The sequence below is a fragment of the Vitis riparia genome, chromosome 4 (assembly GCF_004353265.1).
Source record: "Vitis riparia cultivar Riparia Gloire de Montpellier isolate 1030 chromosome 4, EGFV_Vit.rip_1.0, whole genome shotgun sequence".
NCBI lineage: Eukaryota > Viridiplantae > Streptophyta > Magnoliopsida > Vitales > Vitaceae > Vitis > Vitis riparia.
In genome coordinates, this window is record NC_048434.1 from 11,553,829 (window position 1) to 11,625,917 (window position 72,089).

Here is a 72,089-nt window from a genome sequence, read left to right on the forward strand (position 1 = left end):
GTGAGCATCCACCCTTTTTACGGTTTAGGTAATTGCCATTTGCCTCATATTATTGATGGATTGGTCATGGCGCTACTTTGATTCACCAATGCTGCAGGCACCGTTTTCAGAGAACCAATCATTTGCAAAAACATTCCCAGGCTTGTCCCAAGTATGTACCAATCTTGACATTGCAGTTCCATATTTTGAATGATGGAATGGAGCTGTACTAATTGTTGTTATTGTCAGGTTGGACAAAGCCAATATGCATTGGAAGGCATGCTTTTGGTGATCAGTATCGAGCAACTGATACAGTGATTAAAGGAGCTGGGAAACTCAAATTGGTGTTTGGTAAATCCTTTCATTTCTCTTCTTTGTAACCTCTTATGAGTCTTATGCTGTTGTCTTAAAAATTGGAGCATGACTTGTTATTAATTAGGGGATAGTTTTCTTTGTTCTGTTACCACCATGTTTTCATCTCTTGTTATAAAGAATGAGTTATAAGAGATGGTATTATATGTTTTGCAGTACCAGAAGGAAAAGATGAAAAGACGGAGCTTGAGGTTTTCAACTTTACAGGTGCTGGAGGAGTAGCATTGTCGATGTATAATACTGATGAGGTTAGGATTGTGCAAATAGTTAGTTTCTTGGTTGAAGCCCAATTTCTAGATTGCTTCAGGTTACTAATATTTCTCTATTTAATTTTTTCATTGGGAATGCAGTCCATTTATTCTTTTGCTGAGGCTTCAATGAACACTGCTTACCTAAAACGGTGGCCCCTTTATCTTAGCACAAAAAATACTATTCTTAAGAAGTATGATGGGAGGTATGCAGCTTGCTTGTTTTGCTATCATTTTTGCTTAGGTTTTTCCCCTCCCTTGTGGTAATTTTGTTGGTCCAGTGGATTTTTGATGTTGCTTCTTTAAACCATGTTAATCATATTCTTACTTTCTTCTTGATGAAGATTCAAGGACATATTCCAAGAAGTTTATGAGACCCAATGGAAATCAAAGTTTGAGGCTGCCGGGATCTGGTAAGTGGTTAAGTTTCTATTGTTTTTGTGCTGGTTTATGCAGTTAACATGTGTTATTTATCATGAACTTAAATGATTGGATTGGTAGGTATGAACACCGTCTCATTGATGATATGGTTGCTTATGCTCTCAAGAGTGAAGGAGGTTATGTGTGGGCATGCAAGAACTATGATGGAGATGTACAGAGTGATTTCTTAGCCCAAGGTATGTGAAATGTATTGTGTAGTCTCTGTAGTTTTTCCTATTGAATTTGCACATTAGAATACAAAGGATTTCAGATTGAGTTTCTGTTTTTGGGGTTAGTGTCATTCATTGACCTGAAACTTCTTCTTACATTGTTGCAGGATTCGGATCTCTTGGTTTGATGACATCTGTGCTGGTATTTCTCTTGTGACAAAAGTTTTCTCTATTTTTAATGTTTATCATTCTTATAGCTGTCTTGTTCCCTTATGTTCTGGGGCATTTCAATCTTGTTATACCAGCATTATCTAATCTCGTGTTTTCAGATTTTTTTTTATAGCCCTTTTTTTCTCTTTTATGTCTTTACTTGTTCCCCTGGCATCAGATACTAAATTTCAGTTACTTCAATAACCAAATTGGCCTAATTACATTCATCGTTTTTTAAATTGTTTATGTTCACTTTGGAAGATGATCAATGATATGCATGCATATATATAATGAAAAATACCTCTCCCTTCCTCTCCCCTCCTCTTGTGAGATAAGCTTACAATCAAATTCTTGTTCTAGTTGTCTATATCAATATATGTGTGTGTGTGTCTATATTTAGATAGATAGATAGATAGATAATCAATCCCGCTCAAAACCAAAAAAAAAGCCTCTCTTCAACCACCCCCCTCCCCTCTATATCTCTCTCTTCCTCCTGCCTCACCACACTTTTGTTCGTTGCATCCTAAATTTCATATTATTCATTTATTGTATTATGGATCTTCAGGTTTGTCCAGATGGAAAGACCATAGAAGCTGAAGCTGCCCATGGGACAGTGACACGTCATTTCCGGGTTCATCAGAAAGGAGGTGAAACCAGTACAAACAGCATAGCCTCTATCTTTGCTTGGTCACGAGGCCTTGCACACAGGTATAGTCTTCACATTTTCTGTCCTTTGTAGGGAATATTTTGCCACCTTGAGTTGCAATTTTTAGCTTTTCTGTGTTCTCTTCCTTTTTTCATCGTTTTGATTGGGTGTATTTTTCCTTTAAAAATAATAGCTCATCTTTCTTTGTTCACTTTTTATTCAATGAATGGTTTGTTTCTGATAAAAAAAAAATGTAAAGAGTTAAGCCATAAGTCCTTTAACATGTTTAATTTCTGTGCTCACTTAATTCTCACCTGTTAACAGGGCAAAGTTGGATGACAATGCTAGACTCTTGGATTTCACTCAGAAACTAGAAGCAGCTTGTGTTGGAACTGTGGAATCTGGAAAGATGACCAAGGATCTTGCACTTCTTATCCATGGATCTAAGTAAGTACAACTGATATGGTTTTTCTTTATATGTGTGCTTGTGCACAAGTATGTGCTTTTCTACTTCATATGATTAATTGTTTTACATTTGTAATGTACTTCTGACATGGTGTAGGGTGACGAGGGATTGGTATCTGAATACTGAAGAGTTCATCGATGCTGTGGCAGCAGAGCTGAAAGCAAAACTTTCTTGCTAAGCATAATTGGTGGTGCGTGCTCATTAACTTGGCTTATGCAATGGGGATAGTGTTTTATGTCCATCTTATTGCTCTGTTGTCAATATGGTGTCAAGTTTGGTGTAAATTTCTATTACATTTATTCTATGGTTTTACTCTTTTTCTTTCCTTTATGAGAACCAAGAGCATAACTGCATAAACTTTATATACAGAATATTCAGAGTTAAAATCCAGCTAGAAATTTTGTTCTGTTCATTTTGCTAATATATAACTGCATAATTGCAAATAGGTGCTTGTGTCATTGTGTGTGATGTTTGGCCCATAATTGACTTCACACTTCTGGATGCATTCTTTGTGCTACATCAGAGAACTACTACTAAACAGTCTCGATGGACTTAGTGATGCAGCAGTGGTATAGAATCATAATTGTGCAATAACAAAATTCATCATCTTCTAGAAATTATTTTCGTAGAGAAAATATAAAAAATTAGGCATCAATGGTCTTCTTGTTCAGAGAATACCAAGAACAATAGGAACAAGAAAGAACAAAGAATCCCAACTTCTTTTCTGATATAATTTTCAAGAAATTCTATAAAAACTAATTTTATTGATAAAGAAGTAATGACTATCTCATACAGGCCCCAAATAAAACAATGTATTTATAGGCATAATAATTCTACAAAGCATAGAAAAGAATTGTTCTCATAATTGACTTGATTACCTAAAGATGAACTAAAAATAAATAATAAATCTAATAGAATGAGAAAGCCTAAATAAAATAAATCACTGAACAAATAGAAAACCAAATTATTCAGAAGAAAAGAACTACCTTCATGTGTGCTGAGAAACATTTGTTATTAAATTTACTAGACTTTCCACAATTTATTGGAAGCAATATTTCTTTCTTTTTTTCTTTGCAGTCCGATGCGAGAGTTGTTACCCTTCAATTGGTCATAAGAATAATATTAATTGTAGTGTAAGTCCCCGATCTTTATTTGTTGATTCTGTATAGCATTGGTCAAGGCATTGAATCAGTTCTGTATAGCATTGGTCAAGGCATTGAATCAGTTCAATATTTGTGGTAGAGCAAACATTGCCATCATCTTCTTTTGAGTGGTCATAATAAATTATCTTCATAATTTTCCCCACAACAATATTGTTATGCTAAGAAAATCTGCAATATTGCTAGTCTATACTTTTTTGCATACAGGCTTCTACTTTTTATATAGAAGTTTCTATTTTTAAAAACAGAAAAAAGAAATTGTGTTGAAATGATGCGTAAGTAAGAAATCTGATATTGTTATCTCTATTGTAGTTTTGATTGGCTGTTTTTTTAGATGTTATTGTTAAGAAAATCGGCAGTGTGGAAACTGTCTGTTGTTTGAAATGAGTAGTGATTGGATGTGTGGAGAAATGAGTGAATGACATTTTTGCTTTAGTATTTGGTACAAGATTTAGATTGTGCCTCTTTGATGCTTTTCTTTGTTTAGACCTTTCAATTTCTCTTTTCTTGGGAAATTTTGTTGTTGGTTAATCTTTGTCCTGTGTTATTCCTGTATTTTACCGAAACCCTATTCCTCTATGCTTGAGGTTGATTGGAGTTATGTGTTGTATGCTTGCAGGTTTACACCTTGGAGTTCAAGACTGAATAGGTTTCTCATGTACTCTGGCCGATGGCTAAGAAGAAATAAAGGGGAGAGAGGGACAAAGAGGCGTGGGAAGGAGTTTGTACTTGAAATTTTACTATTTCGGACAATCCTCATACTTGAATTTCTCTGATCTTTCATTTTGGATAAAAATGTTTTTGTGGTACTTTTATTCGAGTTTTTATGAAGCCCTCGGAGCCTAGTAGGCAGAAAGCATCACAGTAAAGAAGGCCCTCCACAAGGGGAGGAAATTCTCCATCCCAAACCCCAAGCCTCCCCTCCAATATGTTGTTCAACTTAACATCTGCACTTAAATTACTTTTCTTAGATTTCCATTGCTGGCCTTTGGCACATGCATATGTAGTATAAATGCATACTTCTGACAACTCTTTTACTACCATTTCAAGACCCAAAATGACTGCCCAGCTTCTACAATATGCACCTTTCCTCTTCAGTTTTTTTATTATGCCATCAGATTACAATTTGGAGCATCTGAATCCATCTTGAAAAACCAATATTAACTGCCTATGCCTCTCCTGGTACGCCTTTTCTTCAGATGGTTCAGATCCTTTTCTCCAGCACAAATTACTTGGGCCAAAGAACCAATGATTTTGCTACCAGTGGGGGGAAAGGAGATTGTCCATCTCTCCCATGATTCACATTCATTTATTATCAACTCAAGCCTAAGATTCTGCCAATAAGATTTCGAATATTTTAAACTGGAAAATTTTAAGAGTTTCAACTCCAATTAAGCTTCAGAACTACTTTTAAATCACAATTAACGTAATCAACAATGGGCAATGAACTTGAACCCTTTTTGGGACTTGTTGAGATTTTGATCTTATGATTACTCTACAAGTATTTTCCAAGACAAACTCAGTGCTTAATATTGAAATTTATGGATTGTTCAATTCCTTGCTTGGAGTCGACAAACATTATTTATCTGCTGAAGTCCAATGAATGATGGAAATTTCCTTTCCACAAAGTTGAGTTCCAATGCCCCATCCTAAGAGGATATTTTTGTTCTTTTAAGTATGAAGTTATTTGGAAAAGATACCATTTGAAATTTTATAAAATAACTTTTTGTTTTAAATCTAAGGGAGGTGAGTGAAAATAATAAAATTAAATAAAAGGTGAGGCGAGTGAAAATAATAAAAAAAGAAGAGGAAGAGAGGTATTTTGTTAAAATTTCAAACTAATAGTTGCTAAATATCTTGACTTCAAGGGGGGTGAATAAAAAGTATTAAGATAGTTTGGTGAAATAACTTCGAAGTTAATTTAAATCACGGGATTGATATATTTACTTTTATTAATTTGAGTTAATATTTATTTTGACTAATCTTAGTAATAAATTTATTTATGAGACATATATCATAAATGTATAGGATAATTAAAAAATATTTATTTATGAGACATATCATAGATGAATAAGATAATTAAAAAATATTTACTATACAATAATAAAGTTGTGAATGATAGATTCATGGTTGTATAATGCTCTTATGAGAGTATATGAGGTAAAAAAGATTTGCAATAAAAAATAAGTAGATTATTTTGATTTAATAGTTAAAAAGTTATTTTTGACATTAAGTTATGTTACTAAATTATTTTATCAAACACATTTAATTTATTTATCAATTTAAATTTAAATCATTAAAGCATTAAATCATTAAATTGATTTATTGAATATCCTCTAACTCTTGAGCGGAAGAAGTGACAAGATAAGCTCAGAAGGGAGTGTTTGGTAAAACTTAATACTTATTAGTTAACGATTTAAGTTAATTTTAAGCTAACTTAAAACTTATTACTTAATTTTGATTTTAATTATTAAAGTTGTTTGATAAAATTAACTTAAAACTTATTTTAAATTATCAAATTGACATATTTATTCTCCTAAATTATAACTAGAGCAAAGAAGGTCAAGTAATAATGGAAGTTGTAGAGTAACAAAAAAAATCATAGAGATAATTAAAACAAATGAAGGTAAAAAGGTAAAGTGAAAATATGAACTTAAAAATAAGTTAATTACTTTTACTTATTACTTAAAGTTATTTTTGATTTTAAGTTATTCCGTCAAGTTATTTTATCAAACATACTTAATTTATTTAATAATTTAAATTAAGCTATTAAGTCACTTTAAATCATTAAATTGGTTTACAAAATACGTATTAACTCCCCTGATGGGATGAAATGACAAGGAAGCTAAGCTTGGGGACACATGTACAAAAACTTAATATGAGCCAACCAAAAATGAACACCCTTTTGATTTGCTTATCAGGGAGATAAGCCTACCTTTTTGAAGTCACTAAAAACTTTCTTACATGTCCAAATAATTTTATCAAAATAGTTTGTGAATTAAACAAATGGATATAAATACACTATTGCTTCCTCTAATTCACATTTTAGCTACCACTGAAAGTTACCTATGTTTAATAAAACTTTGTAACATCGAAGTTACTCTAAAATTATGAATTTAACTTCAAAAATCTATCTCAATTAAAGTTTTATTCTTTAGCAGCATTCTGTTAATGCTTAGCGTCAGTCCTTCATTCTCCACTGTCAATTTCTCTCTCTCTCTCTCTCGTCCTTCATCATCAAGTTGCCCCTGCTCACTAACTGGTCCAGCTGACGGAGGTGGGAATCCTCATGTTGTGTTTGAATCAATGTTATCAAAATCAAACTAGAGCAGTCAGACACTGGTAATTGAGTTCGTTTTCAGTCCGGGCTAAGGTTAAAAATTGACCTCTCATGGTGGCACTTGGGACAGATAAATAGGATGAATTGGCTCCACCCAAAGACTCTTATAAGATTGCGGTTGTTACAATGAATTGAGATTCAACAAATTACAACACCGGGTAGCTCTTCCATTGCAATCTCCTACAGCTACTAGGAACTGAACGTACACCTCAAATTACAATTATTATGAACATCTGGCTTCCTTTGCATTCTCTTTTTTATATAAACATTCTGAGGCAACTGCCAATATTATCTCATCTAGGGTTTATGGTAGGAAAAGACAAACAAATCCTCACCAAGAAACGGTCAGCTGCAACAACAAATTGTCTGAGCATTTTGTTGAATAATTGTTGGGTCTCTTCCATCCAAGAAAGCACCTCCAGTGCCTCTGAAACATGAGAAATACTGAAATCATTCCACCACTCTTGACAATATAGCTATTAATCAAACAATGAAATGAGTAAATTCATTACCGAGATGCAACCAGAATTGCAAGTAACTCAAGTTTGTCATAAATTTGGAGAACACGATCATACCCATAAAATCTGAAAATCCAGAAGAAACAAGATTTACTTGGCAGAATCTTAACAACAAAATTGTTTCTTAGACAACTTGCTAGAGTTGTGTGCGCGTTTTACTAAGTTTTACCAGATTCAGGATTCAGTTTGGGGGGGAGGCCATATAATGCATATTTGCCATAGACTAGCAGCCGCACTCGCTGTGGAGCACTCAACTTGCTACATAAAGACCTCAGTAGCCCACTGCAAGAGAATAACAACGGGGGTAAAATTGGTGAAACAATTTCTTCAGTCAGCATCTATATGAGAAAAGAAGTCCTTTTTCCTTCCTTACTCTGCACGCAATATTGTAACAAAGTCAGGTGGCAGAGATTCCATGAATGACGATATGTCCTCCATCTTGAGGAACTTCAATTCCTGCTTTAGTTTTTTCTTCTCTTCATTTGACATTCCCTTCCCAAGAGCTGATTTACTGCAGGACACATAATTTGTTAATTTTCTAAAGCACTATAGCAACCATTAAAAAAAAAAAAAAATACGTGTCTCAATTGCAAGTATATATTGTTTTGCCTCAAGAGAATCTCGAGGAAATGAAGGAAAGGTATACCGATTAAAGATAGGACCTTCTCCCTTAAAACACTATCCTAGAGCTTGATTTGAGGGCTTTTGACAAATGTAGGGTTTGTTTGGAGCCATGCAGTTGTTTGTCAAGTTAAATGAGAATAAGACTACATCTCTAAGAGATGAGTCAACATTCCAAAACCAAGGCCATATCCAAGCACCTGACACACCTTATAATCACCTCAGGGGCTGAAAATAGGATGAGCTAGAGGGACAATAGAACAAGAAGGAAGATCAACTGAAAGTTCAAAAGAGAAATCAAAATAGCAAATATCATATTCACAACATATTAACCAAATTCATTTTCTCAAAACAGACATCATAAATCTTTCAAATATAAGCAAATATAACCTTTTCTTTTTTCTTAGTCATGGCTTGATTCCTTTACTTTTTTCCTTGTGTCAAATAAAATATGGTTAAAATATACCAACCAGTCTGAAAGATCTAAAGTTCAACAGTATTAAAAAGCCTCTAACTTAACCCTCTAGGGGTTGGGGTACAATGCCTTAGAACCCCCAACAAGGGATGTGAAGATTGGAACCAAACTCTTGTAGGTTGGGTCAGGTGCATAGGATCTCAAATCATATGAGATCAGATGAAATATATATGCAAATATTCCCAAACTACCAATTCCAATAATCAAAATGTAAACTGAATTTCACAAAGGAATTGCTAGATCTACATTTTCATGTTCATTATACAAAAACTTAATTCTCATGATTCTTTCAAATGATTCTTATAGAATGACAGGTCATAGCATTGTCATTTACCTTGGGTATTTTGATGACAAATCAGCCCCAGATGCCATTAAGCAAACTGTCTTCTCCTATTGTCAAACAAATAAATGGGTATAGTTGAAATATGTAGCCCTATATTCCCAATACTAGGTTTTACTTGAGTTAATCTAATTTTGTTTGGGTTGGGCCTTAACCAGGAGTGTGGTCTTATATCCACTGTTGGTCGGTTTGCTAAAAGTATTAAATGGTTGTCTAGTATTCAAGCATAGTTCCATTCCATTCTTTGATAATCCCAAGTTTATAGAGCATCAAAAAGATCATGATTAAATTCGTACTCACTGATTACAATCTTCAGTCTTAGAGTCTTTTTCTTTTGTATCAAAAGATCAGTTTTTTTTCTCTTTAATCTTCTTTGTATTTACATTTCAGACATTCAGATGGGTATTTGATATTTACACCATTGAGAAACAATGAGGTTATTTCAGTTAAAATCAATGATAAAAATTACAAATAATGGTCCTCTCACTACATTTAATGAAAGCCATTAGGCAATATCTTCATGGAATAACCACAGAATCAGCTGCATGTAGTAGATCCATAACCACTTGGACCAAGAATGACTCTAAAGTGGTTGCTTGAATTCTATCTAATACAACACTTTCACTAGACTCCACTCTTTCTAATGCCACACCTAATAAGATCATATCAACTATCCTGATGTAGAATAACCATAGAGTTGTAAGGAAGGGAACAGGGAATTAAGATTGTGGCAGTGGGAACAAAAAGTTATAAAAAAAAAAAAAGAAAGAAATATAGGTAAATCCTATGATATACAGATATGTCAACTTCAACTAAAATACTCGTGTCAACATAATACCACATGGGTGCACGTGTGGGATCAGTGTTTGATATGCTTATATTGCATTGAATACAATCTTGCTAATGATTTGGTCTATCTCTTTCTTTAATTTTTTAATTTATGTTTATGTTGCGTACATGTAGTTATTTTTCACTTTCTCTCCTTTTTATTTTTTATTTTAAATTATAACAGATAATAGTATAAAATAAAGTGTAATAAAAAATAAAGAATTTTTAAATTAATTTCCAACTCGTTGGTTTTCTTTCTTATTTTTTTTTAAAAAAAAATCATAATAGATAGATTTTAAAGATAAATATAATAATTAATATAATATAAAATTTATAGATAAATATAATAATTAAACCTATGTATTTTTGTGCGCTTTTTGCTAAGCACTATTAATTTATTTGTTTCATATGCCTCTTAAAAAAGATAAATATAATAATTAATAACATAAAAAATCTAAAGGTTAATTATAATAATTGATATAAAAATTAAAAAATTTTCCATAATAAAAAAATTGAATATGAATTATATTTTATCAACATCTAATGTATTATAAGAATTTTATTACAAAATCATTATAAATTTTTAAAACTTTAAACTAATCAAAGTTTACTAATAATGTGATATAATATTTTCTTAAAAGTTTTTTCTCAACATTCCATTAAAGTAGGTTCTTTAAGTACAATTAGTAGTAATATCAAAGTAAAATAACAGTTAGCATCTTATTAAAGTAGAAAAGACATAATAAATATTTTTTAACCACAATTAACCATGTAGTATTATAGATAACTTATACTCACATTACTATGCTTATGTTTAATGTTAATTTATTTTTTATTAATGTTGTATCCAAGTACCCACACCCATAGTTGAGATCCTTTTCAACCAAATCCCCATGTTCTAAAATTTTAGGATGCAAAAGATCCCACTCCTAGACATGTACCCACACCTACACTCATATGCAAATGTAATGTAGGGAAAATCTTATAATGAACCTTACCATGAGAAATTTAAAATATGCACAGAAAAACAGAAACAAAAAAGTAAACATGATTCATCATTTTATTCATTTTTCTCTAGGTTATATTACATAGCCTCGTTCATAAGCTTTAGATAACCTAAAAGACTCAACAGACTATAGAAAAAGAAACCTAACCTACATAGTAACTTTGTAGAAAAACCTAAAAGACTAGACAAACTATAGGAAAAGAAACCTAACCTATATAGTAACTTTGTAGAAGTTCCGTACCATTTGAACCTCTTAAGTAGCTGAATTAAAAGGAAACTAGAAACTTTGAGCAAATAGAGAAAAGCTTTAGAAAATAGATGCTTTTAGAAAATAGAAACTTAAAAAATAAATCATCTTAGAGAAAGACATCCTTTTAAAAAATCAGAAACTTAAAAGTATAAGAACTTATTGCAATATATAAGAAATTTCTAAGAAAGAAGACCAGAATTCTAAATAACGAAATAATCAACTACCATAAACTTGAACTCCAAATGATCTGAAAAAGAAGAATTACAAAAATGCCTTTCATTCCTTTTCATGAATGACTCCTATCACCAACTTTTCTTGTATAGTATGTAGCCTAAATCAAATTCACTTTCTACACTCAAAATTTTCTCTTGGCTGCCCAAAATGCCAACTATAAGAACAATCAATGCATTGGCAACACTCTTTGATAGCCACTCCCCATCAGTAGAAGGTGTTGCATGAACTCTTAGCATAATTTCCTTTCCTTTCCTTTCCTTACAACCACCTAATTGATTGCCCTGTTTGCCACAACATTGAAGTATTACTACGATTTTCCATTGTCATCCATTAGAGCAAAATACTTTTGATTGCCATGGAGTTAAGATCTTTTGGAAGCTCTAAGGACTCTCTAAACTTCTTAAGAATGGGAACATATGCCTCAATAAGAGATACTACTCATCAGGTAAACTTTATGTAGAAACCGAGAATAATACAATTGTATATTCAATCGTGTGTATTTTACATAATCGGGTCCCTATTTAACATATACACAGAGAGCAAAATATGGAAATATAAAAATCAAACGAAACATTTAGCCTAAATATCAGATCTAATTGGGATCTCAATCTTCTACCACAATATCCTACAAATCACCCCCCGAATCATACGAGATTTCCACACTCCCCTTCAAGTTGGATCATAGATATTAATCATGTCCAACTTGCAAATAAAATCTTCAATACTAGATTTCTGTAACCCTTTGGTGAATATATCTGCCAATTGTTCCATTGTAGGGATATAAGTCATGCAAATCGTCCCCTTCTCAATTTTCTCCTTTATAAAGTGTCTATCCACTTCTATATGTTTGGTTTTGTTGTGCTGAATAGGATTATGAGAAATACTAATAGCGGCTTTATTGTCGCAATAGAGTTTGATGGGGAGCTCTACTGTAATGTGTAGTTCTTCCAACAGTTTCTGCAACCATAGTCCTTCACACATACCTTGTGCAATTGCTTTGAATTCAGTCTCAACACTGCTTCTGACTACTACACTCTGCTTCTTACTTCTCCATGTTACTAGATTTCCCCATAAATAGGTACAGTAGCCGATAGTAGACCTTCTGTCTTTTGCTAATCCTGCCCAATCTGCATCTGTATAGATCTCTACCTTCTTATTGTCACCCTTCTTAAAGAATAGTCCTCTCCCTGGAAAACCCTTTAGATATCTGAGGATCTTATACACTGCTTCCAGGTGACTTTCCTTTGGTGAATGCAGGTATTGGCTAACCACGCTTACGACGAAAGCAATGTCTGGTCTAGTGTGAGAAAGGTAGATCAGTTTCCCTACTAGTTGTTGATATCTCTCTCTATCCACGGGTTTTCCGTCGCTTTCTGTCTTTTTTCTTGCCTTGATAGGGGTATCACTTGGCTTGCAACCAAGCATGCCAATCTCAATCAGCAAGTCAAGTACATACTTTCTCTGGGAGATACTAATTCCTTCCTTGATCTGGCGACCTCCATTCCTAGGAAATACCGCATTTGACCCAGATCTTTTAACTCAAACTTTGTGGCTAAGACATTCTTTTCAACCTCTCCACTTCTCCTGTGTTATCTCCAATGAGAATGATGTCATCGACATACACGATTAGAATGGTCATCCTTCCATCGTTGGACTGTTTGAAGAACATAGTATGATCCGACTATCCCTATTGGTATCCTTGGTTCTTAATCACCTTTGCAAATCTATCGAACCATGCTCTTGGAGATTGCTTGAGACCATACATAGATTTCTTTAATTTGCATACCCTGGTTTCTTCTTCTTTCTTACAAAACCCTGGTGCTAGCGTCATAAACACTTCTTCTTCCAGCTCACCATTTAGAAAGGCATTCTTGATATCAAATTGATGGAGTGGCCAGTCTAGGTTTGCTGCCAAGGATAAGAGAACTCGTATAGTGTTCAGCTTTTCCACTGGTGCAAATGTCTCGGTGTAGTCGATGTCGTAGGTCTGAGTGAACCCCTTTGCAACCAGACGGGCTTTGTATCGTTCTACTGTGCCATCTGCCTTATATTTCACTATGAATATCCATTTACAAACCACTAGTTTCTTCCTTCTCAGCAAAGTCATCACTTCCCAAGTCCTATTTTTTTCCAATGCCCTTATTTCTTCCATGACTGCCTCTCTCCATTCTGGAATCTCCAAGGCTTCTTGAATGTTTTTAGGAATTTGGATTCTATCAATGTTAGTCATAAAAGCACGACACTTTGCAGAAAGAGCATTATAAGACATAAATTTCGAGATAGGATGGAGAGTACATGAATGAGGTTGCTTTCTAAGAGCAATGGGTAAGTCATCTGTTACCTGATTAGGATTGGATCTAGACTCCTGAGGGGTTGGAACTATCACCGGTTCTGACTCTTTTAGTGCTTCGGAGTTGAGTGTCTCATTGGACTTCGATTTTAGCCTCCTTGAGTAGACGAGTGTTTCCCTATTTGTTTGTATTTCCGTATCTCCCCCTGAGTTCAAGTGTCCTTCTGTATTAGGCGAAGGGGTAGATATAAGGCACGGAGTGGATTTGAACACAGCAACATTGAGGTAGTCTAAGGTTAAGGGTGGTCTAGCTTCACTCACAGACTCCCCCTGAAGTGAGGAGTAGGGAGTATGCTCAAAGAATGTGACATCTAAGCTAACATATAGCTTCTGTGAAATTGGGTCATAGCATTTGTAACTCTTTTGTGTGGAAGAGTAGCCAAGAAAGACACATTTAAGCGCTCTAGGATCCAATTTGTTCCGCTTAGGTGCGTGAGAGTGGACAAACACAGTGGACTCAAAGACACGAAGTGGAAGATGTGCACCGAGTCTAGAATGGGGAAAAAACTCTTGGAATTTTTTGGAGAGGTGTGACAAAAGATAGGACCCGACTAGGCATTTGATTAATAAGGTATGTGGCTGTCAAAATGGAGTCACCCCAAAATTGTGAGGGCATATGAGAGGTAAACAACAAGGCATGAGCAACTTTAAGAATATGTTTATTTTTCCATTCTGCAACCCCATTTTGCTGAGGGATGTTAACGCAAGAACTTTGATGGATAATACCATTTTCTTGTAGATAAGTGCTCAAGGAGTGATTGAAATACTCAATATCATTATCGGTATGAAGAATTTGAATTTTGGTGTGAAACTGAGTTTGTATCATAGTGTGAAAGTTCATGAAGACTGATCGAACCTCAGTTTTATCAGTCAAATATACCCAACACAGGTGAGTGTCATCATCAATAAAAGTAATAAACCATTTTTTATGGGTCCTATTAGGGGTACATGAGGGTCCTCATAGATCATTATGAATTAGAGTAAATGGTATGGATGGTTTATACTTAGATTTAGGAAAAGATGCACGATGGTGTTTGGCAAGTTCACACACTTCACACTGAAAATCCCATGAAGCTTTATTTGAACATAGTGAAGGAAATAAATGTTGCAAGTACTGAAAACTAGGATGGCCCATCCTTTTGTGTCACAACAAAGGTTCACTTTCCCTAGGACTAGATGCAGAATTACAAATAGTGGGAGAACATTGTCCACACACATTAGCTTCATCGAAGTAATATAGCCCCTCACGGCCTTAGCACTGCCAATCGTCTTCCGTGATGATAGGTCTTAAAAAACACAATGAGAGTGTAGAAATTTAGCTGAGCAATTAAACTGTTTGGTTAATTGGCTAATAGACAGCAAATTGCAAGATAAATTAGGAACATATAGGATAGGGTTGAGAGTAATAGACTCAAAAATACGAATACTCCCTTTGCCAGCAATTGGGGATAAAGTACCATCTGCAATTTTTACTTTTAAATTACCAGCACAAGGAGAGAATGTAGAAAATAAATTGTTAGCCCAAGGGTTCTCCTAATCAGGTTTTGATGGTAACAAACTATGGTTAAGTGACTAATTGGTTTAATGATTAAAAATCTCAGGTATAAACTCGAAAATTCATCAAAAGACCAAATGGATACAAGATCGAGATGCTTGGAAAACTTATGATCATAGGAAACTAATGTAAGATGAATGCATGAGTGCAGTTAGGATTTTCACACGTTTCATGCAACTTAGAAAACTTGGTTTATTCTTTAAAACTTCGATTTCATTAAAACCCGAGTTTTTAACTAATGTACCTTAGGCAAAATGTTTTATAATTGACTTAATAATTCACCTAAAGACCTTGATTAAGTGTTAGAAAAGAAAGGAATTAAAAAAATAGGTTTTCGGGGCCAAAAAGGCTCAACCGGTCGAGGTTATGGCCAACTGGCTCAACCGGTTGAGAAATTGGTCGACCAGTTGTGCTCGTCCAGTCGAGGGAGGCCAAAAATTTTCTCTCTCTCCCAGTAGCCTTCTCTTCCTGATCGAAGGGATTCTCTTTCTAGTCGAGGCAACGGTAACCTGTCATGCATTAAATGATCCAACGGTTGGCTCGTCCGGTCGAGGACCGGTCGAGGAAGGCCAAAAATTTTCTCTCTCTCCCAGTAGCCTTCTCTTCCTGATCGAAGGGATTCTCTTCCTAGTCGAGGCAACGGTAACCTGTCATGCATTAAATGATCCAACGGTTGGTGAACCGGTCGATCCCTATCTCGACCGGATGAGGTTACCTTTTGCTGTTTTTGACTCCCAAGCTTAGAAACCTATAAATTGAGAGCTCCACTTCATTTATTGACAAGAGAACACTTGCATTCAATAGCCTACCTACCTGTTCTTGATCAAAAAGCTCTCATTTATTTCATAGTGCATAAAATCACCACTTGCATATCCTTTAGTGCACTCTTGTGTGTCATCCTAGCTTTGTCTTGTATTTGAGCTATCCTTAAGCTAGGTTGAGGGATCATTTCTTGTAAAAATCTGAGTGTCAAAGCCTTCAAGAGGTTTGAATCTTGAAGAGATTGTGGAAGAGCCCATTGGAGCCGGAATCCAAGTATAAGAAGATTGGAAACTTGGTTGAAGCTTCAAGTTAGTGGAACCCTTACTCGGTTAGGAGGTTAAGGAAAGTGGACGTAGGCAAGGAAGTGCCGAACCACTATAAACCCGAGTTTGAATTCTCTAAACTCTATCTCTCTATTTTGATTATATTGTGTTTGAATTTGTTGTGATTGAAAAGATTTTAAAAACCCAATTCACCCCACACTAGAAGCTGACTGATGATTTTCTGTGGGTGTTTTGTGTGTCTAGGTTTCGGTGGAGACCTAATGACTATGGGCTTTATTGGGCTATCTGGGCTTCCAATCTGCGAGCTTGCCATGTAAAGTCTAGTGTCTTTAGTGTGGCCCGTTTTCTTACAATGCTCACAATAAGTCCTCTTAGACTGTCTTAGGCCAAATCCAACGTGAGGCCCATAGGTTACAAGTGCTGAAGCCTCGGGCCCAAAAGTGAGATGTTCTCGTAACATCACTTTCCTTCTACTCTCCTCACATCGCACCTCAGAGAAGACCTCTCGGATGGAGGGCAACGACTGGCAACTGAGAACTCTGCTCCTAACATTGTCAAGCTCACGGTTCAGGCCTGCTAGAAACTTGAAGACTCTCTCGTTCTCCATTTTCTTGAATTGCACAATGTCACCCGTGTACTCTCATTCCTCTTCGCAGCTGAGATCGAGTTCTTGCCACAAACCCAGCATCTCGGTTTAGTATTCCGTGACAGCTCGATTTCCTTGCTTCATCTGCCAGAGCCGCGTCTTGAGTTCAAAGATCTGGGAAGCATTCTCGACATCGGAGTATGTTTCCCGTATCGCATCCCACACATCCTTTGTCATTGGGAGAAACATATACGTTTTGCCAATGGATGGCTTCATGGAGTTGATCGAGCATGAGGTGATGAAGGAGTTTTCGGACCGCCATTTCTGGGATGCTGCTGCATCGGTCCGAGGTGGTCACCGAGTCTCGCCAGTAAGAAACCCTAAGTTTTCCCTTTCCGTTAATAACAAACTTGATTGTCTGTGCCCACTCTCTGTAATTCTTACCGTTCAATTTTTCAACAATAAAATGGAGTGGGGAGTTGTCGAATGCACCGGTCGAGCCCATGGAGGAGTTTATTTCTGACTCTCTTCCCTGGGTTGCCGATTGACTGGACTCATGGTTGTCTCCTTTTTGGGCAGTCGTGGATTGATTAGGGTTTTAGAGCAATCCGTGCTCAGATACCATGTAGAAACTAAGAATAATACAATTGTATATTCAATCATGTATATTTTACATAATCGGGTCCCTATTTAACATATACACAGAGAGCAGAATATGGAAATATAAAAATCAAACCAAACATTTAGCCTAAATATCAGATCTAATTGGGGCCTCAATCTTCTACCACAATATCCTACAAATCACCCCCCAAATCATACGGGATTTCCACACTTTCCTGCATAAAAATATGTCCATATGAAAATCAAGACTTTAACTCAGTTAGAATATGGATGATATGAAAAAAAAATAAAAATTATATGCTTCCTACCAACCATAACAACGTTTTTCTTTGGGAAATCAAGCATTGACTTTCTTTTGGCTCTTAAAGCTCCTAAATGACAAGGAATTCAAGTATAAACTAGGGGTCATATTTCTCTACGTTGGTAATTGAAACCTATGTCATGATACACATACATGTCCTTGGTGCATTTGTTAATCCGAAAATCATGACCAAACGACTCATAATACATAAAGATCTAATCTTTCTTTAATATTCTTCAATAAACAACTCATCAACTCATCTTTTAAGGTCTACATGCTCCATGCAATGTGTATGGTACATCAGTAAATTAGGGAAAGAAGAATCTAAAGCTAGATTAATTGCATTCGGTAGGTTTGCATAATTGACAATTCATACCATAGTTTATTATTGGGAGTCAAGTTGCTAGAATCAACCAGTAGCTGTTGCACTTCTTTTGCCACTTTCACAATCTGTTTTGGGATGGGTTTTACTACATCTTGAGGTATAGATGCATCATAGACAAACCCTTTCCTCCTTGCCCTCAACTTCAAATTGCTATTTGATGAAAGTATATGATGGTTCTTTTGTTTCAAAGGATGCTAATTTTTCTACTAGTTCTTTGATGGTAAAATTTCTTTCATTAAACAAAGAATCTTCATTTGCCAAATGCACAAGAGTACAAATGTTCTCATAGCCATCAGGTTAGACATTTTGATATAAAAGACAAGGTCTTCTGAGTAAAATATGGGCAGCTATCATTGGCCAACAGAAAACCATATCAACTGCTTAAAATTATTATTTATAAGAAATGTTAATAGACAACAAAAACTCCAAAAGTTAATTCCAGATCACCTGACTTTCACAACAGAATTGGCTTGAATTTCTAGGGAGAATGTGATTCTTTGAGATGAATCTAAACCCAATGTGATTCTTCGAGATCAATCTAAATCCCTTAAGACACCTAATTAAATGCCTTCTTTAAGTTCTATAATCTCCATATGATATTAATAGAATATTTCTGAAAGAAGAAAAAAAAATATTAACACCTTCATGTTTCTCATAAAAATTATTATCAAAAAAGGGAAAAAAATTATCTATAAAGAAAATTTTAAAAATAAGCCAAAAACAAGATATTGATCATAAGTAAATCTAGCTATTTGACATGAAAACATTTTGACAATATATAACACTTATATAACATAAGTTCACTTAGTACTCCTTTAGTTTTATTATTATTTTTTTTTTATGTTAATCAATCTTTACTGAGATGTATATCTAAGTAAGGTGGACAGATGGTCTACATTTCTTCCCAACATGGTAAGTGATATTAATTCACAGGTTTATATAAACTCACCTATCAATAGTTCTTCCAGTGAATATAAGGGGGAAGTATCTAGAATACTTCCCAACACCAAATTGATCGCCTAGATACTGTATTTTGTTTGAGTCAAGAAGAATCACAGCCTTCCAGAGCTGACAATAGTCCAGTCTGAATGTTTCATCTAATTGTTTATAGATCCCATGATCAAGAAGAACTGCATTATTTTCCATGACATGAAAATTTGATAAGGAAGCTAGAGTGGCAAAAGTTAATAAAAAAATGTAGATACAAAATAAATAAGATTTAAATATTTGATTGGCATTAAATTATGAATCATTAACATACCTAAAGAAAAGCCGCTCCGACCTTCTGCTTCTGGAGAAACTAAGATATTACCAGGATGTGGATCTCCATGAAGAAAACCGTGGATGAATATCATTTCAGCAAACACTTCCACCAATGCTTTTGCAACCTGCAGCACAAAAGCAATGTAAGCCAACCAACAAATGATATTTATTTTATTGCATCTAGATAAAGAAAGGAAGAGCTTTAAACATCATATGCCACCCATTAATTTAGGGACATCTCATATAATTTAACAGATCAAGGTTCCATTTGGATCTAGAAAACTATGATGAAAAAGGATAACAAAGAAACAAAACAAAACAAAAGGAATCTCAATTTTTCTTTTTGGTTGAGATGGAAAATACAAAGGAAAATGAAATATAATAATGAAAATTATTTCAAAATTTGAATGATTTCAAATTACTAATTCTCTGCTTAAAAGAAACTGAATTGGGTGAAAGAGTAGAAAGAAAATTTATTTGAAATCAAACTTGTTTAGATTTTCCTTCCATTTTTTCCCTATCTTTATCTTTCCTAAGTCTCTGATATCCAAATTTTGCTGGAAAGACAAAGACAGGAAATGAACAATAGATGAGTGTAAAATGGTGCATTTTTATAAAATTTTGAATTAATAGGTAAGTGTAATGCTACATTTTAAGATAAGGGATTCTCTGGCTTTGAGATTATTTAAAAGCAAAATGAAAAAAAAGGGAAATTTTCCTTTGTGGACCAGAGAGATGTTCTTTGCAAAAGGCATAACTACTTCAAAAGACCAAGATATTTCCCTTTTAATTTTTCCCTGCAGCTCTCCCACATAAGTAGAGAAAAGGAATGAATTTTTCTCCCTTACTTCTCTCTTTTTTTTCCTTTCTTTCTTCATTTTAGATAACCAAGCAGAGTTCACCCTGACCTCTCTTATGTGTATTGTGATATATAGATAGATAGATATCTTCAAATTGAAGAATATGGAATATTCAGATATACAATAAAGTTACAAAGCAAAATTTATTTTCAATTTGAAGTCCAACCTTTCTTGGATTTATTCCACTTTTCTTCAGAAATTCCAGGTCATCAACCTGAAAGCTAAACGAATTTCCTTTTAATAGTAAATAAACAGTTAAAAGTCTACAGAATATAATAACCAAAATGGCCTAAGATAGATATCTAAGCTAATACAAAAACATATGCACGTATATGACAGAAGTTGGATGAAATTGATCTAATTTTTTGAAATTTAAATCATAGGACTTTTCAATTGATTTATCTAATCATTGTCAGATATTTTGTCTGCAAAACTTAACTAGTTTCTAAAGTGAATAGAATGGAATTTTTTGCTACAGTGATGGGATGGCAAAGACCCCAAAAGCTCTAAATAGGAAGTAGGTTGAGAATTTCAAATTTCTAGTCATAATGATTAAGCCAGGGAAATGTTAAAGGAGGTAAATAAAGATCATGGATGAAATTTCAAATATATATACATATGTGTAATGAATAACTTTTAATAACATAGAATCTTAACTATTTTAAAAATTATATTAATAGGTCTTTGTACTAGCAACCACTTTCCTTTTTCAAAATGTTAAAGGGTTAAGGACTATTTTTACATCTATGATTCTATAGTACAATAATCCTCTATGTTTGCTAGTGTGTTAGACATGTCTTTAGATGTATTAGTGCCCAAGCTCGTTGATGAAAGAATAGAGAAAGTTTATGTTAGTATTGAAGTTGCCTGATGTTCTTTTGTTTCACTGATATTAGCATAGTGCAAGTTGTATTAGTGCCGGTGCCTTTTTGTTTCTATGATAAGCATAGTGCTCCTTGTTTTCTTGTTCCAATAGTTAATAATTATGGCAATCACTGGACTTATATATATATATATAAAAAAAGAGAGAGAGAGAGAGAGAGAGAATCCTAACTCTAGTAGGAAATTAATAATGTTAACTCTAACAAAACTTTATTGCTAAATAATAATAATAACCCTAAAATAAATAATCATGATAATAAAAAAAAAATAAATATTATTACTTCCTGTTTCTATCACTTCCTTTATTTACACCTAACATTAGTACATAACATAATATCTTTATTTCCATCATTCAGATTCTCGTGGCCGCTGTTTTTGTTCACCACCTATATTCTGCAACTGCACTTCTCTACATTATTCTGAAAAGATCCAGGAACCTGACCTTCAGTGGACAGTCCCCACACTGCACGCTATATGATATTGGAAAGAAATGAAGTTTGAAAATAATTTTCTATCAAGAAAGAACTATTTTTTAAGTTAAAACAAATTAAAATATATCCACTTTCTTTAATTCAAAATCTTTTTCCACTAAGAAGGGATTATTTTTAAAATCCAAAATAGCTAATTTTAAATTGTCTTTCTTTGTAAAGAAAAGGATTAAATTCAAAAGCAACTGAATTGAACTTCTAAGAATCCTTGTGTTAATAGAAAGGATCACAATTTTTTTGCCATAGATTCTCAAAAATAACAAATTTTGAATTTAAAATCTTTTTTTCATCAGGGGATTATTTTTAAAATTCAAAATAATTAATTTTGAATCTCTAACTCTATATTACGAAAAGGAGAAGCTACTAAATTCAACTTTTAAGAATCCTTTTATCAAGAGAAAAAATCATTTTATTCCTTCAATTTATAGAGGGTGCTCTTTTTACTGTACAACTAGGGGTCCACTTACACTTCAAAATTCAGTTGCGATTTTCAATAGGGCATAATCATGTGGTAGGTGAGCAGCCCTAGAAATGAAACCTGGGTGTAGCTATAATTTCAGACAAACAATTGTTCTCATTCTCCTCCACTCCCCAACCAAAACTTATATATGGTTCACCGTCAGAATCAGATTGTAACTAAGAGATAAGGTACTATCTTGAATGGGTAAAAGAGCTTATATTTATGCTGCATATAACTAAAAATATGTTAAGCAATAGTTACATTTGAGCCTTGTACACCATCCTTCCTCTACCTTCTTGTACTTTCCCATCACTATCCTCCTCCATGAGCCATCTCTTTCTACCACAAATCTCCCAAGCTGTTTTCCACACTGTTTTCTCATATTCAAATTACAATACCTAATCCGATCTACTTTTTGGTGAGTGCAACAGCCCCACTTCAATTGATGCATCTCTCCTTCAAACAACCCCATAAATAATTTCTACGTAGCTTTAGTAGTATTTCTCTTACCAAGGTTGGGATGATAAAGGTTGGTAAACTGAATTTGTAAGGTTGGTAAGCTGCTTTGGTTAAGTCTAGCTCTTCCTACTTTTAAAAGGTAATGCCTCTTCCAGCTTACCAAGCTTCTGTGACACCTTCCCACCAAGTTCCAAACTATCTTAACTTTATGGGAAGCCCAAAAAGGAAGACTCATAATTAGAAGGTCACATTCCAATCTTATCTAAAATGGAGAAGAGTCTGGCTCATGTTTGATCCCTTGTTAGATGCAATAACATGTCCATTTCTCTTGTAAAGCATGTATTTGGCATTACAAAATTACATAACATATGCAGCATAACCTAATATTACATTTCCCGCTATAATCTTTTGTCCATATGCACAACATCCATAGCATCCATGTGCTCTCTCATACCCCATACCATCATTTCCTGTAGGACCAATTAAGTTTCCTCTTAACAACAATAAACTAAGTGCCAAGATTGAGTTACATCTACCACAACGCTAATGCCATATGTTGCCCTCCAAACCCTCCAATATCCAGTAAGCCCTGAGGAATCCTACATCAGAAAGTGGGCCAGATAATTTGGCAAGAACAGTGGACAAATAAGAATGGAAGAACCACAATCAAGAATAGTAGGGATGCTAGAATCCTATAATTTATTGAAGTGAAAACATTCAAACATTATTTGTTAAATCAGGGAATTTTATAAAGAAAAAGCTAGTTTCTTCTACTCACATAAATGTAGTGTCAAGAGAGATAAATACAATGAACAGGGAAATGAAAGAAGCATCAAATAATGAAAGTCAAATCTACCATGCACCATATTAAGCAGGTTAGGTAACCCATACCTTGTGTCCTGTACAAAATTGCATTGTTAAAACCTGTCTGGTTGTCAATTCCTGGACACATATACATGGAAGTCATCTAGTCAGAAACAACATAATACACATGCATTCAAACTCAGTAATGAATGTAGTATCAAAGAATCACTAATAAAACTACGAGCAGAATGGCATACATAAAGTCTCATACCCAAAAAACATGAGGAACCCTAACTATTTTGTTGTTCTTGAAGTTGTGGGCTGTTCTCTCTGAGTTTCTTGCCTCTTGAATGAAATCTGTAGAGCCACCATAAAACCATTTCTTCATCAATAAATTTAGATCTCTACTTTAAAGCAAAATGCAGATTAGTCTATAAATAATTTTAGATCTTGACTTTAAAAATGGAATAAAAACAAACGTTTATTAAAATGAATCTCTTCTAAAGAAATGCTTAGGTCATTGATGGGGGAAAGCCTTTTAAAGTTTATTCAAGGAAGAAAGGGAAGACCTAAGTAAACTTTAAGTAGGATTAATATTAATTAGAATTGAATAGGGATTGGTATTTGTTGAAGTCTAATAAGGATTAGCTAGTTGAGTTATAATATAATTAGAATTTGAGTCATGATAGGTTATTAGAGTCCTAGTAGACTTTGGATGTTATAATTAGAATTAGAATCATAATAGGTTATTAGAGTCCTAGTAGACTTTGGATTTCTTAGAGAAGCCTATAAATAGGCTAATCAATGTAAATCAAAGAAATGAACTTGATGAATAATATTATACTTTCTTTCATTGCAAGGTTGCAACCCTCAATGGTGAGACTCCATTGATTTTCTTCTAGGCGAGACTCCTAGAAGGCCTTAGTGAGACTCTAAGGTTTTCCATCTTTTCTTCATTGTTTCTTCTTTCTCTCTATTTCTTATCTTATAATTTTCTCTACCATCAAATTTATTCTTTGTTCCTCTCCTTACACCCTAAAAGTAAAACCCTAGCCCACCTACCCTTGAGTGTAGGCAACCATCCTAGGGTTGTCCTACATCAGTCATCCTTCCATCTTTTCTCAGTGGAGAATAAAAAAGCTGACTTGTTATAAAAAGAGTGATAATTTAGAATACCAAGTGCAGGCTAATAGGATATTAGCTTATAATTACATTTTGTTTATATTCAACAACATTTTTATTCTAAAAGAACATTAGAAGGAAAAACCATCAACCTCCATTTAGTGGATGTGATCAGGGATGGCCATCGGCTGAACTGGCTAACTTTTTTTTTGAACATATTTATAAATATAATGAATCCTCTTCACCTGAATTAGTTAGATTATATGAATGATAAATTAAAGATGCAGGTTAAAATCCAAATGTTTCTCATTGGTTAATAGAAATTCTTTAACATTCATATGTAGAGATCAAAAACCAAACCACCCCAATGTCAGGACAAAATACAAACTTGAGTGCTAATTTCAGTATTGTTTATTGAATTCAAATGGTGTTGCAAAAACCTTGATAATCTTGTCAGGAAAAGGTTTGATAAAAGAATAGATCTGGCCTAACAGTACTGATAATTGCAATCAGATCCAACAGAGTTCATCATTTTAGTGAAAAATCAGATCTTAAAAGCCTCAAACTAAAAGATGTGGCAAATACAGGTTCAAATTTCAAGATTTTTAGAGACACACATACATGCATATGAGCTTGCTGTTGCGTTCTGCTCAAACAAGGTCCTCACTTGTAAAAGATTCTAGAAACTACTTAGGACATTTTCTGGGGCTCATTAGAGACAATCAGAATATTCAAGGAGGCAAGAGTGAGTTAATCTATCCATTGGGCAGGAATCTTTAGAATTATGTGAAAGGCTCAGAGGTACCATGGACTTGTGTGGACCTCTCCAACGTTTTGTAGAGACTAAGAGTATCTAGAATACTTCAAAACATTTGTAGATACTAAACATCTTGTAGGTGTTGTAGAAAGGTTCTAGATAGTTTCAAGAAACCTTGGGAATTATAGAAATTTCCTAGGGAGCATATTAATAGGTGATGATCTCATTTGGTGAGTGGAACATAGAGTGCACCCAGAGTTGAGAGTTCTAAAGCATTATACCTTAGCAGAGGTTTGTAAACATTCTTTATGAATAAACTTCCATTATTTCAAGATCCCCTGGGTGTTCTCTTCCTTTGCTTAGTGTTTTGCTCACATATTGCCTAGACATAGTCTAGTATGGGTTGAGGAAATGTTGCTTAGCAACACTAGCAACATTAGTCTAAGGCATCAGTGAGAAGCATCTGCTTCTTTTTCTTCAAGTAGGGCTAAGTACACTTAATATTAATTTACATAAAGTACTTGATTTTAAATGTCATGCCAACGATTTATACATATTACATTATAATGGGTTTCCTTTGATACCAAAATGAAGATCAATGTAGTTTCGTAACACTATTGAATGAAGGAATCTTGCATTGATGGAGACAATAATATATATATATTAAAGTTGTTTTATTGAAAAAATTAATATATGAATAATATAATTCGTGACATTGAACAATCATACGTAGAATTTGAAAATACTTTTAATACTAAAATGATGATATATCTACTTTACAAATATATGTGTAATTATTTTTCTATTTAAAAATATTTATAATTTTATTTACAAATTTATATAATTTTTTTATTTAACTTATGATTATTGTATTTTCAATAGTAAATTAAATTGACTTTGAAAATAAGATAATTAAAATTAATTCATTTACTAAAATTTTATTTTAACATTTTTTTTTTATAAATGGACACAAAATTTATGTGCCGATATACTATATATAACATGTAGGGTAGAAAACCTTTTTTTTTTTTAATAAGAACATGTAGGGTAGAAAACTTAATAAAGGTTAGTTGCCTAAGTGGATGGAAGTTGGCATTTCACCTGGAAGTACCAGGCTTGAGCCTTAGGCATGCCACTTTTCCAAAAAAATTTAAGAACCCTTTGAACATGTGCTTTGACCAAATCGAAAAATCCTGATAAATTGAGGAAAGCCAGAAAAAAAAAAAAAAAAAAACTTCTCAAAATTAATTGCAAAACTAACCAAGTTCCAAAGTAATAGCCGCAGCAAATTCTGATACTGCCCACTCAAATCTGTATGCAGGAAAAAACTGTAGAACAAAGAGAAATAAAAATTCTTAAAGCAAATGAAAGGTGTTTGGCAGCAAAGATACAAATAACTTGGCAAAATACGGAAAAAAAAAAAAAAAAAAATCACCAAAAAATGAAAAAAAAAAATCAATGCATAAAAGCACTTGCCCATCTTAAAAACCACTGAAACCAAATATTTCTCCAAAAGAAGAAAAAAATACCCCAATTGCCTAACTAGGTATAATTTTTTCTTTCAAAAAAATTCGTAATTATCCAATTTTAAAGAAAAACAATACCCCATTTCACACTGTATAAGCACTTAACCTGCCACATGGCAAGCTTAGTTTATAGATCAGTGTCCATTGACCAATTTAAGAGATCAAAACTGCAGAAATAGTAATAAGAGATGGCATATCTAAAAGTTTGAGATGTGGATATATGCATAATCTGAATAGTGATGTTATATAAGAGGTTTAAGGAGTTGAGGTAATGGGGATGAGTCTCCAAAATCGGCAATGAAAATGTTGATATCAACAAAAATACTGTAGTTTGACTATACAAAAATATCAATGAAAATATGGATATTGGTTAAAATGATGGAAACCATGGAATTTGGCTCTAAAAAATGGAAATTTTGGATGAAAATATGAGAAATGTTAAGATAATAAATAATGTACTAATTACACTAGTTCTTTTAATAAAATATGTATAATAAACTTAATGCAATGGTCATTAAGATAATGTGTGCTCATAAAAAATATGACTTTAAAAGTGAATAACAAATATTAACACAAAGATAAAAATTATATTTCATTGAATTTCAATATTTGAAAATATGAAACATTTAGTACCAAAATAAAGACCTATACGGTTATAATAAAAGGTTAAAATTTCAATTTCATCGATCATAATGGAAAATGACAATATTTTCCAAAAAGATAAGAAATTCTTAACAATATTTTGATAGATGTGGTCTATCAACCACATCTATTCAGCCTTTATGACCCTTATTTAATAGGAAAATAATGGTTTCTATTTAGCCTCTTAATGGGAAATTCAATAATTGTATATAACAATTTAAATTAAGAAGTCAGAATTGTAATTTCCATGATTTTTGGGATAGATTTCTAGCATTTAATTTGTTTCCTTTTTTCATTGTATGGTTTTCTACAAGATGTACATTTTTTCCTCAAATCAATATACAATTATTCTCACATATGCCAACATGTGAGAGTATGATTGCTCTATCTCAAAGCCATACAACTTTAAAAAAAAAAAAAATTATGGAAGTTCCATTTACCAACACATAGAATCTAATTGCAGAAATACATAATTTAATCTACCTAACCCATTTTATCCAAATTGTTAATTAGCATGATCATATCAATGCCACACTAGAGAAGAGAACTATTGTTTCTTTTAATAACTCTTTAAAAACATGACAAAAAAAAGGAAGACATAGAATTCAACATCCAACAAAATTCATGGAAAGATCATCAAATTTATTCTAAGTACAAAAAATCATAAGTATGTGAGGTATTTTAACTCATACCCATGCAACAGATTTTGAGAGAAAAGACATGGTTGCAGTGTCTAACTTCATTTGATACTCTAACCCCGGGTACTGTACCTGTTCTCCATACAAAGGAAAGATTGGTTATTATTTTGTTTTAGATGGCGAATCAAGTATAAGCTATTAGATAGAACCCTTAAAGCATGACATGATGTAACAATAAATGAAATTCATTAGTATTTTTATTATGACTTTGGTTCTCCTTTCTCTATCCTGTTTGCACATTATATATGTTGAGCATTCAGGCCCCACATCTCTTACATTGTTTATAACTTTGGTGCATTAGGAGTTGTATGGAATAATGAAGTCATGAGTTTCTTACAAGTAGATGATTTGTTCACAATTGGTTTATAGGCTTAGGTAATTCATTTGAGGTTGTAGTGTACTACCTCTTAATTGAAGGGGTGTCTAGTCTTTGTTATTGACATAAGGTTCCCATGGTAAGTGCCCTAGCATGTATGGTTACACATTAGATAGGATCTATGGTGAACCATGAGAGTATATTAAGTTTGTGCTAAAATCACCAAGAGACTTTGACCTATGGGTGAGACCCTTAAGTGGTTATATATTCCCCACATATTGGGTCATTGTAATCAAGATATGTTCCCCACATACTTAGTAATGAGATTAAGTATGTCCTTGAAGATCAAGTTGTATCAACTCATCAAGGAGATGGATACCAGAATTTTTTTGCGAAATGGTGAAATAAACCACACTTCAAAAATACTTGGATTAAGGCCACTAACTTTTAGAAGCCCGATCTTAACTTTTATAAATGTTATCAAGCATCCAACTCATCGGAGTTGAGTTCTTTCAAATGAGGGGGAGTTTTGGGGATGAGTCACCTTTAAAGGTGTATTCAAGAAAAAGAATAAAAGGAGAAAAAATAAAAAATAAAAAACCTGAACTTTCTATCTCTAACATAATCCATTTATCCTAAAGTATCTATTTTGAGTTCTTTAGAATAGAGGTTTGTTTTATCAAAAATTTTATTACAAGAAATTTCTATAAAGTAAATTTCTAATTTTGAAAATGAAAACTTTGATTTTTTTTTTTTTTTAGGAGACTTAATAATTTCAGGAAATGAATATGAGTCTTAATCAATTATTACATAGGTTAGGTTTATTTTGTATTGTTTTATTCAAATTTTTAAATTTTCTAAAGCCTATAAATAAGGTTAATTGATGTAAAACATGATTGAGCATTGATGATCAATAATATTTAGCTTTTCTTTGCATACTCTACAATTCTCAATAGTGAGACTACTAATTTTTTTGTAAGTGAAATTATAAGATTTCTATCTCTTTTTCTTATCTTTCTTCCTCCTTATTTTGTTTATTTTTCCCCGCTAAAATTCCATTCTTTGTTCCTCTCCTTAAAACCTAAAAGATTGAAACTTGATGCACCTTTTGATTGTAGACAACCATCCTGGAGTTGTCCTACATTAATTGGGTTTGAGCCTACTCCCACTTGTAAAAAACATAAACACTAGCCACGAAGCTAGTTTTTTAGATGATTTCCCACCCCCTTTACCCCCCTCAAGAATAAATTTGATGTATTCTATCCCACTTACTTTCACTTTCTTACTCCATTGCTAAGAACCGTGATTAACATTTGAATCAGCCGGTCTAATTGGTTGGACCACCATTTGGCCCCCTCCTAGTTCGGATAGCTTTGTCAACTTGTTTTACTGATGAAAAATTTATTGACCCAATAGTTGGACCAATGACCCATTTGAACCAGCCAATTTAAGTAAAGCTGCTATCTGGCCATTTTTGGATTAATTGATCAATTGTCCATTGATTCTTAATTACTTGAGCCAATCTCAACTGTTGCAGCACTCTTCAAAGTTATTAGCATGAACTAGATAGATGTTTGTTTGAGAAGTTCAGAAGAATTTGTAGGTCAGATGGGTATTGGAGGAGTTATCAGGCAACTGTGAAGAAACGTTATTCAAGCCCTCTTCAAACTGACTAGGATTGGGATGGCTATCTAAGTTGAGATCTAGGTCCTTATTAAAGGCCTCAAAGAGGCCAATTCTTTAGGAAATTTGGTCCTAAGTATGGAAAGGGAGTCACTGGTATTTATCTTCTTGGTTACTATTGGCAGTTGGATATAACTTTGGATAAACTCTAACTAATCATCCAGTTATTTTATTAGAGTATTCATCTGTTGTTTAATTTTCAAATAAAGATGTGTAACCCCCTAGTTTTTAGCTTTTTGTTTCTTAGGTTCCTAGTTCTTAGGAATATTTTATTTTTCATAATTATCTTACTAAATAGATTGTCTATATATTTAAGGCTTGCATTCTCAATAAAATAAAACAGAGAGTTGCATTTTTCTTCTCTGATTTCATGGTATCAGAGCCGCAGCACATCTGAGCCTGATTCAATCTCATGGCAAGGACTGTCATGGCTGGAGGACATCGTGGAAACGAGTCTTCAATAGCTACTTTAGGTCCTATACAACAGATGGTTCAAACTATGTCTGCTTCCCTGTTATATGGAGAAGACAATACCTCTCTACAATTTCGTGGATGAAAATTAAATGGAAAAAATTGGTTGTAATGGTTCCAGGCTGTGGAATTGGTGATTAAAGGAAGAGGAAAATTAAGGCACTTGACAGGAGCCACAAAGAAGCCACTTGAAGATGATCCAGCCTTTCAAATTGGGAGTTAGAAGATTCCATTGCTATTGCATGGTTGATTAATTCAATGGAGCTCAAGATTGGTCAGATGTACCTATTTCTACCTACAACAAAGGAAGTGTGGGATGCAGTAAAGAGGACTTATTCAGACCTCAAAATCTCAGCCCAGGTTTTTGAAATATCAGGTGCAAATTGAAGGAGACCAAACAAGGTAATCATTGTGTAACTTAATATTGCACTGATCTTCAAGCTTTATGGCAAGAGTTAGATTTATTTATAGAGACCGATTGCTGCCCTGAGTGTACTGAAAAATAGAGAAGGTCAATAGAGAAGGATGTTTGACTTTTTGGCTGGTCTCAACAAGGACCTAGATGAGGTGTGAGGAAGGATTCTTGGAAAGGAACCAATGCTGCCACTTGATGAAGTGTTTGTTGAAGTTAGAAGGGAAGAGAGCCAGAGAAAGGTGATGTTGGGAGAAGAGAAGGATTAGAACAATACCCTGGTGGAAGGTTTTGCTCTAGCTTCAAAAGGGGGTGAGAATGGATACCATGGGGAGCAGAGAATTGGAAGACGAGTGCGCTGGATCATTTTAACAAACTCGGCCCCACCAAAGCAATTTTGGCTGCTGCATGGAAAAACCTGCCAATTGGAGGCCTAGATAGAGTAATGGAAGGGGCTTTCAAGTTGCAGCAGATGCAGGAACAACCTCTAAAAGGGAAGAATCTGCAACCACTCAAATATCTAGCAAGGAACAAATGGACCTGGCTATATAGACTTCTGAATCGATCATAAGAGCCTAACACCAATGTCAGATCTTGTAATCTTGCTCAAATAGGTAATTTCCTAGCAGCCCTTAGTGTCACAAAAAATTCAAAAGCATCTTAGATCATAGATTCAGGTGCTTCAAACCATATGACAGTACTTTTCAATTGTTTTCTTCATACACTCCTTGTTCTGATAATCTAAGGGTTAAGATAGCTAATGGGTCCTTGTCAATTGTTGCAAGAAAAGGCTCAATTAAAACCTCTAAAAATAGTACCCAAACTTCAATCCTTTATGTACCAAATTTATCATGTAACCTACAGTCTATAATTAAGCTTACCAAAGATTTCAGTTGCATAGCTAAATTTTCCTCCTCTTGTGAATTTTAGAAGTTAAACTCAAGGAAGACGATTAGTAGTGTTAAAGTACATGAAGGGGTGTATGTCTTTGGGGATGAGGACTCGAAGACTAGACAGGCTCTTGTTTTTGGATTCAAATCTATTTCTGTTTCTAATGATGAAATAATGTTGTGGCATCATAGATTAGGCCACCCTAGTTTTCCTTACTTAAAACTTGTTTCCATATTTATTCAAAAATAAAGACCCTCATTCCTTTCGATGTGAAATTTGTCAAATTGCCAAACATACCTAAGTTCCTTTCCTCCCCCAACCATACAATTCATTGAGGCCTTTTTCCATTATCCATGGTAATATTTGGGGATCTTCTAGGGGTAACTAATATTTCAAGCAATAAATGGCTCATAACTTTTATTGTGACCACACAAGGTTGTGTTAGATATACCTTCTAAAAGAAAAATCTGAAACTCGCAAAATATTTCAAACCGTTCATTCGGTGATTAAAACCCAATTTCAAGCACAAATCCAAGTCCTTAGGACTGACAATGGTCAAGAATATTTTCTTTCTATTTGGAAGGTTACCTAGAACAAAATGGTATAATTCACCAAAGTTCTTGTGTCAATACACCTTAGCAAAATGGCCTTGCCGAGACAAAAAATCATCACCTCTTAAAAGTTGCCCAAGCCCTTATGTTTACCATACGTGTACCCAAACACCTATGGGGAGAAACTGTCCTCACAACATGCTATCTAATTAACCGACTCCTGAATCGTGTCCTTCAGTATCTTACGCCTATGTCTATCCTCATTAAGTCTTATCCTATATTTCAATCACTCAATTCCTTACCCTTGAAAACATTTGGTTGTTCAACCTTCATCCATGTCCATTGCCAAAACAGAAGCAAACTCGATCCACAAGCCATCAAGTGTGTGTTCTTAGAATACTCTCCAAGTTAAAATAGGTACAAGTGCTTTTCTCTAACCATAGAGATTTTTTGTCTCTAAAGATGTCACTTTTTTTTAGTCCAACCATACTTTTCTGCAAACACTTTCGAGGGGAGAATCTTAAGAGTGAAGAGTATTTATGGGAAACAAACACATAGTCTATTAGTGCCCCATCTGCCCCTGAGCAACTCCAGTCATGACCCTACCTAATTCCACTCATCTCAATCCAGTTGAGCCTACTATGTCACCAAATCAACACATTTTGGAAACAGGGGAGATCCGAAGAGATAAGAACTCCTTGTCTATAGTAGAAGGATTAAACCTCAAAGGAAACTGCCTATTGTGGAACCACACTATCAAGAGCTTGAACCAAATGTGATAGCTTTGCAAAACGATCTAGGTATTTTAGATTCTACCTTAGAAAAATCCAAATCCAGTTGTCTCTGGAAATCTAGATTTGCCTATAGCCCATAGGAAAGGTGTAAGATCCTGCACCATGCACCCCATATCCCACTTTGTGTCTTATAAACATTTTCTTTCTGAACCTTTACTACTAACATTTCTTGTGTTGAGATTTCGAGGTCTATACAGGAGACTCTAACTATCCCTGAGTGGAAAAATGCAGTACTAGAGAAAATGAAGGCATTGAAAAAAAATAATACCTGGGAACTTGTTCAATTGCCAAAAAGGAAAACTACAGTGGGTTGTAAATGGGTGTTCACTGTCAAATACAAATCAGATGGGACAGTTGAGAGGTATAAAGCGCGTTGGATTGCTATAGGTTTCACTCAAATATACAGGATAGATTAACAAGAGACATTTGCACCTGTTGCTAAATTAAACACCATATGAGTCCTCTTGTCATTGGAAGCCAACCTAGATTGGCCTCTTCAAAAGTTGGATGTCAATAATGCATTCCTAAACAGAAAACTGGATGAGAAATTTTATATGGACTTGCCACCAAGATTTGAAGACAATGGAAGAAATAATCTTGTTTGTAAGTTGAAATGGTTCCTTTATGGTCTGCAACAATCTCCTAGGGCATGGTTCAAAAGATTCACTAGAACTATAAAAGGTCACAGCTTTACATAGGGGCAAACTGATCATATCCTATTCTTCAAGCACTCGTCAAATGGTAAAATCACCATCCTTATAGTGTATGTTGATGATATAATTCTCACAAGAATGATCTTGAGGAAATGGAAAGGCTCAAAGGCGTTATGGCTAGAGAATTTGAAATTAAGGATCTCGGACCCTTAAGGTACTTTCTTAGAATGGAAGTAGCAAGGAGTAGAAGAAACGGTCTTTTGGTCTCTCAAAGAAAATATGCTCTTGAATTATTAAAGAAAATAGGTATGCTCGATTGCAAACCTGTAGATACACTAATGGATCAAAATAAGAAAAATAAAACTAGGACTCTTGCGGATAAAGGTAGATATCAACAACTAGTAGGTAAGCTTATTTATCTCTCACACACTCAATCGAATATTGCCTTTGCAATGAGTGTGGTAAGTCACATGCATGCCCCTTGTGAAGAACATCTAGCAACGAGTGTGAGCAGCAGCAGGAGAGGGGCAGCCCAGCCTTGCAACAGTTTAGGCTCCGCTTCCTCATAAGACACCTTGGGACGAGCTCGTTATAAAGGCTAGGGCTTTGAATCGTCTTTTGCAAGCTGAGGGGTGGTTCGCTGAAGAGAAAATGGTCGGAGGGATGGGGTCTACAGCGGTGAGAGGGACGCCAGAAAGTTGTTCCATAGTGGACGCCTGCCTTTTGGAGGAAGTTTCCAGGTATTCCCTCTTTAAGCCTTCGAGTGTTTGCGTGTGGGTGGGTGGGGGGGGCGCCTTTTCTTCTTCTTCTCCTTTCTCTAGGGTGGGGGGGGGCTTTGCTTGAGCTGGAAGAGAGATGTGGTCACGAGGTCTTTCTGAAGGAAACCGAAGAGGGGTTGAGTGTCAACCCTCTGAGTGTTTGTCCGGCAGAAGAGAGACTGGGGGAGGAGTGCGAGCGGGTCTTTCCCGTTAAAAGAAGGAAGGGAGGAAAGGGGTGAGAAAGAGGGAGAGGATGTGGAATCGTGGAGGTACAACTGTTTGGCAAAGTTTTGTCATTGTCTGGGAATGCCTACAGAGGGCTATGAAAGTGAGATTCTGAAACTTCTTCATAAGATGAGGGAGAGAAGAGATCGAAGCGAGAGATTAAGCGGAAAAAAAAGGAAAGGGCAGAGACCCTCAAGATTTGATCGCGAGCTGAAGAAACTTGAATGGTTAGTAAATTACAGTGGGTCAGGAGGGGACAGGGGTATCAAGAGTGTGTTAGATGAGGATTCGAATTCTGTCGTGGAATGTAAGGGGGGTAAATGATAGAGATAAGAGAAAATTGATTAAAGATGTGATTAAAACCCAGAAGGCGGATTTAGTGTCTCCAAGAAACAAAAATACAGGAGATGACTAATGGAATTGTGAGAAGTCCCCTAAGATGTTTGGAATAGGGGGTTTTGAATTCAAGGAGTGCGGCGGGGGGGGGGGGGGGGGGGGGGTCGTGGTGTTCTGGGATAATAGGGTGCTACAGATGGTGGAAATGGAGGCGGGTAATTATTCAGTTTCATGCCGTTTTAAGAATTGTGAGGATGGTTTCTGCTGGATGTTTTCAGGAGTGTATGGGCCCTCTGTGAAGGTGGAGAGAGAGGATTTTCTTAGTGAATTGGGGGCCATTAGAGGGCTGTGGAATGAGCCGTGGTGTGTTGCAAGAGATTTCAACATGATAAAATTCCCTTCTGAGCAAAGTCGAGAAGGCCGTTTGTCCCCGACAATGCGGAGATTCTCAGAAGTGATTGAGGAGCTAGAGTTAAGGATTTGCCTCTTCAGGAGGGGATGTTCACATGGAGTGGAGGTCTTAATAATCTTTTAAAGTCGAGAATTGATCGATTCCTTATCTCTAAAGATTGGGAAGTTCATTTTCAGGGGAGTATTCAAGTTGTTTTGGCTAGGCCAGTATCTGATCACTCTCCAATTATTCTTGATGGGGGGCGATGAGGAGAGGGCCCACGCCTTTCAGATTTGAGAATATGTGGCTGAAGGAGGAAGGTTTTAAAGAGGTTTTGAGAAAATGGTGGGAGGGGATTCAGGTTAGTTGGTCAGCCAGTTTCATTTTGAGTGAGAAATTAAAGGCTTTAAAACCGATTATGAGAAATTGGAATAGAGAGGTGTTCGGTTAGATTACCGTTAAGAAGCAAAATGCTTGGAATTCAATGGATTTTTGGGATAAGGAAGAGAGTGTTCGCGTGTTGTCTTTGGAAGAAGAAGAAGCCAGGAAGGAGGCAAGAGAGATGTATAAAAAGTGGGTCATTTTAGAAGAAATGTCATGGAGGCAGAAGTTTAAGGAAATATGACTAAAAGAGGGGGATAGAAACACAAGATTTTTTCATCAGATGACTAATGCTCATAGAAGAAGGAATCAGATGAATAGAGTCAAAGTGAATGGGAGGTGGTACAATGAGGAAAGGGAGATCAAAGAGGAGGTTTGCAGAGTGTTTCAAGGGCTGCTGGCAGATCTGGGTGGGTGGAAGCCCAGGATAGATGCCTTCAATTTTGAGAGGCTGGAAGAGGGGGATGTGGAGGGGCTGGAAAAGCCATTCTCAAAGGAAGAGGTTTTTGGGGCACTGTCAGGTTTTTGCAACGAGAAAGCGCTAGGCCCTGACGGTTTTTCAATGGTTTTTTGACAGTTTTCGTGGGAATTTGTTAAAGAGGAGGTAATGAACTTTTTCAGGTAGTTCCATGAGACTGGGAGCTTTGTAAGAAGTCTCAATGTAACTTTTCTAGTGTTGATTCCTAAGAAAGGGGGGGCAGAGGATTTGAAGGATTTTAGGCCAATTAGCTTGGTGGGAGGGTTGTATAAGTGGTTAGCTAAGGTGTTGGCTAATAGAATGAAGGGTGCTTTAGCTAAGGTGATCTCAACGTCCCAAAATGCTTTTGTGGAGGGGCGGCAGATCATGGATGCAGTGCTGGTTGCTAATGAAGCAATTGACTCCATTGTGAAAAGCAATAGAGGGGCGATTCTCTGCAAATTAGACATTGAGAAAGCCTATGATCATGTGGACTGGTCGTTTCTTTTAGCGGTGTTGGAGAAGATGGGGTTTGGGGAAAGATGGTGCAGGTGGATAAAGTGGTGCTTATCCACTATTAGGTATTCAGTTATGGTGAATGGAAACCCTACAGGTTTTTTCCAAAGCTCAAGGGGGTTAAGGCAAGGAGACCCCCTGTCGCCTTACTTATTTGTAGTTGTGATGGAGGCCTTTAGTTGTTTGCTAAAGAGAGCAGTTGCTGGGGGTTTTTTGTCGCCTTGTTTGATTCGGGGAAGAAGAGGCGAAGGGGTCCAGGTATCTCATTTGTTGTTTGCTGATGATACGTTGATTTTTTGTGAAACAAAGGAGGATTAGTTGTTGTACTTATGCTGGCTGTTAATGTGGTTTGAGGCAATTTCAGGGTTAAAAGCAAATATGGAGAAAGTGAGCTGATTCTGGTTGGTAGAGTTGAGAATGTGGAAGAGTTGGCTGATAAGTTCGGTTATAAGGTGGGAAAATTGCCTTCCACTTACCTAGGAATGTCGTTGGGTGCTCCGTTTAAATGTATTGCAGCGTGGGATGGAATAGAAGAAAGATTCAAAAAGAAATTGGCTATGTGGAAACGTCAATACATTTCAAAAGGAGGGAGGATTACTTTAGTGCGAAGTACCTTGTCCAATTTGCCGATTTATTTTATGTTTATTTTCCAGATGCCTAGGGTGGATAGAATCAGATTGGAGAAGATCCAAAGGGACTTCTTGTGGGGTGGTGGGGCTCTTGAGCAAAAACCGCACTTAGTAAGGTGGCCAATTGTGTGTTTAGACAAAAGAAGAGGAGGGTTGGGGGTTAAGAGTCTTGGGGCTTTCAATAGGGCTCTCCTTGGCAAATGGGTTTGGCGCTTTGCAAATGAAAGAAAGGCACTTTGGAACCAAGTGATTAGAGGGAAATACGGGGAGGAAAGAGGAGGGTGGAGATCTTGTGAGACTAGGGAGGCCTATGGAGTTGGGTTGTGGAAGGCAATAAGTAAAATGGGACATTTAGTAACCCCTTCTTTTGGCTTTGTGGTGGGTGACGGTAAGAAGGTGAGGTTTTGGAAAGACAATTGGTGTGAAACCATCCCTTTGTGCGAGACTTTTCCTTCTTTATATGCTTTAGCTTCTTACAAAGAGACTTGGGTAAATGAAGTGTGGACAGCCGAGGGGGAAAGGGGGGGAAGTTGGAACCCTTGTTTCAATAGACCTTTCAACGATTGGGAGTTAGAAGAAGTGGAAAGGCTGTTTTGTTGCTTGGAAGGGAAGAAGGTCAGGGTGGATGAGGAGGATAGGGTGAAGTGGATGGAATCAAAGGATGGGGTTTTCTCGGTAAAATCTTTGTATAGGACTATGCAGCCGGGGTCTCTTGCTTCTTTCCCTTTGAAGATTATTTGGAACTCTTGTGTGCAGCCCAAATTAAGCTTTTTTGCATGGGAGGCTTCTTAGGGGAGAGTTCTAACCTTGGATCGTTTGCAAAAGAGAGGTTGGGTTATGGCAAATAGATGTTTTTTATGCCATACGTGTGAGGAGTCAATTGACCACCTTCTCATTCATTGTGAAAAAACAAGGGAAGTGTGGATGTTGTTCCTTTCTTTTTTTGGAGTTTCTTGGGTTTTCCCTCTTTCGGTGAAGGAAACCCTTTTAGGATGGAGGGGCTCTTTTGTGGGAAAGAAGAGGAAGGCAGCGTGACAATTGGGACCGTTATGTTTGTTTTGGGTTATATGGAAGGCTAGAAATTTAATTGCTTTCGAGGATTGCGGTCTGTCCATTCAAAAACTGAAAGCATCTTTTGTGTATTTATTGTGGTCGGAAACCAAATTGTGGATAAAAGATGGTCCTTTGACCTTAATAGATTTTATAGAGTGGGTGTGTATGCGTTAAGAAGATTTTTTTGTTTTTTACCTTGTTGTATGGGCCCTTTTGTAAGGGGGTAAGTTCCTTTATACTATAATTCGGTGGGTCGCTATTTTAGCGCCTCTTTGCAATACAATTATATACTTATTGATAAAAAAAAAAAAAACATCTAGCAACAATGTTTCAAATCCTAAGATATCACAAAATAACACCTGGAAAGGGACTTTTCTTTAGGAAATCAGAAGAGAAAAAATTAGAAACCTTTACTGATGCAAATTGGGCAAGATCAATAGAAGATAGGCGATCAACTTCAAGTTACTGCACCTTTGTTTGGGGAAATCTTGTGACATGGAAAAGTAAGAAGCAATCAATGGTGACTAAAAGTAGTACTAAGGCTAAGTTTAAAGCGATGGCTTTAGGGATTTGCCAATTGATTTGGTTAGAAAGGCCTCTAGGAGAACTACATGTGACTACAACTAATCCAATGTTGTTATACTATGACAATAAAGCAACCATAAGCATAGCACACAATCCGATTCACCATGATAGAACAAAACATGTGGAGGTGGATCGTCATTTCATAAAAGAGAAGATCGAAGGAGGGATGCTTAACATGGAGTATGTGCCTACTAGGGAACAAGTAGCAGACATCCTGACAAAGAGATTGCCTCGTCAAAATTTTGATGAGCTCACAAGCAAGTTGAGACTACTAGACATATATTCCCCAACTTGAGGGGGAGGTTGGCAATTGGAGATAACTTTGGATAAACTCTAGCTAATTATCCAGTTATTTTGTTAGAGTAATTATCTATTTTTTAATTCTCAAATAAAGATGTGTAACCCCCTAGTTTTTAGCTTTTTGTTTCTTAGGTTCCTAATTCTTAGGAACATTTTATTTTTCGTAATTATCTTCCTAAATAGATTGCCTATATATTTAAGGCTTGCATTCTCAATAAAATAGAACAAAGAGTTGCATTTTTCCTCTATGATTTCAGTTACTGCAGTGAATAGAAGTTCCTAGTCGGGTATTACAGTTTTCCCACGTCTTCAGACATGTTGAACTATCATTTCTTAGAGAGAAAGATCCACTAGCCAAGAGATGGATTCACTATTGAAAAGGGAAGCTAGGTCTTGCTTTCTTTTGAAGGGATTTTTTCTTAATCATCTTTGTGAGGGAGTATATGTTGTATGTGCATGGAGATTTATTTTGTTTGTTTCTTCTATTTTCTCTTCTGAAGGATTTCTTGTCCTTCATCATGCATCCTTCTCAGTTTGCTCTTATTAATAATCGTTCTTCATTTCCTATATAAAAGATACAAAAATGATAACAAAAGAGCTTAATTTTAATCTGCTCACATGGATACTGACACCCAGAAGCAAATTGGTGGTATCTATACTGTCAAAGCAATCTAAATCACCATTACTCCCACAAATAGCCATCCACATTTCTTAATTAATTAAATAGGTAAGTTGGAAATCAAACAGCAATATGACTACTAATGTTCAAAAGGCCATTTGTGGGGACCAGTGTCTTATACTTGAACCATCTAGAGATTAATCTCAACACTCAAGAACTCCATATTCTGGTTAGTAACTGTAGGAAGAAGGAATGATTATTATGAAACAGGCTGAACCTTAGTTTAGCTCACTAAAAGTGAATATGATGGAGTTTGATCAAAATATGTACCAAAAACTATTAAAAAGCCAAATAAATTTAAAAATAAAGAAAAAATAACCTTCCATGAGTCAAAAACCAGGGACTTCTTCTTGATGGAAATTGTGTAGTATGGGTGGAAGAAAAGACAAAAAGCAAGTACTTTTCCTTAATACACAAAAGTCTTAGCAGGTTGGCAACAGATTTAAATAATTCCATTAAATATGAATGAATCACACGACCACCAGTAAAATTCTCATGGAAAGAAAATGATTTAAAATAGAAAATAACTTCAAATGTGAATCACACGACCACCAGTAAAATTCTCATGGAAAGAAAATGATTTAAAATAGAAAATAACTTCAAATGCCATTATAGCACTGACCAACCTTAATTGCTACCTCTCGACCATCTTTTAACAGTGCGCGGTGTACTTGGGCAATAGATGCAGCAGCAATTGGTTCTTCATCAAATGACAAAAATCTGTTATTTACAAAATAGATCATGAAATTAGATTCTTATCTTTCAAGTATAAACTGATTCTGTACTGTACACAGATTTCTCTTTGGGCAAAAGACTCGTAACTTGGAGCAGGAGCTTTAATGAGTGTCTACCCAGTACAAAGCAGCAAGCATAGTGCATGTATCATTAAAAGAGAAACAACTGTTTTGACCTCATTTCTTTTTTCTTTTCTAGTCCAACCTGTAATTTAGATATAGTAAGCAATCCATCAAATTATGACATGCAATTGCCATGTGCCAGTCATTGTTGACATGCATCCAAGAATAATTTGATTCAGCTCAAGTGACTGGTTTAACAATCCATAACCAACAGGATAGAACCTACATGCACAATAAGTTGTGCCACTGTGAGGTTGATATGGATAAACATTACGCTATGACATTAATAATGTGATCAACAGTTTCTTCTTTGGAGTGGTTAAAAAACATTTGTTTGTCAAAAAAAAAAAAAAAACCGTCTCTTTTGGACCTCATCTAAAGTTAAGGTTTTCCCCCAAATTGCTTCCCATGCAAAAAAAGCCACCTTAGGTGGCGCACAAGATCTCTAAATGATGCTTCTTAGGAACAATACAGGGTCATCAAGCTCCAACACAGAATAGAGAGATTTAACCGAAAAGTTCACACTCCTTGAAGTTGTCCATATCACCCTATATTCCACATCCCTATGCACCCTTATTGCTTGGAGCTTCATCAAAAAGCGCTCCACGCTTTCCACTTCCCAATCATTAAAGAGCTTAGAGAATCAAGGAGCCGATCCACCCCCTTCGCCTTTAGAGTTCCAAACATCTGCCACGTAAGCTTCATTAGATAAGGATAGGGCAAATAAGGAAGGAAAGGAAACACAAAGTGGCTCATCTCCACAGCACTTATCATTCCAAAATTTCACTCTCTAACCATTTGCCACTAAGAAAGATAGAATGTTGCTCAAAAGATCTCACTCCTTTCTTATGACTTTCCAAAGGCCAAAACCATACCTATCTCTCACTTCACAGGATCACCACCCCCCTTCATCTTCATCATAATTCTGACTAATAACTTACATCCAGAAAGCCCCTCTTTCATTGGCAAAAAGCCAACTCCACTTGCACAAGAGGGCTTTGTTCATCGTTGAGATGCACCTCACACCTAATTCCCCCTTCTTTCTCTTCGAACAAACCGTTTTCCACCTTACTAAATAAGGTTTCTACATAAGAGCCCCACCACCCCAAAAAAAAATTCCTTTGAATCTTCTCCAACCTCAGGCTAACCTACCTTGGCATGCAAAAGAGAGACATAAACACCTTTTTCTTCACAAACTCCCAACTAAAAAGCCAAAATATCAGTGTACCCATTTGGGCTTGGTGCTTTCTCCTTGCCTAGATCAAAGAGAGTAGCAAACACCTCTTCTTCCAAGAATGGATGCTCTGGCCTTGCAGCCTCACAACTTTCTAAACACTCAGAAGTCAAACCACCTATACTGGGTATCCACACTCAATCAAGAGGTTCTGAAAAGCCCCAACCACACCAACTTTTATTTCATTCTCCTCAATAAGCCAACTACCATTCACTTTCACCTTAGCTAGCTAGTTTCTTCTTCTGTGGGCATTTGTCATCTTATGGAAAAAAAATGGTGTTACAGTCACCCTCCTTCAACCACACTTCCCTTGATTTCTACCTGCATGAAATTTCCTTCCTAAGGACCCATTTTTTATAATCCTCCCTTGCCTCATATCTGGCTTCAATCTCTTCCAAAGGCAAGGTTGTAACATTCTCTTTTTCGTCCCAAAACACCACTTGACTAAGGGCCACTCTCTTTCTAGCTTCAATAAAGTTGAATACATCTTTATTCCAGGATTTCAAGACTACTCTTAAAGCTCTCAGTTTGGCCACCAAAACAAAACCATGGGACCCATTAAAATTAAGACCCACCCACCAATTTTTCAGCATTTCTTTGAAACCCTCCTCCTCTAACAACATATTCTCAAATATGAGCAGAGAAAGTCCCCTCCTTAGGCCTTCCCCATCTAGCAGAATGAGAAAGTGATAAGATACTAGGAAACTCTTTTCACATTCTTACAAGGCATAATAAAGAATTAGGAAAATTATTCTATTAGGGAAGAGTCTATATACATCATCATCATAGTCTTTCAAAGTGGAGGAAGAGATTTTTAGTAAAATTTTTAGCATCTATCATGTTTCCTTTGAGATTATGATTGATGAGGCTCCAAGATCCACTCAAGAAAAGAATAAAAGGAAATAAAGAAATTTGAATTACTCTATGAAGAGCATTTAGGTGATTTTGTAACTTTTAGATTCTTTAGTTTCATAATTAGTTAATGGTTAGCATTTAAGTTTTATTTAACACTTGAGAAGTTTTAAAACTATCATTAAAAGAAGTTTTTAGATTTTTTATTTTCTAAATTAATCTTTTTGTTTAGAAGTTTTTATTTGAGTCTTTAGAATCTAGAAATGTTCTTTATTATAAACTCTTGTTAAAGAAGTTTTTATAAAGCTAATACTAAAAAGAAAGTTTCTTTTTGTTTTGAGAGAATTTAGTAGTTTTAGAAAATGAATAAGAATCTTAATATGCTATTTACATAAGTTAAGGTCTCTATTTTCATAGTTTTATTCAGTTTTTAAGGTTTTTCAAAACCTATAAATAAGGCTAGTTGATGTAAAACGGGATTAATGAATGATTAATGATGAATAATGCTAAATTTTTGCATATCTTGCAATTTTCAATAGTAAAACTTCATTAATTTTCTCTTATATGGGACTCTTAAAAGGCCTTAGTAAGATTCTAAGATTTCCTATTTTACTTCTTTATCTTTTTTTATTTTATCTTTTTCTTCTTTTCCTGCTGCTCTAATTTTATTCTTGTTCTCCTCCTCAAATCCTTAAATATTGAATCCTTGGCCTAGCTATTTGATTATAGACAACCATCTTAGGGAGGTGCAAGCAACTACAAAGTTGAGCAATTTACTTCAACACATTTGGAGGAAGGTTCTACCACACAACAATCCCAACAAGAGACCATCATAAAACTCAACAATCGACCAGATGAGATAGTGAGACTATTGGACAACAACCAAGAAAACAATTGATTGAAGGAGGTAGGAGCCATCATTATGACCAATTAGCCAATAGAGTATAATTTTACAATGGGTAATCAACAAAGGGACATAATAGGAGACATCCATCATAATATGGACATAGAGAGGCTCACAAACTTCATGCAAGATCATGATGCAACAAAAAATGTTAGACATTGAAGTTGTTGAATTTTCAAGAAAATTGAATCTTTCGGCTTTTTTTATTAGCTTATGTTTATGAAAGATCACTTTAATTGGTGTCTATGCTCAAGAATATCAAGGTTCACTTTGTGAAGGCAAAGGTAAAAGATGCAACACATTTATGGCGGATAGTCCTTAAAATTGAAGCATTACTCAATTTCTGGGCTTTTGGACATTTAGGGTCACAAAGTGTGGGCCCACAAGGAAACCCCGAAGTACAACAAATTCCAACACTCATCATCATGTGATTGGTGGAGATAACACTCCACAATCTTCTAATGCCATTAAGGTAGGTCTTAACAAAGGAAAAAAATCTAATAAGTGTTTGCAATGACTCGTCCCAACAATGTACATATTGTCTGCAGCCCGCTCTAAGTCTTAAGGGTCTTCACAACTTTAAAATATGTCTACAAACTCCCAAATCAAGGTGATTGTAATATCTCACATCGGATAAGAGAAAAAGTTCTTGACACTATATATGTATAAGTTTCTCTTAACTATGTAGACATGTTTTAAACCCTTAAAGGCCCTTTAGGCCTAAAGTGGACAATATTTACATGGTTGGGAGTGAGTTGTTACAATGTTGCTACAAAAAGGATTGGTACAACTCCATTATGCTTCAAGTGTAGAAGGCATGGTCACTATGCCATTTTTTTTTTTCACTTTTGTATCAAAGTGAAAAAAGGTTACACTTTTGTATCAAAGAACCAAAGGAAGTTGAGAGCCAAACTGAGGAGCAACTTTGAGAAGAAGGTGTATCAAAGTCTTTTAGTAAGACATCTATTGGTCATTCCAAAAGCAAGAGAACAAAAGGATTGGTGATAGACTAACATCTTCCATTGCTAAGGAAGGCTAAGCACTCTAATTATTAATAGAGATAGTAGTTCAAATAAAGCTTCACAAGAACTTATTTAGAAGATTAATCTAAAAACAAAGAAGCATCTAGATTTGTATGAAGTAGCATGGGCGAATAATGCATCGATTCTAATAAGCTCTTGTTGTTTGGTTATAGTCCAAATTAGTAATGATTTTGAATAAAAGGTACAGTGTAATGTTTTGCTACTGAAAGTTGCCCATATCTTACTTGGAAGACCATGAATTTTTTAATGAAGGGTGCAACATAATGGCTACTAAAATATCTACACTCTTGTGCACAATGGGCATAAGAAGATTCTGCACCCAATCAATGGAAAAGCAATAAAAAAAGTATTCACTAAGCATGAATTTGAAAAAGAAAGCAACAAGAAACATTATCCTTCCTTTAGTGACTTGGTAATTCCTTTGGGTTCAAGTCAGCATAAGAAAAGTCAATGCTTTAATTTTCAAAACAAAAGATTGTTTCATATTTCGTAGATTCTATTACAGTGATATGATCTATAGTCTTTTAGACCTAATAGTTTATGGGAGACTCTGTGAATGGTCTTATGCGTGCTTGAATTTCTATATTATTGCTTGAATCATTAAAATATTTAAAATCCAAATAAAATTAAAAATTGAGATAAATTTCTTACCCTACCTATTAAACTCCACCAACACACACCCCCACCTGGCACCCCTCTCTAGTTAGTTTTGTAGATCAAGAACGAACTCACCCGGGCAATTAGGTCAATTATGTCCCATAGAAGATTTTGCTTAAAACAATTCAATAAGTCAAACCAAGGGACACACTCCTTTTGCAAGTGTTACTAGTCTACAACCTCAAAATCCCATTGATTTGGTTCCTTTGCCTTCAAGTGTGAGATCAAGTGCCAAGGAACAAGATGTTCCTAGTCACATGATGAAGGTTCATAATGGAATACGAAAGAGAATTGCACTTAGCAATAAAAAATACAAGGCTCATGCTAATTTTAGAAAACGTTTTTCTAAATTTAAGGAAAAGGATATGAGGATGATTCGTACAAGACCCAATGGTTTTCCTAAAGGTGCTCATAAGGAACTTCATGTCATAATATCCCACTTACATAACAAGGGAGTCCATTCTCCCTGGTATCGAGAGACACTACAATTCAAAAATACTAGTCCATACAAGATTGTAAAGAAAATCAATTCTAATGCTCATGTTCTTGAACTGCCAAATGGTACGAGTACCAGTAATGTTTAATCATAAGGACTTGAAGATGAAGCAGTCATTCAATTGCCTCCAACACCAAGCTTAAAGAACAACATTGAAGGTGTGCTTGATGATCAAATTGTATTCATGAGAGAGGAGGTTACCAAAAGTATTGGGTTAAGTGGAAGCATTGTTGTCTTTTTTATTGCACATAGACTACGTCTAAAGAACTTCAATTGATAAATTGTGACCTTTTTGATAAGTATCATTATTTTACTCATTGAAGTCTAGTTTTTTCAAGCCAAGGAGAGATGATGCGAAATAACATTGGAAATACCCTTTAAAGACTTACAAGAGAGGGGAAAAGGATATTTCTACCACCCAAGCTTTAATTAGAGGTAGTTATGATGATTTAAATTCCTCTTGGCACTTCCCATGGTTAAATTGTTAAATTTCCATTTTAATTTGTTAAGGTTCTATTTTAGTTAGTAGTTGACCTTTTATCAAGTGTTTATTTCTTTTAGTTTCTTATTATATTATAAAAGTTTCTAATTCTTTTAGTTTCTTAATAATATTCCTTTCCAATATCTTTTCCCATTCTTCCAAGAACTAAGAAAGTTGTCCTATTAGGGAAGGGTAATAAGAGTCTATACATATATCTTTTTCAAAACGGAGAAAAAAAATTCTAATAAAAGTTTCAGTATCTATTATGCTTCCTTTGAGGGTGTGATTGTCTTCTTCCAATGAGTGATTGCCTAGGAACCTTAGTGTGATTGCCAAGAATATTTTTTCTTCTTTTTCAGCCATCTTTTGTTCTTTTCACCTCATTTTATAACCCAAGAAAATCATATAGTGCAGACCTCTTTGATCCACTACTATATTCCCTAAACCCCCCTTCTCAAATCTCAATCCAAGACTCTCTTCCCAAGCCTAAACATTTCACTAGGTTAATATTCTCCAAAAAGGACCCTACAGTTACAGCCATTGACCTATGGTTCAATTACCCTAATTTTTCCCCATGGGTGTTGTGGTTTGTTGACATCTATATTTGGGGAAAGAAATTACATTTCCAAAAACAAATTCTCAGGATATAATGGATGTGAAAGTTTCATGCTAATGGTTAATGTCGAGCATTGAAATTCTCATCAAATTCTATTTCTATTATAGCATTTGATTATCTTAGGAATTACTTAGAAATTAATGTGAATTTAATGTAAATTTACATAACAATCTCTCAAATGATATTTATAAAAGCTAAATCTAGTTATAAATAAAGAAAGTAGCATCCACTGTCCTTTTATCTTTATTCCCCAAAAATGAGAATAAAAAAGTACCAAGTCTTCTATGGGAATGACATTTATCAATTTCGAGAAGATTTTATATCTAAGGAAATCAAAACTTACTAAGTTATAAGCACCCAAAAATGGTAATCTCATACTTGAATATAAGATATCCATTCCCTAGTTAAAATACATCTAAACCAAATGCATTCTATATGCTAATGTGCATATGCAACACAAGCATTAGTCTCCTAGTAAATACCAACAAAGTAGAGATTGTTCTCCACATATGTATCTCCTCAAAATGGCATTGTCAGGTTCCATATTATGCATAATTTTCCAACTCCAAATGACATATGCACTTATGAATTGTCAATGCATATATAATTTCATTGACTATATGAGGTATTGCAATTAAAAGGTATGAGGGTAACAACTATCCCAAAATCCACACCACACACATATAAAACAATAGGATTATTACATCCAGAGAAACCAAAAATAGTCAATTACAAATGGAAATTAAAATTTCATAATCCTAAATGTCCACTGTTCTTGATTGAAAACAAGCAAATTATCCAGCTTATGCATAAATTCCATGTGCAACAGAATAGTGGAAACGTAATTACATTTTCTTTAATTGGAAAGGGAAAACACTATAAAACAATAAACTTCTCCATAGGAAAGTAGCATGGAGCTTAAACCCAAAACCTTCCATGTGAAGCAAAACAAAAAAACAATATTGATAATGACACAAAGAGGGACAAAGTGGTATTTACATAATCAAAATTAGAAATATTAAGGAAAAAAATGATCATCAAGAGACAAAAATTAAAACTCCTTCACAAAAACAACTTACATCTCAGATAAATCCCGACCAAGATTGCCAATTAGTACTTCCTTTATATCTTTGAAATTGCAAGGAACTGCCTAAGGTATTAGCAACAAGAAGATTAGCATAAAACATTATTGGGTGAAAACAAGTTAGTTCGTGTAAAATCGATTGGAAGAGACTGAAATTTAAATAAGTGAAAAGAATAATAAACACCTGATCCTGCAATGAGGAAAGAATTGATATGTATTCGTTTGGAACCTGCCGCAAGGCTGCCACAAATTGACCAGCTTTCACATAGAAGCCTTTATTGGCTTCACATAATTTCAGAATTCTCTTCGCAGAGCGCACATGAACCTAAACCCCAACAAAGATCAAATGTTAAACAAGAATCTGAATGCTGCTGATATTGTTCTTTAAACTACTGCCTACATGAAAATATATATTTCCCTCTTAGTTCTTCTGCAAATAAATAACGCTCCATTATCTCAAATTTATCACTGTCTTCATGACACTTCCCTTCCAAATTATAATGCATCAAACCCAAACAACAAATGTGTGCTTCTTCTTCTATAGCAATCTCTCCCTCCCTCTCTTTGACAATAACCCCTCTTCTCTCTCTCTACAATGACTCCTTCTTCTCCCCCCCCTCTCTCTCATTGGAAGCAAACACTTCATTTCATAGAAAAGAAATAATACAGTATGAGAAGAAGGATGCGCTATTCTCTGAGAGGGATATATAAATCCAACAGAAAGGAAAAGAAACAAAGAGTTCAGCAAAGCCAAGAGTATAAATCAAAATGGTAAAAATGCCCCAAACAAACACACAAAATCCCCTTGATTTCTAGAATAAAAAACCATCACACTCCCTCTGATTGGAAACAAACTACATATCACAGAAAAATAATGATACGTTACAAAAAGGAGAATGGTCTACTCTTCAAAGAGGGATATAAAAATTCAACAAGGAAAACAAAAGAAGAGTACAACTAAACCAAGACTACAAATGTAAAATGGCCCCACAAAGCAACATCTCTATCCAAACAGACACATAAAATCCTTAGATTTCTTGAATCACAAGAATTTTAGATCTTGATTCTTAACTTTTACCCAATGAAAATGTGTTTCACCTTTGTTTTTACAATTGATGCTTTCTTCTATCTTTAGGACATCTTGATTCAAAGTAAATTTTAGAAATTAATACCCTTTATTTTAACTAACTAAAATTTTTCAAGATTACAATTAGTGATTTTTCAAAAATCATGGTTGGTTTATAATTACAATTGATTCTTTAAAATTTTGTTGATAACCAAATAATGAGGCGACACATTACCCAATGATAGCCACAAACCAAACAAAAGGTGACAGGTCAAAGCAACATGATAGATTAGGAAGTAGGGCTCACCCACTTAGCATTTTGTACAAAATTTGATTAATAATTACCATAACCTTACATGCCTTGACATTTAATGTCTACTTAGATTCAATTTCGAGTTTGAGGACTTGAGATATTCTAGACTATGTCAATTCTAGTGAGCAAGGAGTTGGAAATTGAGGATGGGATGGCTTGGTGGTTGGAGTGAGTGTCAAGTGAACTAGTTGCATGTCTTGAATCAACCACCTTGCTTCAATCTTCTAAGGGGAGTCAAGGAACAAATCAAATTGCAACATATATTCAATGTTATTCACAAACCACCTCAAAACATGTGAGATGTTCATTGGTTAGCTAGTGGTCATCTCAATTGTAAACAAATTTCTTCAAGAAATATTTACTTTAACTTGTTCTATATAAATAAAAGCCTTCCTTCATAGACGAGAGAATGGAGAGGCTCTACCAGAACTTCAATCAAATCCTTTGACAGAACCTCATAGAAAGTAACCCCAAAGAAATCCTATAACCTAGAAGAGAAGATTGCACCAAGCCAAAGACCTGAAAGCCAATACAAAATTATTTTCAAACCTAGGTAGATAAAATACTAAAAGACAATAAAGAAAACTCCTTGTCATTCTTTCCCTATAAGCAATCTATAAACACTTCCCTCAATTGCCTCACTCTTCCCTCAAGCCAAGCATCCACATCCATCATCACCTCCTCACTCAAAAGCCCCAAATCCTAATTGCAGTAGAAGAAAAATATTAAATCCAGTTCTTATCAAGCTAATCAAATGCAAACTCTTTTTTCTTAATAAAAAACAGACAATAATAAAAGAATATCAAAGTCTCCAACTTCCATTTCATTTCTTCCTTGAAAATTTGCCTTTCTTGGTAAATGATGATTCAGTGCAATGCAGGAAGCAGGCAAACCCAACACAGATTGGATGACCCATTTTGATGCAGTATTGGTACAACACCAAAATCTATTTAGATTTGACAATCCACTCATTATCTCAAACTGAGGAAAACCCATCCTTTGATTAAAGGGAAGTTAGAGAAGATGAAAAGCTTAAAACTTTTTCCCCATTCTTTGGTATGACAAAATCATTAACCAAGTTGATTGGGTTACAAGGCTTCTCAACTTTTCCCAATATGCATTGTTCTCAAGAAATAGTCTTCAAAGCTTAAAACTTGAGATGATCAGATGCAAGGGGCACATTCTGAAAAATACATTTGAAGACTTTTGTTGTCAATTCTTTTTTTAAATATTTTAAACAATTAGTGCACAATTTGCTCTTTTCTCATTGGTTCTTTGGGATATAAATTTGTCTGCCTTTCTCCCACTAATAGATTTTTCATCCATCTGTTTGAATTAGGATTTTTAACTTGTAGTGTAGTCTTCCACTTTCCCTTTCTATAGCCATGTGTTTCCCCAGAAAACATCCCAGCACCCCATTACAGTAATATTGCAATAGACAAACAATATTACATATTCCAATTGAATAAGTAACAACAGATTTTAACCATCACTAATTTTATTAACAACCCTCAGTGTATCAAAATTTATCACCTTTGATCACCTCTACTGAGACAAGATGACAATTGCATTATTATCAATCCTAATGCTGATAACACAGGCATGGATGAAGGTTTGAGATGATCTTATGTGAAATGTATATCAACAGAAAAATGCCTCAATAACTCTGCAATTTTAAATCTTGAGTTCCAATCTATTACCAAACACATGTAAACCTACTTGTGAGAGAGAAGGATCAATCTATCAATGCTACATATTCAGGATCAACTTTATATGATAGTTAAGCATCCGCCAATAGACAACAGACTTTTAGGATCAACCCATAATAATAGACCACACAAAAGAATTGAAGTACAAGATCCTCTCACCTCTTTTTTTTCTTTTTTTGATAATTAAATGCAAACAGATACTGAAAATGGAGTCAGCAAGTAAAAAAAAAAATGAACTCTAGTACTGACCTTCTAATCAAAACACAAGCCCCTTATTCTTTAATATATAAAAACAAACGAAAAAATTAAAAGATGTTTTTCCTTTCTTTTTAAAAATTCCAGCATTTCAGCAAGAGTGTGTCAACACAATGCAGGCATATCCTAAAAACGTTCACTAAAGGACGATCTCCAGTGTAATGCTCGTAGGCAAAAATTATTGCACTTAAAAAATTTCCTTTTAAATTCAAAACGATTGTATTATTGGTTTCTTGTCCCTGTGTTTTATGGTTGCTAATGTATCTACATTTAACAAAGACAACAAGCTTCCCAACAAATTTCATCCTTTGGTGAAGCAAGAACAATGTATTAGTGGCTACTTCATCTTGATTTTCATGGTCACTAACCTATGTATAGTTCCAGAAAGGCAACAAGCATCAAGAGGATTTTCGTCCTTTGGTCAAGCAAGGTGAATATGGATATTATTTTGTTTTGGTTACATCAAAGATCTTCATAAATATGTGAAATGATTCAAATATAAAATCCTAGAAAGCAAGAAAATGTTAAGAAAATGTGGAAAGGAAAAGCAAAGGAAAATATATATTTCCTTGAATGCTTCTCTTGTCATAAGAATTCATTAAAAAGAAATCTCAGTTAAAGTGCAAATAGTTTCTCGAATTTTTATCACAGAGCATAGCATTTCAACCATTTCGAATGACTAAATCGAGAAATGAATCTCAATTCAATCATAAATTCATGTTCTAATGAAAGAAAAAGCGGCAAACCTCCGACAATGTATGGCGGTACTCTTCAGATTTCAAGGGCAGTCCATGTAAAGAGTACTTGTAGTCAACTACATTGAGAGCGATTGTGGTGACAGCACGAGAGGAGCGAAAGACGGCGTTGATTCCTGTCCTAATTTTTTCCGGGAAAGTGGAAGAAAGTAGAAGAGAATCATCGGAGAATGCGGGAAAATTAGGGTTTAAAGAATGGAAGTTAAAGGCAGCGGCAAAGCCGGTGGTGGCTGTTATCAAATAGAAAGAGGTCTTGGCCTTGGCGGGAAACTTTAGCATTGTGGAGGGGTATTTGGTTTGTCACTCCCTGAAGAGAATTTGTCGGAATAAAGTATAGATCGGAAGGGGAAGAAAAAATGGGCAGGAATTTATATGGCCCAAAGCAGAAGAAAATTCTTGGAAAAATAGAGCTCAGGTTTTTAAACTTTGAGATTTAAATCCCTTTTCTATTTTCTTTCTTAACATTCACATTTTTTATTTTTCAGATCCTATATTCTTCTCTAATATTTTTATTTTATTTTAAGTAAACATTCACTTTTCTTCTTTCCTTCTTCTATTATTACTTTTTTTTTCCAAAAAAATACTAAGAAAAGAAAAAAGTTATTAAAAAATAATAATTTTCTTATACTTGATTTTATTATAGGAAATAAAAAATAAAATTTAATTAAATTAATTAAAATTTTATGTGTTTTCAAATTATTTTACCTTTATAACCCTAAGGGGTAGCTCAGTTAGTCCAGTTTTGGGTTTACTCCCCAATGATCACCAATTCGAATCCCCTCAAGGCCATCGGAGGTTTACCCGGGTCGTTAACTTCAGGGCCCCGTGAGATTAGTCAATGTGAATGTAAGCTTGTCCGAACATCCACGGTTATCAAATTATTTTACCTTTATATATATATATATATAATAGATTGATTTAAATCTATTTTTTTATTCTTTTTTATTTTTTATTTACTTTTTATTTATTTTCTTTCTTTTACATTTTCTTTCAAAATTTTCAGCTATATTTGTTCCCAAAAAATTAGAGGGAAAATGCAAAGGAAAAAAAAATAGAGAAGAAAAGTAAAAGGAAAGAAAAAGTGAATAAAAAAAAGTTTAAATTTAATAAATTATTTATATATGTTTCTTCAAATTCATTTTACTTATTTCTTTTTATTATAGCAAGATTAAATAAATTTAAAATGTATACATTTTAAATTAATTTTAATTATATTTAATTTTCTTTTTATTTTCTATAATGAAATCAAACATAAGAAAACTATTTTCTTTAAAAACAAAATTCTTTCTCTAGTATTTCCTAAAAACCGAACATGAACCACTAATATATCCTATAGTTATTTCTATTTTCTCAATTCTCATTCCTTTTATTTTATTTTATTTTTCTTTTAAGGTACATTTGATACATATTCCTCGTATAACATATTTTATTTGGGTTATTTGGTTAAAGGGATTAAAATAACACTCATATTTGCGAAAGTAATCCACCTCTCAAAAAACATTCAAAAGAAAAAAAAAAAAAGAAAATGGCCCAATTAGGACAAAAATGTCCCTTCTTTTATAGATTATCTTTTTGTTTTTCTGTTTTGTCATCTTTATGCTCCTCTTTGTTTCCCTATCAAAAATAAATAAATAAATAAAAACTTAAGTTCTTAATCTTTTTTCATGTACTTGTTGACCACAAAAGATATTAATAGATGTAAGCAACCGACATTAGTTTTTTTATATTATCATTTTTTTTTTTTGTTTCCTCCATAATAAGGAAATTTAAAACCTCACTTCACCATTATAGGCAAAAAAAAAAAAAAAAAAAAAAAAACTGACTCCATTATTAGATGTGAAAAAAAAGTTTAGAAAAGTAAAAAAGTCAAAAGTTAATTCAAAAGAAGTTGAAAAGCTTTATCCATATAATAAGGGATTCAAGTAGCAAAGTAGCTCAAATGATGGAAATTCATAGCATAATGAATATGAAAGCTAGTATCATTTTCACCTGAACTTAACTATAATTGAATTGCATTAACAAAAAACTTAATTAGGGTTAAGTTCAAGTCACAATTTTCACCTGAACTTAACTATGGTTAAATTGCATTAATAAAAAACTTAACTACGGATAAGTTCACAATCACATTTTTCACCTACACTTAACTATGATTAAGTTCACATTTACAATATTCACCTTAATCTAACTATGGTTAAGTTGCATTAATTGATAACTTAACTAGGGTAACAATTTTCACCTGAACTTAATTATATGGTTGAGTTTCATTAATTGAATACTTAAACTTGTGAATCAAAATGTTCATGTGACCTTTAATTAACTTATATTGATTTTCATTTAGAAAGAGCTTACATTTTAGTTGGTTAAGTTTCATTTGCAAATAACTATTAGGTAAGTTCTCTAAAATTAGAATGTTTACCTATATGGTTAAATTGTCATTTAAAAATCTTTAGCTATATTTGATTGTGATAGCTTTACTTGTATTAAATTTTGAATTAAAAATCTTTATTTTGACTTCTTTATGATTTTCATTTTCAAAAAAATTACACTATTAAATTCTCTTCCCAAAATCAAGATGTTCACCTAAACTTAATTATAGTTAAGTTTTAAGGTCTAAAATTTCACCTACTATGGTTAAGATTTATTTACAAAGAATTATTAAATTAACTTTTGTAAATCAAACTATTCACCTAGCTTTTGGTTATGTATCTCTCAACCACACATAAAGTGTTAATAACAAAATGTATAATATCATACTCAAAATTTTCACTTCGGTTCAAAATATGCTTTTATCATAGCAAACTACATTAAAATATATATATATATATATACTTTCATCCAAACTAACAATCAACCCTCAACAACATATAAACCTGCTGCATAGTCAAATTCAAACCCCACTACATAGGCAAATTTCTGAAGTAGAACAATTCAATTGTCTTTTTCTCTTGAAACCAATCCATACAGGCACCAATTAGTGAGCTGAATGGATGGTTATGCATATTTTATTAAGAACATTCCACAATCATCATTGCATGAAACATAAATAATCAAATTTAAGATCGTTATAAAAAATTTATTGTATATTACATAAAAGTAAAATGATAAGATAAATGTTTAGATATTTATTTACTTACATTTCTGTTGAGAAACATCATGCAATTGTTCAATGTCCCACTATTGGTCACCCTTAGGATCGCCATTCTCCCCATAATATGCTACAATATGCAATATACGCAGTAACAATCTAGCTAAAGGTATGGTGGCGCCCTTCAATCAATTATCACTATTAATGCCTATCAATGAGTCATACACAAATATTCTCCTTTTAACAAGGTGAACTACTCCCAATATCCAATCCATACTTTAAACATTAATGGGGACATACACAATGTCCACCTCAAACCATTTGATGAAAGGAATTGAGTGAAGCCCATTAGCTTAGCCAATAAGAACATCATTTGCTTTCATCTCAAATTGATTATATTTTTTTTTCATGTTTCTCCCACCTTACTTTAACATTTGCCATATAAGAAAAGATAAAAGAGAATAGTTAAAATAACATATGCATCTAATAATATGATAACTAACAGTAAGAAGATATCATAAATACCTAAATATATGGTATTTGTGGTGGTAAAATTTTGAGAAAATGTATGTGGCTTTTCTATTATCTACTTATGGAAAAAGTAGAAAACAATATCAATATGTTATATAATATATACAAAAAAAAAATAGTTATACTATTTGATTCAAATGTCAATATAATAATAAGTAAAATCAAAGACAATAAGAACATTTACTTACTAGACAATAAGGCACTCAAATTTAATATCCGTAGGTAACTCTTAGCAACACAATTAACATATTTCATTCTAATAATTGAAATAGCCTTATATGCCTAAACTTAGAAAACATATGGAAATCCAACTAGACTATATGCTTCTTATGGTATATTTACCTTTTATTGTTTTTTACCTTGATATTTTAACACTTGCTTCTCCAAGGCTTGTTGTAGCACAAATAACAAATCCTACCCCATTGATATTTATTGAAAACTTCCAAACTATTAACAAGACCAACCCATTGCATGTTTATTAAATTTTTTTCCTTCTTTCCCATGTAGAGCATGCTCAAGAAAATACAATAAGGCAAACTTGACTATGTCTTAGTTTTCACCTCACCTAAAAAAAGGAAAACTTCCTCCAAACGATCATTACATACTTAGTTTTCACAATTAAAGTAAGTATCCATTATTCTCAAAGATGTTTGATTATGCCAAGGGATGGGACTAAAACTTAAACTAGTAATAAATTTAAACTCATCTTGTCTAAATCTTAATCTCTCTAACCTTATTAAAAACCACATTTCATTATCCTTCTTTATCAAGCATTGACGTAATAGCATGTGGTGCATAATTTGAACTGAAAATTTAAGTTATGGCATAACCAAAAAACGTTCAAAACAAGAATTCTTGAACATATCTAATTGTTGCTTATTGAGCTTTTTCTATTATAATAAGGTATGACAAACATGAAACCTTTGTTGGGAAGTTCTTTTCTTCATGTATTTTAACTATAAAACATGTCAAGGTAATAGTAGTCTATAAATTAAACAAAATAAAATTACTAAAGATTTAATACAAAATTGTAAATGTTATACAATATCATATTGATCTAATAACAATTTATTATTTTGGGCACACTCCAATAGTTCCCAAATTTTTAAAAACATTAGTAACAAACCTAACCCTAGTTAAACACCATTGCATAGCATCCCTAAAAGGTCCAAAAATCCCTAAAATTTCATAAACTCTACAAAAACTTATTCTTAATCATATACCATTACATGAAATCGTTATATATTTTATTCACCCCAAATACATGACTAACAAAAATAGAAAACTAAAAAAAAATTATAAATATACAATTTATTATTTTGAATACACTTCAATAGTTCCTAAAATTTTAAAAGCATCAAGTAACAAACATAACCCTACTCAAACACTATTCCATAATATCCCTAAAAATACCAAAAATCCCAAAATTTTTATAAATTCTCTAAAAACTTAACCCTAATCAAAGATCACTACATTGAATACATTTAATTCACTCTAAGCACGGGATTAATAATAATACAAAAAACTAAAAAAATATATTAATATGCGATTTATTATTTTTCAACACAATTTATTAGTTCCCAAATTTGTAAAAAGATTAAGTAACAAGCCTAACCTTACTCAAACACCATTGCATAATATCCCTAAAAATTAAAAAAAAAAATCCTAAAATTTCTTACATTCCTAAAATTTCTTAAATTATTTGAAAACATATCCTTAATCACATGTCATTACATGAAATCAGTATATATTTTTTATTCACCCCAAATACATAATTGACAACAATGGAGAACTAAAAAAATTGTAAATATACAATTTATTATTTTGAATACACTTCAATAGTTCCCAAATTTAAAAAAACATTAAGTAATAATAAACATAACCTTAATCAAACACTATTGTATAACATCTTTAAAAATCTCAAAAATTTATAAAACATAAAGACTACACTCGTAGACTCGGTAGATTCACTTTCCTATTTCAGTGGCAATTAAGAGTTTTCTTAATAATTTTACTTTCCTTTTATATTCGTAATTGAAATATTTTGCTTTCTGACCACTATTTTAAACATTTTTGTTGTCATTCTTCAATGAAATCATTTTTTGTTTCTTGCTTGGAGATAAAATATGAAATAACTTCACAAAAAAATAAAAAATAAAAAAAATAAATGAGAAGTTTTTTAGGGCTTGAGAATGAAAGAGGGGATGAGAGGTAAAAAAGTTTTCTAGGATTGAGAATGATAGATGAGAAATTATCTAGGGCTTGTGAAGAAGAGATGAGAGATCTTTTTTTATGTACCTAAAAGAGAATGAAGTAGAATAAGCGTTGGAGGGAAGTAAAACAAAATGGGTATTTTGATCTTAATCAAGTCATTTTTTATGTTTTTTTTAGGGATGAGTTACTTTTACAAATATGGGTGTTATTTTAACCCATTTAACTAAATACCCTATTTATTTCCATTTTCTAAAGTCTCATCCCTTTTCTTTTATTTTCTTCTTTTTAAAAGTACATTTGATACATGAACATATGTAGGGAAAAAAAGAATTAAAATCCTAATAAGAGTGAGATTTGATTATTATTATAATAAATTTTTATTTATAATTCCATATTAAAAACGAACTTAATTAATAAAAATGTTACCTATTTCAATGTTTCAATTTTATCAAACTATCTTTCACTTTTTCTACCCATTTTCAAAAATGAATTAAAATGATACCTATCAGTCTTGTTATAGCTCACATGACTCATCATCAACAATTAACCCATACCCAAAGCTAACATGCTTGTTATCTTGACTAACCAAGGACGAAAATGTTGGATAAAATTGGTGATTCATCGTTGAAATATTGGGTATTAGCGACACCCGAAGTGAAAAAGGTGATCGAAAAATCGATCAGCAGATATTTCAGGAAAATTGATAAAAAAAATCAGCGATTTATAGTCGATATATCAAATTTTGGCGATAAATTGTGGAAACGGGTGAAAATGGTGTTGTGGGCACAAAAAAATCAGCGACATATCGTCGATTTATTGAGAAAAAATCGATTGATTATGTCGGTAGCTGATCATTCTTGGTGATAGGCGACAACTGCTTTTTTGGCTTGCTTTTTAAGCTTGTGGCAGACTATTTTTTAGGCTTATGGAAGATTGATTTTTAGGCTTGTAGCAGGCTGATTTTTAGCTTGTGGCAGGCTATTTTTTAGGCTTGTGGTAGACTAATTTTTAAGCTTGTGGCAGGCTACTTTTGCTCATCCAACGACCAAAAATATGGTCATATATATATTGAAGTGGTTGAATGGTTAATTAAAGGGCTCAAATTAAATCTGGCCTTGATCTAACGGCAAAAAACACAGCCACCTTTTTAAAGTTAATCCTAACAGTTAGTTGCCAAATCCAATGGCCAAGATTAAATTTGGCATTGATCTAACGGCCAGAAACATGGTCGTATTTTTAAAGCTGATTCCAACGGTCAGCTGCCAAATCCAAGGGCCAAGATTAAATATGGCCTTGATCCAATGGTTGGGAAGTGATTCCAACGGTTATTTGAATATCCGATGGTCATATTTCATCCAAATTTGATCAAACAGCCAAAATGAATTATAATGTTAAAATGAGCATCCAACGGCTATTTTGGTTGGATTTTTTTTTTATATAAATACTTCATTCTCCAAGTATTTCATCCTCAATTCAATTGAAAGTATCTTGGTTTCTTATTGCTCAAATTTTATTTATGATTATTCTGAAAATTTTATAAATTTGGTGTTCAAGTAGTGCATTAACTCCAAATCAAGGTCAACCAATTACTTTAAAGTATCGGGTATGTATTTAATCCAATTTAACTTATGTAATTAGTATAAGTTTAATAATTTAAATGATTGAATTTTTTTTAATAATAGTTTAATATTAAAAAAATCAGAGTAGTTTTTCTTTTAAAATTAGTATAATATTGAAGTTAAATTATAATAAATTATTTATTCAATTTCATGTTATGAATTAAATGTAATATTAGTTTTATGTATATTTTTTTAATATTAGTATATTGTAAATTATTTATTCAATTCCATGTTATGAATTAAATTTAATATTAGTTTTATAATCAAGTTAAATTATAGTATATCGTACATCCAATTTAATTTATATGTGTGGTTCTAGATTTTAATCACCTAAGTATGTAAATGTTCAATATATTAAGTTAATTAAATTAATGATTTAAATTTAGGATTTACAATTGGTGTAGTGTTGAACTTAAATTAATGGTTCTAGATTTAAATTTTATGTTGTGCATAGTTCACTTTCAATTGTAATTAAATTTAATATTAATCTTATATTTAAGTTAGAGTATAGTTTATTAATCATCCAATTTTATTTATATGCAAGGTTCTACATTTTAATCCCCTAATTAATTAGTACATGTCCAATATATTTAAGTAAATTAAATTTCATTTTAATTTACATTCCAATTGTTTATTTAATTTGATGAAGTTAAATTATAGTATATTGTAAATCCTATTTAATTAATATGCAAGGTTCTACATTTTAATACATGTCTAATATATTTAAGTAAATTAAATTAATTGTTTAAAATTACTATTTTTGCCATTAGTGTACTATTTAAATTAAATTATAACAAATTGTTTATTTAATTTTATGTTATGCATAGTCCACTTTTAATTGTAATTAAATTTAATATTAATGTTATATTGAAGTTAAATTATAGTCTATTGTACACCTAATTTCATTTATTTTAAATCACATAATTAGATCATTTAAGTTAATTAAATTAATGGTTTAATGCTTCAAATTGAAGAGAATAACTAGTAGAAGTGGAAGTGGAACTGCAAGTGGGAGTGACGCAACGGGACGAGATCCAGCTTGGAAACATTGTAAGTTGATGGAAGGAAACAAAAATGACACAATTTGTAACTATTGTGCCCCATTGATTAAAAGTGGAGGCATCACTCAATTCAAGTTTCATTTATCGCATATAGACTTGCACTCAAACACCAAAAAGTGTCATAGAGTGCCTCCTAAAGTAAAAGAAGAAATATGAGAGCTTTTGCATAAAATAAAATAAAAACCAAAGCAAAAGCAAAGAAAGTTGTAGATATCGAAGAGATTCATGCTGAATTACGTGGCATAATGGGAGACAACCAAAGATATGTCATAGACGAGGATGATGATGATGATGACAATAATGTGTACATGTATCTGATAGATATGCACCCTACTGAGTGAGATGCTTATAAAGCTATAGTTCAAGCCTCCAAAGTTACATAATGAGATCAACAACAACATGAAACATTTGTGGGAAACAAACGTAAAACAGGTGAGTAATCATGTCCTAGTGATGCACCGAGGCCGATACGAAAATCACAAAGCTTTCGATATTTAGAACCATCATCGCATATTGCCCCTTCATTGTACAAGTCTTCTGTAGCAAAACAAAGAAATATCAAATATTTATTCAAAGGTGGTTCCATTAAAGAAACAATGGGATGCTTAATAATCAAATTATTCATTTATGAGAGTGTTGCGCCCTATAAAGCAAACTCTCACCATTTTAAGAATATGATCATCGGTTCACAACAAGCAGGTAATTATTAATTACTCTATTTTTAGATTGTTTGAGTAAGTGTAGTATTTTATGACATGTTTTAAATATTTCTTACACATGAATTTCAGGAACATGAATCAAACCTCCATCTCCATATGAAATAAAGAACAAGTACTTGGAAATAGAGTATGCTGAAATGGAAGCTTATTTGAACCAACAAAGAGAAAAATGAAAGACACGTGGGTGCACAATAATGTCTAATGGATGGATAGGGTCCACGAAATTAAGTATAATTAATTTCATGGCCTATTCAAAAGGGACCACGATGTTCCTCAAGCCACTTGATGCATCTAACAATATTAAAGACCACAAATATATATACAAGCTATTGAAGAGTGTTATCAAAGATGTTGGGGAAGAAAATGTGGTCCAAATTATCACAGATAATGGGTCGGCATTTGTGAAAATAGACAAACTGTTGATGAAAAAGTTTAACTTACATTGGACTATATGTGCGGTGGTGCACTACATTGACTTAATGTTTGAAGACATTGGCAAAAAACCAAGTGTTGCAGAAGTGACAAGCAATGCTCGAAAGATAACCAACTTCATTTACAACCATGGTTGGTTACTTGCGCAAATGAGAAATTTTTTTGGTGGAGACATTATTCAACGTGGAGCTACGAGGTTGGCTACCGACTATATTGCTCTTGATAGCCTTCTTTAAAAAAGGGTTGATTTGAAGAAATTGTTTATGAGTGATCAATGGGCACAAAAAAAGCTCATTCGAACAAAAATCGGTCAAGAAGTAGAGAAATTAATGTTTGACCATCCGTATTGGGACAAAGTGACAAAAGTAGTTTCATTATATGAGCCATAATACGTGGTGCTTCGTCTTGTAGATTCAGAAGTTGTTCCTATAATGCCCTTTGTGTACAAGCCTGTGCAAGTGGTGAAAGAAAACCTCATTTATCACCAAGTTAGAGAATGGATGTTTGAAATAATAAAAGGTCGTTGGGAGAAAACACTGAAACATTCACTTCATGCTGCAGGTAATTAACCACTTCCATCTTCATAAGTTCTTAGTCTTGATGTTATATAATTTTTTCTCCTATAAAATACTAACTTTACTTAATTTTATTGTAGCACATTTCTTGAATCCAAGGTTTCAATACAGACGTGGAGTTGGTAGCAATCCCGAACTGCTCCAAACAATCCAGATATTTTTACGAAATTAGACCCAACTATTGAATCACTTAGTCAATTTGAAAATGAAGTAAACTAAAAATATTTTATTTATCAATTTATTTTAACGTTTACTAAAAATATTATATTCACATGTTGAATATTGAATACATAGCTTGTATTTTTTCGAGATGTGAAAAAAGGATTCGGTGATCGAGCGGCGGTTGCCGCAAGGTCAACCATGGTTCTTGGTGAGTATTATTTCTTAATAGAAAACCAAATTTATTATGATTATTATAAATTCACAACATAAGTATTTATATAATTATGAATTTGGTTGCAGTTGAATGGTTGTTCATGTATGGAAACCATACACCGACATTGAGGAAGTTAGCCATCAAATTTCTTTCACAAACTGCATCATCTTCTGCCTGTGAAAGAAATTGGAGCACATTTTCTCTCATTCACACGAAGCAACAAAATTGTCTGGCTTACCCTCGATTGCAACAATTAGTTTTTTGTTATTATAATATGAAGCTAAAGCCGCGTGATATGGAGGTAGAAAATGATAGAGTTTCTAAGAAAGATTACCTTGATCTCCTTGAAATTTCAGCTGAGGTGGGTGAAGAAGGGAACAATCAATTGTTCCAATGGGTTAGGCCTTTACACTTGGATAATGAAATCAAAAATCATGATCCATGGATTATTGCTCATACTCGAGAATTTGGTGTTGACATTGATCGAGTGTTGTCTAAAAAAGTTCATAGTGAGAGTTTTAGCAAAGACACTGATGATTCATTTGAGGCAGCATTAAATTCACATCCTTCGGTTGACTCCACAAGTGTTGGGCAAAGTAGTAGACCTAGTACTGTTGGTACTTCTACTGCTGGTTACGATGATTCAAGAGGTGAAACTGATGATGGAGGTGATAATGCGAGAGGAGATGTTGGGCAACAACAACAAAGTCAATTTCCAATGAGCTCATTCACCTATGAAGATGATTTCACACACTGCACCCAAGATGAAGACCATGGCTCTAGAAGAGCTAGTCCAAACATATGAGTTATTGGGAAGCCGTATAGAGGAAAAGAACGGACGATGGCACCACCATTTAATGAGCAATTATTTTCAGCTAGTTTTGAATCTATGAGTATAGGGACTCAATTTAGTGACTCGTCTGAAGAGGCTAACATTTATCCTCCTTATGTGATGGGTTATGGTCAACGTTCAAGTTCAACGGATGAAGAGTATGGTATGCCTAGTGATTACTACCAAAAAGTGCTATTTTGTAGACCTAATTATAATGGTTTTAAGCACCTTTGAGTAGTAATCATATTCATTTAACCCAATTAATTCATTAAGGTCCTTAATAATTGGTTTTAACCATTTTGTGGCAAGTTTACATGTTTATATCAGCTTATGAATCAATTCAAGCATGCCAAATGATGGAGGAGCTACTTGGACAAGTTAAAGCAAGGATTTTGGAAGTTTACAGGCTTGAATTTCAAGTGGAAACACGAGCACAAACAAAGGGATAGCCGTTTCGCAAGGCAAGGCAAAGTACCTTGCCAAAATGCAATTTTCGCAAGGTAAAAATGCACCTTGCCAAATTTGGCAAGGTGAATTTACTCATGATGCGAAAATATGGCACTTCGCATCATGAGTAATTCACCTTGCGAAAATTTCGCAAGGTAACCTTTTACCTTGCCAAAATTTCGCAAGTAACCTTTTACCTTGCCAAATTTCCTCTGTTTCTCCACGCACACACCACCGACTTCCCAGATATTTTTAGCTTGATATTTTCTCGTGTAAATTCCTTTTGTAACCTTGTATTCAGCCGACATAAGGTTTTATCTTGTAATTTTGCTATATATAGAGGTGCACAACGCCTCCAAAAAAAAAAAAGATTTTGGGGGATTGATCCTCTGTATATTAACTTAGAAATATATAAAACTCTATTTTTCTCTTTTCTCCGGTTCTTCCCCATTTCTATTTTCTTAGTAGCCAAACAGCCTCTGAGGACTTTTCCTCAGAGGATGATTGGCTAAAACTTTTAAGTTTCTCAAAGTATGGATGTTATGTGATGACTTGGATGCAATCCCATGGAAATTTCTCGCACCTGGAAGGTAAGGTAGTCATTTTTCATTAATGGTTCATTAATGCAAAGTTTGGTTTTTATTTCCTTTGGACAACTTCCAACGGCCAAGTATTATTTCCTTTGGACAACTTCCAACGGCCAATACTTGATAAACTTTTGGATTTCTATCCATTAGTTATCTTCTACGAGCTATTGGATTGTGAGGTTTTCAATTCCAAGTTTTGCATTAATCCGTTAGAACCAATTTCAATGGCCATTGAAAGGTGAGTTTATCACCTGGAATGACTTTGAGTTGCCAATATTTGGTAAGCTTTTAGCTTTAGACCATTAGTTATCTCTTACGAGCCATTCAAAGGAAGTCTAAGGTGAATAACCATTGATGAAATTCACTACCATCTGTTTTGCCATTTTAAAGGATTAAAACTTGATTTGCTAAATCCATACCGGTTCGGGAAGCAAGCATCACCATAGTTGCAACCCCAACGTGAGGAGCCTATCCTGAGATTTCCAATTTGCATAAGAGCCAGAGCATAGCTATCCTATCTTTGAGAAACTTGTTTTTACACCCTTTCATTTTAGTCTTTAATGTTAGCTTAAATTAGTTTAAATCTTTTTAAAACATTTACATCTTCTTTTAAAGCTAACATCCATAAGAAAATCACCTATTTTTCCTAATTTGAATATCACTAGTGTTTGCGAAAACCCTTCCCAGCGAACGATCCTAGAACCACTATGCTATAGTAGCTTGGCTACTTTAGTAATAGTATTTAAGGTATAAATTTTGTTGATACGCCTTTAAAGCTAAGCTACCATAAGTCGCATCACCTAGTCATTCTCCTTCTACACAAATGGCATACGACTCATATCACATTCCATGTCAGATGCAAGGAAAATTTGACACAAGCACATGGGTGAACCCAAAGTATCCCATCCATGTGGAGGTAGTGGGCAGGACTCAAGAGATCTATGCATGACATCTTCAGATTTTTAATCAATACTATCGAGGCTCATTGACTTGGTACCAATATTGTCTCCAACAACAAGATGAGATTTCTTCATCTATCAATTCCATTTAACCACATCGATCATCATTTTGGTACTAAAGGTTCATTACAATGTAATATGTACAAATTATTGATATTTAATGAAAGCAAATCTTTCATCTAGCTTCATAATGAGTGTACACTTACAAAATTTACATTTTTTATCGATCAACATGAAATAATTGAATTTAATATCGGAAATCATATATACATATATCAATTTCTTCAACAAAACAACTTTAAAATGTTTATTATACTTCTAAAAATATATCTAAGAGTTTTTTTTTTTTTTTTTACATTTCCATGACTTTTGATTACTTTTTGGTCTACCGACATTTTGTGTCAAAATATCTATCGATATATCTCCGATATATTCGTAAAATCGAAGTACCGATATATCTGTCATTATCGATATTTTTATCCTTGTGACTAACACACCTAAAAGTTAAGAAGAGTATAATAAAATTAAAAAACTTAAAAGCCAATGAAATTTTTTTAACTTCTTCACCTCTTTAGTCTCGTTAACCAAATCACACACACACAAGAAGAGAAAAATAAAAAAGAACACGAGATGTTAACATGGTTTGGTGATCAACATGATCCTTATGTCCATGAAGTGTACCAACACTTAACAATCTACTAATCCAAAGGAACAAGATGAGTTACAATGGTAAAGCTCTCAAAGACACCTTTCAATTATGGTTGCACTTTCTCAAAAAATAAAACCCTAAATCATAAAAATGTTAAATATATAATAAAGGCAAACTCATCATTCATTTCATAAAAAATAATTTCTTTAAGGGGTGTTACCCCCTTCAATCCTTATGAGCTAATTGAGTAACTCGACTCCCGACATCCTGAGTGAAACACAATAAAACTTATTCAGGTTTCACAATCCAATAATCTTCTACTTGAAGACTAAAACAAAAGTAAAATACTATTCTTCAATGATTAATGGATACGATGTACTCAAACAACCTGTCCTTACCCTTGATCCACTGAAGTTATGCACAACTCCAATTTTTTTGCTATCACTGCTTTAGACAACATGTCAACTAGATTCTTGCTTGCTACCTTATATCTTCACAAGTCTTAACATTCCATTTTCAATCAAAGACCTAATAAAGTGATAATGACGTTTTACATGTTTAATCTTGGAATGAAATGTTAAATTCTTAGCCAAATGTATTGCATTTTGGCTATCACTATGCAAAACATTCATCACCCATTCGAATCCCAACTCTACTAACAGACTCTACAATCAAATCATTTCTTTTCTAGCTTTTTGCATGGTCATATACTCTACTTCAGTTGTAGATAAAGCAACAATCTTCTACAACTCATGCTGAATCTTTGCAATACCTTACAAATATACTCAGCATAAGATAACTACAAGGTGTTTGATTGTATGTCTCTACTAATCCTCATCCCAAGTAACAAGAATGGTCCACATTGCACTTGAGATGCCCATTATTTTGCATGAAATTATCTAAGCTTTTATACTATTGTCTCAAGGCTTGTTTGACACCATATAAGCTCTTAGTCAATTTGTACACCAGATTCTCTTTACCCTTTACTACAAAACATTTGGTTGTTGCATATATATTTACCCATCCAAATCACCATGGAGAAAAGTTTTCTTCACATCTAACTACTCAAGATGCAAAACCTCTATTACTACAATACTCAAAATAGACCGAATAGTAGTTAGTTTCACAATTGGAGGAAAAATGTTTGTATAGTCAATCCTTTATTTCTACTAAAACCCTTTGACCACCATTTTAGCCTTATATCTCTTGGAACCATCATGCTCCTACTTAATTCGATACACTTACTTATTATGGAAAGTTTTATTAACTATTGGTAACTCAACTAGCTTCCAAGTCTAGTGAAGAATAAGATACTTCTTTTCATCTTTCATCATAAGCTCCCACTTGCTATTATCTTCCACCCGACATGCTTCATCATAACATTCTGGTTTACCTCCATCTGTCAATAGAAAATAGTTTAAATACTTCTTGTTTGGTACATGTGGCATGTTGGATCTTCTCAATGTAGGAACTGAAACTAGATCCTATGGTATATCAACATCCTATGTAGTGTTTTCCTCAATCTATTGATTATGACCTATCTTATCTACCATACGTAGCTCTAGGATATCATTTGGCTGAAAGTAAATAGGTTCGAGTTGTACCAGACTAGTGGACTATGTTGCGTCTCTGTTCTTATACAAAACTTTCTCATTGAATATGACATCCTTACTTATAATCACTTTCTTATTCTGCTCATCCCAAAACTTATAACCAAAATCATCAACACCATAACCAATGAAAGTGCATTTTAATGATTTAGCATCAAGTTTGTTTCTACCATGATCATTAATATGTACATATGAGACAACCAAATACCCTTAAATAAGAAAGTTTTACTTTTTTTTTCCAGTCCACACTTCTTCTAGTATTCTATGATCTAATGGTGTTGATGGTCCTTGATTGATCAAGTAAGTTGTTGTGTTGATTGCTTCTACCCGGAATTGCTTTGACAACCCTACCTTTATATGCATGCTTTTGGTTTCTTAGCCAATGTCATGTTCATTCGTTCTGATGTACCATTCTATTAGTGTGTCCCTGACACAATCTTCTTCAATTTAATTATATTCTCATAAAAAAAACTTCTTAAACTTAGAGTCTTCATACTACCTACCATTATTAGACCACAATTTCTTGACTCTCATACCTATCTCATTCTCCACCATTTCTTTCGATCTATTGAATACATCAAACACTTCTGATTTGTACCTCATAAAGTATACACATACTTTCCTCAAATGATCATCAATGAAGGTTACAAAATGAGATCTTCCACTAATAGATGAAATTGAAGTAGGTCTCCAAACATCTATGTGAACTAACTCCAAATTTGCTTCTTTTGGAAGTCTTCCAATTTTCTTAAAGCTAACCATTCTCTATTTCCCAAATATGCAACTTTCACACATGCCAATGTCAACCAACTTCAAACCTGATAGTTTTCCATTCAAGTACATAATTTCTAACCCCTTACTACTCATGTGATCAAGCCTTTGATGTCACAAATTCATATTTTCTTTGCTCTCAACAATTGCAATAACCATCTATTGTCATGTAAAGAGTACTACTCTTCTTGCCACGAGCAATAATCATCACTCCCTTTGAGATTTTCCACATGTCACTTGAAAAAGTTATCACATAGTCATCTTTCTCTAACTACCCAATAGAATAAGATTCTTTCTCAAGTTTGGAACATTCCTCGTGTTGTCCAAATTCCATACAAACCCATTTAGTTTGATTTCAACTTCACCTTTGCCAATAACATCACATGCTTAGTCATCACCTAGATACACCTTCCTCATATTATCTGAGAAATAATTCTCAAATAATTCTCTACTTTAGGTAGCATGGAACAATGCCCCTGAATCTAATACCTACGATTTTGTCTTACTCTATAAAAAGTAGATAAGAACATCATCTAATTCTTTTAACACAACATTTGCACTAGTCTTGTTGTCACCATTCTTATCATTCTTGGCAACCCTGCACTCTTTCTTATAGTGTCCATTCATTCCACAATTCCAACATTCGATATCTTTCTTACTATGATGTTGGGAATTTCTGGATTTCGACCTGTCATTCCTCGATCTAGATTTATCGGCTCGTTACCTTTGTTTTGGTTTATGTCTCTACTCTCTATGTTTAATGTTAATCCTAAATTATAAAAATCGTCTTCATGCTTCCTAGTCTCGTCAATCAATAATCATGTCCACTACCTTTGAAAATACCAACTTCGATTTCCTTAATAAACCATTAATTAAGGTGACTGTGTCTTTCCAACTCTCGGGCAATTTATCAAGGATCAATGGGGCTTGAATCTCATCATCAAATTTAATATCAATTGAATTTAATTGATTCGTGATCTCATTAAATTCATTCAAGTGCTGCTTGGAATTCCCATTCTTAGGTATCTTCAAATTAAACAACCTTTTAATCTGGTGTACCTTATTTGCTGCAAAGGGCTATTTGTACATACTAGTTAGGGCAACCATAAGAGAAGTTGTTATATTCTTGTTTTTTATGTTGAAAGAAACCAATTTTGACAAGGCTAACCTAATCACACCAAGGGCTTTGCGATCCAGGAAATTCCATTCCTTTTCATCCATCGAATCTGGTTTCTCACCTAATGACATATACAAATCTTTCTAGTACAAATAATCTTCCATTTGCATATTCTAGAAATCAAAATTTGTACCATTGAATTTCTCAATTTAGCATGCATCCTTCTATAATCCCATTACTTCTGCTCAAACGGTGATTGGTTGAACATGTCAAGTTAAGGATTTGCAAGCCTAGGCACTCTAATATTAGTTGTTAACTAAATCATACATACACAAGAAAAATAAATAAATAAATAACACAAGATATTAATGTGGTTCAACAATCAATGTGATCCTTATGTCCATGGAGTGTACCAACACTTAACAATCCATTAATCAAAAGGAACAAGAAGAATTACAATGGTGAAGCCCTCCAAAACACCTCTCAATTGCGACTATACTATCTCAAAACACAAAACCCTAAAACATAAGGCCAAACTCGTCATTCATCTCATAAATAAAAATAAAAATAAAAATAAAAAATTCTCTAGGGAGCGCTACCCTTTAAACCCCCATGAGTTGATCGAGTAGCTTGAACCTTGACATCCTGAGCGAAGCGCAACAAAACTAATTCAGGCCTTACAATCCAATAGGTCCTTATTAGAAAGTCATAGTGGTAAAATTTGAGCTTTTATGGTTCTACCAAATGGAACCTTGGGTGTTATGCCATATACGAGAGAAAGTTTATTAAACTAACTTTCCAAAGCCTTAAGACTCAATCCATTTGAAGTTCAAATGAAAAATATGTCAATAGTTGAAGTAGCGAATGTTTTTGTCAATCTAATAAGGATACACTAACACCTCTAAACCCCCTTCACAGTAAAATCCTCGTAAAAAACTCAATTTGACTCCCAATTGTAATTCTTCTTGCCCTAAATTAAATTTTGTAGCATTTCAAAAGCTTAAATACACTAAAGAAAACTTTGCTTACATGACTTGACATCCTCCCAAAGCTTTAATTATGCTAAGATTAACGAAGATACCTACCTAAATAACTTATGCCTTGATCAATGTTTTTAGATTAGGCACTCGAGCAATTACTTATGGCGCTTGAGTGGTCATCGCCTAGAGGCAATAGTAAGGAAATGGCAACAACATAAGAAGGGCATATTTGGGATTTTGTAATAGATCAAGTTTTTTTTTTATAAGGTTATTTTGGTAATTTGGGAATTTGGATTGTATCCAAATTTAATTACCAAATATGCAATAAGATTTCTAAGGCTATGAGAATATTTTATTTATTTCTTTTTTATGTTCATTATGCTATTTATTCATATTTTTGGCATGTGGTTATTTTGGTATTCTTAGGGTAAGTTGATTTTCATGAAATTTTTCTAAAATTGGATACCTTATTAATTTGAATGTGCAAGGATTTTATAAATCTTTTATATTAAAGAATGGACAAATTGGAAAGGTATAAAGAGTTTAGAAAAGTATAAAGATTTTCCTTTCTTTCTCAAAATTAATTCTTAGATATTTTATTTTGAAAAAAAAAATCTTTTTTTTTTTTTTAGATCTCTAAGAAAATCGTTTCTTTTTAATAAAGAACTCTTATTTCCAATACTTTATAAAATAAGATATTTTTTTTATTTTGGGCAATATTCAAATTTAAAGAAAATAAGTTAATTTTGAAAAATCCATGAATGATAATCTACAACTAAGAAGGATTACCAAAAATAAGTCTTAAATAAATAGTAAATAATTGAAATAAATACTTTGAAAATAGTTTCCAAATTTTATAATGTTTATTTAATTGGAAATAATGTATAGAAAAAGAAACTTTCTATTTTGATTTTTTATATATATAAAAAACTTCACTCCTTTTACATCAAGATTGAAATTTAGAAAGTAAACATTTTTGGGAAAATTTTTATAGACGACATTTGTTCCATTGAGGACTTACTACTTTTGAAATA

General features: G+C 33.7%; 2 protein-coding genes across 5 annotated transcripts in view; one reads left to right on the top strand and one right to left on the bottom strand.

Annotated features, from left to right (window-relative positions):
• Positions 1-4,649, top strand: part of LOC117912817 (isocitrate dehydrogenase [NADP]) — an 8,446-nt gene extending 3,797 nt beyond the window's left edge. The window contains exons 6-17 of one of the 2 annotated variants that reach the window (XR_004651043.1): positions 98-151; positions 229-330; positions 508-599; positions 702-805; positions 944-1,012; positions 1,101-1,216; positions 1,357-1,391; positions 1,965-2,107; positions 2,370-2,492; positions 2,608-2,701; positions 3,589-3,644; positions 4,291-4,649. Coding sequence is in view for 1 of the 2 variants with exons in the window: in XM_034827550.1 (XP_034683441.1) it covers positions 98-151; positions 229-330; positions 508-599; positions 702-805; positions 944-1,012; positions 1,101-1,216; positions 1,357-1,391; positions 1,965-2,107; positions 2,370-2,492; positions 2,608-2,689 (920 nt within the window). In the remaining variant the exon portion in view is untranslated. The remainder of the gene's footprint in view (positions 1-97; positions 152-228; positions 331-507; positions 600-701; positions 806-943; positions 1,013-1,100; positions 1,217-1,356; positions 1,392-1,964; positions 2,108-2,369; positions 2,493-2,607; positions 2,702-3,588; positions 3,645-4,290) is intronic. The other variant, XM_034827550.1, reaches the window with a different exon arrangement.
• A 2,429-nt stretch (positions 4,650-7,078) lies between these two features.
• LOC117912053 (aarF domain-containing protein kinase 1) lies at positions 7,079-52,861 on the bottom strand. Of its 3 annotated transcripts, none has more exons than XM_034826489.1 (15): positions 52,483-52,861; positions 48,578-48,718; positions 48,389-48,459; positions 40,808-40,889; positions 28,083-28,160; positions 26,484-26,550; positions 23,615-23,700; positions 23,431-23,481; positions 20,417-20,464; positions 19,389-19,515; positions 19,077-19,257; positions 7,903-8,040; positions 7,699-7,811; positions 7,524-7,595; positions 7,079-7,438 (listed from the first exon to the last, which is right to left on the bottom strand). In XM_034826489.1, exons 1-15 carry the CDS (start codon positions 52,768-52,770, stop codon positions 7,305-7,307), a joined length of 1,677 nt encoding a protein of 558 aa, XP_034682380.1. In that variant the 5' UTR covers positions 52,771-52,861; the 3' UTR covers positions 7,079-7,304. The 3 variants fall into 3 exon arrangements, with proteins under 3 accessions (XP_034682380.1, XP_034682379.1, XP_034682381.1); XM_034826488.1 differs by having other exon boundaries at positions 40,796-40,889; XM_034826490.1 differs by lacking the exon at positions 20,417-20,464 and having other exon boundaries at positions 40,796-40,889.
• Between the last annotated feature and the right edge of the window lie 19,228 nt (positions 52,862-72,089).

What these genes read in the sequence shown, in the direction of transcription:
- LOC117912053 (XM_034826488.1), bottom strand. Translation starts at nt 52,770, where the DNA reads ATGCTAAAGTTTCCCGCCAAGGCCAAGACCTCTTTCTATTTGATAACA. An exon ending in TTTCCTCATTGCAGGATCAG is followed by an intron (nt 48,460 to 48,577) that starts GTGTTTATTATT and finishes CTAATACCTTAG; the next exon opens with GCAGTTCCTTGCAATTTCAA. An exon ending in GTGGAATAAATCCAAGAAAG is followed by an intron (nt 19,516 to 20,416) that starts GTTGGACTTCAA and finishes TTTGTGCTGCAG; the next exon opens with GTTGCAAAAGCATTGGTGGA.